At 42.1% G+C, this 59,762-nt stretch overlaps 8 protein-coding genes across 15 annotated transcripts in view; 5 read left to right on the top strand and 3 right to left on the bottom strand.

Annotated features, from left to right (window-relative positions):
• The first annotated feature begins 233 nt into the window (after positions 1 to 233).
• On the top strand, positions 234 to 5,062 carry arl16 (ADP-ribosylation factor-like 16). Of its 2 annotated transcripts, none has more exons than XM_084071539.1 (5): positions 234 to 388; positions 719 to 765; positions 1,378 to 1,494; positions 1,682 to 1,797; positions 2,157 to 5,062. In XM_084071539.1, exons 1-5 carry the CDS (start codon positions 319 to 321, stop codon positions 2,320 to 2,322), a joined length of 516 nt encoding a protein of 171 aa, XP_083927665.1. In that variant the 5' UTR covers positions 234 to 318; the 3' UTR covers positions 2,323 to 5,062. The 2 variants fall into 2 exon arrangements, with proteins under 2 accessions (XP_083927665.1, XP_083927666.1); XM_084071540.1 differs by having other exon boundaries at positions 234 to 380; positions 711 to 765; positions 2,157 to 4,316.
• A 193-nt stretch (positions 5,063 to 5,255) lies between these two features.
• epn3a (epsin 3a) lies at positions 5,256 to 22,283 on the bottom strand. 3 transcript variants are annotated; one of them, XM_084071536.1, is made up of 10 exons: positions 21,966 to 22,282; positions 18,056 to 18,802; positions 14,558 to 14,661; positions 13,814 to 13,900; positions 12,736 to 12,819; positions 11,181 to 11,267; positions 10,939 to 11,080; positions 7,068 to 7,163; positions 6,558 to 6,797; positions 5,257 to 6,471 (listed from the first exon to the last, which is right to left on the bottom strand). In XM_084071536.1, exons 2-10 carry the CDS (start codon positions 18,636 to 18,638, stop codon positions 6,176 to 6,178), a joined length of 1,719 nt encoding a protein of 572 aa, XP_083927662.1. In that variant the 5' UTR covers positions 18,639 to 18,802; positions 21,966 to 22,282; the 3' UTR covers positions 5,257 to 6,175. The 3 variants fall into 3 exon arrangements, with proteins under 3 accessions (XP_083927664.1, XP_083927662.1, XP_083927663.1); XM_084071537.1 differs by having other exon boundaries at positions 18,056 to 18,799; XM_084071538.1 differs by lacking the exon at positions 13,814 to 13,900 and having other exon boundaries at positions 5,256 to 6,471; positions 21,966 to 22,283.
• An 11,448-nt stretch (positions 22,284 to 33,731) lies between these two features.
• On the top strand, positions 33,732 to 35,241 carry rasd2a (RASD family member 2a; the record flags this gene model as incomplete). The annotated part of the gene is made up of 2 exons (XM_084070740.1): positions 33,732 to 34,317; positions 34,718 to 35,241. The coding sequence occupies 2 exons, from the start codon at positions 33,732 to 33,734 to the stop codon at positions 35,239 to 35,241; spliced, it is 1,110 nt and encodes a 369-aa protein (XP_083926866.1).
• Positions 35,242 to 35,665: 424 nt separating this feature from the next.
• Positions 35,666 to 41,133, bottom strand: rsad1 (radical S-adenosyl methionine domain containing 1). 3 transcript variants are annotated; one of them, XM_084071349.1, is made up of 9 exons: positions 40,902 to 41,133; positions 40,142 to 40,275; positions 39,593 to 39,797; positions 39,123 to 39,488; positions 38,566 to 38,629; positions 38,296 to 38,443; positions 37,493 to 37,547; positions 36,622 to 36,725; positions 35,666 to 36,488 (listed from the first exon to the last, which is right to left on the bottom strand). In XM_084071349.1, the coding sequence occupies exons 1-9, from the start codon at positions 41,061 to 41,063 to the stop codon at positions 36,356 to 36,358; spliced, it is 1,371 nt and encodes a 456-aa protein (XP_083927475.1). In that variant the 5' UTR covers positions 41,064 to 41,133; the 3' UTR covers positions 35,666 to 36,355. The 3 variants fall into 3 exon arrangements, with proteins under 3 accessions (XP_083927475.1, XP_083927476.1, XP_083927477.1); XM_084071350.1 differs by lacking the exon at positions 37,493 to 37,547 and having other exon boundaries at positions 36,352 to 36,488; XM_084071351.1 differs by lacking the exon at positions 35,666 to 36,488 and having other exon boundaries at positions 37,493 to 37,609.
• Positions 41,134 to 42,608: 1,475 nt separating this feature from the next.
• Positions 42,609 to 43,735, top strand: LOC311054734 (GTPase IMAP family member 4; the record flags this gene model as incomplete). Its single annotated transcript, XM_084070739.1, has 2 exons — positions 42,609 to 42,627; positions 42,729 to 43,735. 2 exons carry the CDS (start codon positions 42,609 to 42,611, stop codon positions 43,733 to 43,735), a joined length of 1,026 nt encoding a protein of 341 aa, XP_083926865.1.
• A 367-nt stretch (positions 43,736 to 44,102) lies between these two features.
• Positions 44,103 to 48,119, top strand: LOC311056189 (nuclear factor 7, ovary-like). The gene is made up of 7 exons (XM_084072630.1): positions 44,103 to 44,181; positions 46,029 to 46,292; positions 46,505 to 46,579; positions 46,672 to 46,908; positions 47,013 to 47,160; positions 47,305 to 47,331; positions 47,440 to 48,119. The coding sequence occupies exons 2-7, from the start codon at positions 46,032 to 46,034 to the stop codon at positions 47,982 to 47,984; spliced, it is 1,293 nt and encodes a 430-aa protein (XP_083928756.1). The 5' UTR covers positions 44,103 to 44,181; positions 46,029 to 46,031; the 3' UTR covers positions 47,985 to 48,119.
• Positions 48,120 to 50,086: 1,967 nt separating this feature from the next.
• Positions 50,087 to 51,280, bottom strand: LOC311055294 (Y-box-binding protein 1-like). Its single transcript, XM_084071426.1, has one exon. The coding sequence runs from the start codon at positions 50,930 to 50,932 to the stop codon at positions 50,186 to 50,188; it is 747 nt and encodes a 248-aa protein (XP_083927552.1). The 5' UTR covers positions 50,933 to 51,280; the 3' UTR covers positions 50,087 to 50,185.
• Positions 51,281 to 54,018: 2,738 nt separating this feature from the next.
• Positions 54,019 to 59,762, top strand: part of cldnk (claudin k) — a 6,395-nt gene continuing 651 nt past the window's right edge. The window contains exons 1-8 of one of the 3 annotated variants that reach the window (XM_084072587.1): positions 54,019 to 54,059; positions 55,711 to 55,974; positions 56,194 to 56,268; positions 56,377 to 56,613; positions 56,725 to 56,872; positions 57,006 to 57,032; positions 57,141 to 58,509; positions 59,277 to 59,495. In XM_084072587.1, the coding sequence (XP_083928713.1) occupies positions 55,714 to 55,974; positions 56,194 to 56,268; positions 56,377 to 56,613; positions 56,725 to 56,872; positions 57,006 to 57,032; positions 57,141 to 57,685 (1,293 nt within the window). In that variant the 5' untranslated portion in view covers positions 54,019 to 54,059; positions 55,711 to 55,713 and the 3' untranslated portion in view covers positions 57,686 to 58,509; positions 59,277 to 59,495. Of the gene's footprint in view, positions 54,060 to 55,710; positions 55,975 to 56,193; positions 56,269 to 56,376; positions 56,614 to 56,724; positions 56,873 to 57,005; positions 57,033 to 57,140; positions 58,510 to 59,276 lie in introns of those variants that run through there. The other 2 variants (XM_084072588.1, XM_084072589.1) reach the window with 2 other exon arrangements.

The raw sequence follows: 59,762 nt of genomic DNA, 5'->3' as shown, positions 1-59,762 counted from the left end.
GCAAAAAAAAAAAACGCAACCCGCAACTACCATATGTTGTTCAATATTACAAGCTTCACAGAAAAACAAGCACAACGTCACTTATAATAAGCAGACATGGCAACACCAGGTATTAACCAATCGACAATTAGCAACTGGATGATTGGTGTATTTTTGTCCTATCACAGTTCGGGGAGACTGTCACATGAGGGTCTCGTTGCCATGGTACCAGACAGGCCACTACTACCTCTCAAGGCTCGTTGCTAGCTCATTAGCTAGATTGCTGTGATCTACTGTTTGATATTAATAACACATGTTTTGTTTGGGAAAAGCAATGAAATGTGTCTGTTGCTTGGAGCGACAGGTGTTGGAAAAACTCTACTGTTAAAGCGTCTACATAATATCCTTTGTGCGGTCTGTGGACTATTGAAATCTACAAAGATTGTTGTGTGGAATACATGTGATCTGCCATTCTAGAGCTAGTACTGCCTGGTGATCAACTTATGGATTTACTATATTATGTGTGGTTACTGTTGTTGACTGCACAGTGTGTGTCATTCTTCTTTTTTTAAATATTATTTTTATTAAGGTGATTGGCACTGGTACAGGATTATACAATACAGGGTAATATAAATGCAGGTGGGTCTAGGGGAGTACAAACTTAAACTGAAATTGTGTATGAAGATAAGTATATCAAAATGTGTCATTCTTCTTAACGGGTTGTGTGTACAGCTCTCAGGTGATGGGTCAGCTGAACTGGGAGAACCGCCTGTTACTCTGCCTACAGTGAGTAATAAAGAGAAGTATGGTGTTCTACAGCGAATGAATCATGGGAGGAACTTTTCTTTTCTTATTTTCACTATCATATTCCGCTGTATTGTTTCTCAACTCTTAATATCTCCAGTGATGGAAGAAGTACTCACATGTTTTACTAAAAGCATCAATACTGCAATGTCCTGTAATCAAAATGTCCTTGAGTAAAAGTACAAAGGTATTGGCATCAAAATATACTTTACGTACGTACCAAAAGTAAAAGTACTCATTGCCTTGTCACAAGTTCAAAATGTATAAAAATAGCAGATTTACAAGCTCACAATGCGTCGCATCGAGACGCATTGTGAGCTTGTAGATCGGCTATTTTCAAATGGCCAAAATATATACAGTATAAGGCTGAAGTGGTTAATGAATGTTTTGTAATAATAATCAAAATCTACAAAATAACTAAAGTTTTGTGGAAAGTTCAGTGGAATACAATATTTTCATCTGTGATGTTGTCTGGTAGAAGTAAAAGTAGTGAAAATAATACGTAAATACTAAAAAGTAAAAAATACCTCAAAATTGTACTTAAGCACAGTACTTAAGGAAATTACACCACTGAATATCTCTCTTCTAACATAGGTGGGCACCAACCTGACAGACGTGACACTGAAGAAGAAGAGGGTGACCGTCAGAGAGCTAGGAGGCTGTATGGGCCCCATCTGGCCCAGTTACTTCAATGACTGCTCCTGTGTCATCGTATGTTCTTATACTGCAGCATACCACGTCTCTTTCAGAATCACAATTCTGAATTAACACTAAGCCACACATAACAAGTGAAATTAACGCCTGTTGGAGGGATCAGTTGTGTTGTGTTGTTTCCGTTGCTGACATGATGCTACATTGATTAACAGATAAATATACGTACTGTATGTTTTTTACATAGTTCATGGTGGACTCAGCCAACATATCGCAGGTATCTTCCTCCTGCATCCAGCTGCTGTCTGTTCTCTCCGCTGAGCCTCTGCAGACTGCCTCTGTTCTTGTTTTATTCAATAAAAGGTGAAGCTGCCATAACACATGTTAACACTGACATTTAATGCACGCTGTATACTTACTAGATCTCATTCTCAGAGACAGGACATATTGAGCAGTGGTTCTCAAACCTTTTAATTTCAAGGATCCGACCCCATAACTCTGAGAGTTATGGGCCCTTAGCTTACGGGTCCATTTGGTTCCATTTGTACACTCTCAGAGTTACAGACCTTGAAGCGTCCATTTAGAACCCCCCCAAAGAACCCTGAAGGTCCCTGGACCCCACTTTGAGAACCACTGATATATAGCAAACATAATTATGTTCAGGCTCTCAGAGAGAACAGTGCTCCGTCATTCATCCTGTTGTTCTTCCCGCCATTTCCCAGGGATCTGCCTTGCACAATGAGTATGGTAGAGGTGAAGTCATTGTTCAGAATGGACGACATCGTTGCGTCTGCTACGCAGCCAATCACAACGCTGGAACTCAGTGCACGCTCTGGTCAGGGACTTCAGGAGGTGCTGGCCTGGCTTGATGCAGCCGTGACCAAGTGAACTCATGGCATCCTCCTCTTGCCCATAAAGCAACATCACCGTCACAAGACGTTGAGTGATGTGATGTACTGTACTGTACAAACCAAGTTGTCAAGAGATGTCATCATACTCTATAAACAAAGACTATTTGCACACAATTTTATATTATAAATGCTTTATATGTTTGGGGATGCACTAAGAAAAAAAATAAACATAAAAAATAACTTGATTGTGCACTGAAAGAAAATAAATTAATTATTTTGTATGACACAAAATGAATGTGGAACCTGTTGAAGATGATGAAGTCATGAATTAATGTGTTGTAACTTATATCATAGGAAACTGGAATGATATTACAGGCCATTGTAATAATCGACTATCTGCATTCCTTGTAACTTTTCTGTTTTAAAGAATTGAGCGCTTTAAAAGCTTTGACATTGAATCCCAGTGGTGCAAAGCAATTTAGTTAATACATATTGAACTTGTAAGTAGTACAATCTTACTGACCATTTAGTATTAATAGAAACTAGCTATGTTGAATTACTACTTCCCTGTTTAGCGCTCTAGTTTTATTGTAGTTTTTATTTTACTTTATTGTTGTATTCCATTGTTACCAGTTGAATATAAACTAATACTGTTTCAAAGACTGATCCATTTGAATATAAAACAATTGGCTAATGGCTGGCTAATCAAATTATAGTATTAATTCATGTGAAAGACTGTCCTTGTGAAACACTCCAATGTCATATTTAATAGTGAAAATATGCGCTGTAACTTTGTATTTCAATATCGCTAGTTACAACTTGGTCATTGGAATAGTAACACGTCAAGATTCTAGTAGGATTAATAAGATCACAGTTGAAACATATGCATAATTCTACAAGATTCAATAAAGAGATGTTTGATTTGCAGGAGTATAGTAGTAATAGTTGTATACCGCATATTAAAATTGCTTCTACAACTGTAGTAATTTGCATAAGTTACAAGTTTATAAATAGCTACATGTAAAAAATAGAAATCTGAATAGTGAAATTAAGTATTGGAAAAGTGTTAGTATCTCACTAGAAAGTCATTAAAATGTACAATTGTATATTAATGAAGCGATCATCTACCAATATGCTAATACTTTTAAGCATTTATCTATCATGCATTATAGATATATTCATACTACATTATAACACATGCATAATGCATTATAAGGGTTTTTATAAGCCTTCATAAGTGCCTCACGATGTCTTAACTCAGTCAACTTACGTTGAACTACTTCCAATTTTTGTAAGACATAAGTCAGGTATCACAATTGCTCATATATATAACCAATGTTTTTGCATTAAACATGATGAAGTCTATTAACATCATGATACTTCCTTTAATCCTAATGGATAGTGGTTCTGGCATGCCAAATGGCAGCTCAATGTCTGCTTCAAGTACGGGTGTATTTATCTCTTGATGTGTTCGGTAGGTGGGTAGGTATGACTATTTTGTCTGCTTCAAGTCAAGTGAGGATGTATTTCTATATATAAAATACATACAATCTAACACATTCTTACAGTGTGGGTCTGGAAGAGGCTATGAGAGGGTCTGTCTGTAGTGTATGTTCGTCCGGAGCTAGTCTCGCAAACTACTGGAGTGATCAGTGCTAAATTATTTGTGAATACTACTTTCATTTTAAATGGAAGTCAAAGGGGATCGTCATTCACGGCTGACGACATCAATATGACGTCAGTCATCTCCAAATTTTGGCATTATTGCGCTCAGACAGACGTACACACAGAGATTTGAGGACGATAGATTGGGGATGATGCAATGTGATGTTAGAGAAAATATAGGGTCTAATAACGATGTGGTATCATGTAGCCAGTCTATGATGCTGACATAATAGACTGCATCAACGATTTGCATTGTTTCTGACTAGACATGGGACGATAATCGTTATTATCGTTTATCGTGATAAAAAAAACTGCTCACAATAATCGTATCGCAGAGATTTAAATTTATCGTGAAATTGTCCTCTGTGTACATACATACATACACACACTAGGATGATTTCGCTTTTGTTGAGCTGCAAATTCAGTACCACTTAAACCCTCTACATTTGCATTTGGTAAGCTCTTATTTCACTCTACACAAATCAATTTGCCATAAATAGCAGATCTACAAGCTCACAATGCATTCGGTTATTTTTGGCATCCGTTCCCCGAATAGGGATGTTGGGGTTAAAGTGGTTAACATAAGTGGCATTTTAAGTTTTAAGCATATTTTTTGTGTTAATCGCAATTATGTTTGCCAAAATAATCGTGACATGTAATTCTCATATCGTCCCACCGTCCCTATCTCTGACATGCAAGGCCCTGAGTAGGCTGGCGCCCTGTTTGGTTACTTGAAGCAGAAATTTCCATTTATAATGTCCTAAAACCTTAACAAAAAATGGTTATACCTACCTATAAACATAGAGATATTTACACCCTTACTTTACATGCAGCAGACAAGGAGTTGTCATAAAGACGTTATTATGGCATATCATAACCGCACTCCATCCATTATAGTTACAGAAAGCACCATGATGTTGAAGAACTTATCATCTTTCATGCAAAATAGGTTGTATAATGTGTTATTGTGTTATGACATCATGAGTCATTATGGAGGCTTATGCTGCTTTATAATGTTATGAAGTCATCTATAATTCATTATGCATTTTGGAGTCATAGAAAGTGTTACCGAAAATACAAATGCCTATGTTTTATTTACTAGTGGGTGAATTGTGACGCTGCAATGAATTGATGAGTAATGACCACCAGGGGGCATTAGATCCATAAAAGTGAAACTTTCTATGTGCTTAGAATGACACCTTCAAACTTGTGCTTCTTTGATGAATGATTCAGTGAATGCAGTTCATGAAATGCAAGAAATGAAAAGAGAAACAAATAAAAAAATAACTGAAGAATAGCAAGTGCAGTTGTGTTTAAGTCTAACCTTGTATTTCATAAAAATCAGTGTTTCACAAGCAACGAGCAAAGAAAAACCATTATTTCCTACATTTTCAACTGTTACCTTGCTCATTAGTGAATTTTGAAGCAATCATCACATAAAAACATGTAATATTTCATTCAGTTAACCCCAGTAAATCATTCCACTACAATGTAATTAAGCCATACCCTTTCCTCAATATGTACCGATCCAATAGTAGCTCATTTCAAGAGAACTCTTTCGTTCAGTAAAGCAAACTTAACTGGATGGGCTGGTTGGTAGATCAAAAAACGTCTCCTCCCCGGGGCCATAATGTGTGAGAGGACCAGTGCAAGCAGCAGAGAACAGCCTATCTCAAGAGCATTGTGGACTAACTGAGGCAGCGGGCATATCTGGCATTCAACAATCAGTGCTAGATCAACAGCAACGGTGCTAAGCCAGCCATATAAAGCAGCGGAGTAGGGCGGGTAGCGTGAAGTTGAAAAGCAGTAACCTGTATACGTGTCCGGTAATTATGGCAAAGTATGGCATCAAAATATCAGACTGCGGGCATACATAGGTTTGTGTTTGTCTGGATTTACTTGGCTGTGGCCTTGAGGAGTTCCTTCCTACGTGACACTAACCTTGTCTGATACAAAAAGCACAATCTCTTTCATCCTCCATCAAAAGTGAGGAACCAGGCAGGCTGTTACAGAGCAGAGGCAACTTGCAGCACTCTAAGGGTTACAGTATTAGAGCCAAGATATAAAAACTAAGAACAAGGTTTTCAGTTTGAGTCCTGGGGCTTTCCAGTTCTGTCTGAGGCTAGACTGATATTTCAAGAGTACGTATAACCTGTTGCCTCCCCCCCCTCCCCTCTCCCTCTATACACACTGTGATGAGATAAGGTCCAGTTCAGTTTTTTTCCTCATAGGAAAGGGTTTTGACTGTGCTGATCAACCTGTGATCCCAGAGTGCTAGCCGAAGAGAGGGGCAGCAGCGGGTGAGGGAGGGCCCCTGGCATGTCCAGACCAGGCTGGGTCGGGTGGGTGAGGGACATGGGGAGACTGGCGGGCTGGTGGCTCACTGGCAGTGGTAGGGATGCACTGTATGGAAGAGACGTGGCAGGGGGCACAGGAGAACTGGAGCTGATGGACATCTGATTTAGAGTCAGTTTGGGCTGTTCGGTTTGGAATGGATTGGTGGCTGAAGGAGCACTCAGACCTGAAGAAAAAGAAGAAGAGATTATCAGGTCTGCTTTAAAATTTAGGCTGCCACACCATGTCTTGGGATTTGAAGGATGGGCCTACCTGATGATAGAAAAGGGTTCTTGTTCTTAGCTGGAGAGTTGGCAGGGATCAGTGTGTCCAGATTGACCAGGTTGGCTGCTGTGGGCCCCAGGAAGGCCTCAGGGGTCCGACAGGAACGAGGGCTGGGGGCGGCCAGGCTCTCCCCAAGACGAGACAGGTCGAAGAGCTCAGGGCTGCCACCGCCCCTCCAATTCCCATTCATGTGCCCTCCATCCATGGCTTCATCGAACAGATCCCCATCTAACAGTTGGAGAAGAGAGGTCAGAAGAAGTCCAAGGTATATGGGAGTCACAGAAAACTCATTAGCCCCAAAAACCCTACATACGTACGTTGAATGGCAAAAATAGAATACAAGCATGTAGATCAGCTATTTTCGCTATTTCTGAACATTTAGGGAAGAAAAGAAAATAATATTTTTGAAAACTTCAGAAAATATTCACCTATAATGACATGGCCAAAATAGGGACAACAGGGTTAACGTGGTTAAGATGGACAGAAACATGTATTCACCTGAGGGGCTCCCGGCTCGGGGAGAAGGTGCCCTAGCAGCACCCAGAGGTGCAGCTCTTTCTCTTGGGGCAGAGAATGGATCTACCCCTGAAGCAGCTGCAAAGACATGCCAAGACACAATGCTGTGTTATTATCTAATCAACATGTAATCCGTTAACTGTCATTTCGAAGTACGCCAGAGTACATGCTTGGGCCCGAAACACACTGGAAGCATCACCTCGGCGTGGCGTCTCGCATGCGTCTGCACAGAACAGCGTGGGCCTACTGTACACAGGAAAGTCCACACTGAGTTTGCCTGAGTTTGTTGACAGCCATTAATTAATATTAACATGGTTCCTTTGATTACATTTTTATTTAGTTTAGAGAAAATGCTTAAAAAGGAACAATGTGAACGGTTGTGAATATATATAAATACACACTTGAGTTCGCCATCGATAACTAAACTAGACGGCCATGAAATCTTGTAGATTAGTTTAAATTGATCCCATAATCTCGCCGCCGATGGCCTAGTGGTTAAGGCACGTATCACAGGCTCTAATGCCGAGCACGACGAGCTTTGCTTCGTGTCACTCCCCGTCACTCTCCCCGTTTCCTGCCATTCTACACTGTACTATCCAAAATAAAGGCAGAAAAGCCCCCAAAAATATATAATAATAATATTAAAAAAATAGGACTGTAAATTTATGTAATCTTACTATATATCTATATATATATACATTTCTAAACCCAAAACCCCCCAAAAAAACCTGCCACTGTGTGGGACTAAACACAAAAACAACATATCAATGTCACTAACAAGACACGCCACAACGTGCAGAATTACTACGCGCAGTCTGTAGGCCGTAGTCTGCTCAGCACACATCTGGCCCCTCACAGCATAATTAATTGCGGCCAACACAAACTCACAACATTACAGTCGGCCATGTTGTTCCTTAGCGTCATCGCCAACCACCGCCCAACGAGACCCAAGTGAGGTCAGACAACACACTCCATATTTGGGCATAGCTCCATTGGGAACATCTCCTATTATGGCTTTATATAACCGCCCAACGAGACCCAAGTGAGGTCAGACAACACACTCCATATTTGGGCATAGCTCCATTGGGAACATCTCCTATTATGGCTTTATATATTATAGAGACCAACAAACACAAAGCACCGCGCAGCGGCTAGGGGGGAGGGGCGCGCAGCGCCCCGACCCTCTAGTATACTATATAATTGACAAAAGCTCCAAAAGTTCGTCCGGGGTGAGCAAGCACAGGATCACCCCATTTGCCCCGAAACTTGCCACAGACTGTTGATCAGAGCTATGGCTATGTTTTAGGCATCTTATCCCACCTCGATCTGTGATCAGACTCTCGGCTTGATTGATTCTCTGATTTGCCTATCAGACCCTCAGCCTGATATGGCAGGTTGCCATAGCAACCATATACAGGAAGTTTGACCTCTTTATCACAATTACGGCAAACTCAAAGAGTGGCGGTGTACTAGCAGACATACCTGACCCACAGAAGGAGCCACTCTGCGTCACTCTGCGTTAATCCATGCTACATGGACCTGTGGGACAGCCAACCCTAACAGCCCCTGCATGGTCAATAACAGCTTCCCTAAAGACTTTTGTGACAACACTCGACTGCCTCATGGTGGCCATGGTTACCCACAGTACAGGCGGGCCTAATGACCGAGGTTGTGAGGTTGGGACTAGAGGTTACGGCCGCAAAGCAAAGCGGGGAGGGAGGAGAGGAGAGGAGAGGAGCCGAGAGGAGAGGAGAGGCCAGAGGGGCCGGACGTGTGTGTGCAGAGTGACTAGGCCAGTGCTGTCTGGACCAACCTCGGATTGGGCCTAGATGTGAGGGCCGTGAAGCGGCCCTCACATCTAGTGACATCTAGTAATTTACATTATCGGCGGCACAATGTAACCCAAAACTCTTTCTGAATCCAATGTGTGCCTTGTCAGCTGCAGTTACCTGAGCCAATGTCATTCATTTTTAATTAAATAAATCAGAATGACGATTCATTCAGATACGGTAAGCAGAGAGCGATAAAACGGTCAGATAAGCTGTGCCGTTTAGGCCTACTCCACATGATAAAACTCTTTCTGACATGCACAAACAAAGGAACAGGTTTATCATAATATACAGCAATACTCCTGCAGTTATGTTATGTATACTGTAAATGCAAGGGAGGAGGCTAGTCCAGGATGAACTTGACCGCAAGTGCCATCAAAACATTGCCTTTTCTGTGGTCACCAAGGGCAGAGATGGAGCTTCACGTACACAAATATGGGTCCAAGCTACTGAAATCATAGCCTGAAGACTTTTCTGTTTGCCGCTGCCTTTCATTGAGGCTTTTGATTTGAGGTTTTATCTTGTGCTGCACTGTAACTTTATTCTTAAATTTGTATGTATTTTAGCTTGTTCTTGCTTCTATTCTCTTAACTATTTCATAACTATTTTAATCATATTCAAATTACATTTTATAATGCATTTTGTCTTAATGTTTTTTTGTGTGTGTATAGCATTTAAATGTGCTAAACCAATAAATTTGCCTTGCTTTGCCTTACCCATCCATATAGTTTTGTTATACTTTCTAGTTAGTATTACAATAAGCGAATGAGCTAATCAGCAACGGAAAATAATCATTAAGATGTTACTTTCGCTTGTCTATGACATATTCTGTTGATAATATGGGCATTGAAACGATAGAGAAATAACGTAATTAAAAATATTTGAATAATGCTGACATGATGACTATATGACAATTTGACATTGTCTATTTTGCTGCTTTCCGTGAGAAAAAAATAGGCTCCATGCCGAAACTTGAAATTGCCATGTCATCTAGATTCCAGACTGCATCACACGCATCACGGAGCCATGCTGCAGATGCGAGCTTCGAAAGGAAAAGCAAGCTTTGCCGCGACAGACACGCACTGCATGCAGTGTGTGTGTGTGGCGTTGGGCTTAGGTACATTGTTCCGTGGGGGATCCCACAGGTGGGGTGGAGACTGTGTTCTCTCCCATGGTGGGGCAGGGCTGCTAGAGATGGGCGGTACCATCCAGGATGACTCTATCTTTGTGGTGTGTGGAGTGGCCTTCTCCTTTGATAACAGTGCGGTGAATTACATTCCATACATTTGCATTTGACCCACTATAAGACCTGAGGCCAATTCTACAAATGCCTTCTAAATCAGTAGTTCTCACACTCTCAAGATTTTTCAAAACATTTAAAAAAATCACACCCAGTGTGAAGTGGGCGGTGTGGTCACAGTGGTCATCACAGTGATGGAAGTGATTCACTTAAAAGTGCATAGTCCTATTTATAGGGCTATGCACATGTGTCATGTGTTTCTAGCCAATCACAGTCCTGAATAGAGTCATGGTGGCCAATCACGGTGCAGGGTTAGGGGGGTACACTGGTGGCCAATCACAGCGCAGGGTTGGGGGGGTGCAATTTGGATCGATGTCCATACCTCACATATAGGGGCGGTTGCGCCGCCCAAAAATATCAGCTGTACAAGCTCACAGCGCGGCACGAAGTGACGCGCTGTGAGCTTGTATAGCTGATATTTTTCAATAGCCAACGCAAAAATCTAAAATGACACAGATGCTTTCCCGGATTTAATGACTTAAGGAATGCAACAATGAATGTGCTTTTACAACGCATGTGTGTAGTAGGTACTTGTGTTAACGAATAACCAACACAAAATGCATTGTGCAATCGGTTCATGCGGCGTATTGACATACAGTATGACTGGTGATCACAGGCCCATATGGAGGCCCCATATGGGCCTGTCATCAATGATTCAGTACAGTGAGGTCAATATGCCGCGGGCCAGGCCGGGCATACTGTAGTTAGCTAGCTCGTGGCTCACCAAGCGAGTCCCAGGGGTCTGAGCCGGCCAAGTGAGTAGAAGCCTGAGGCCGGACGTCGCTCCCTGACATGTCCCAGGGGTTGTCACTGCGGGGAGCTTCTGCGGGTACTGCAAAAACATCTACCAGGTCCATGAAGGCAGTCTGACCACAGGAACAAGAATATGTGTTTTTTAAAAGTTGATATTCCCCATAAAATGCTGAAGAAAATGCATGAAAGAGTCTGCTGGTTAAAAGAACATACCCCAATGCCTTTGGTCTCCATCTCTCGTCTGCTCTCTTCGAGAGCTTTTTGGAGCGAAGACTCGTCTCCCTGGCGACTCTGTTGCTCCTGGCAATGGACACAGACACATGGACGCCAGTGGGCATGACAGTACTTTGGGCAGGTTGTCATAAACATTATATTTATGAGTCAGGGAGAGGGCACATGCACAAAAGCTGGTCCCACCCCAACACCAGACCAAGAGATTGAATGTGTGCAGAGTGAGGGAACCAGGGCATTCCCTGGCCAAACAGGGATGGAACAGCCAAACACATGGGTCTCTTACTGAGCTACTCTATTGTGGTACGCTGGCAGAGTGAGATGGAGAAATGCAAAGGGGAGGAGAGGTGAGAGAGAGTGAGGGGCGATGCCAGAGATAATAAAAAAGAAAAAGAAAAAACAGAGATACCAAGATTCTTGAAGAGAGAAAATGTAAGTGGAAAGATGATCAGACTAAGAGAGCAATTAAAAGTATAACAGGAGGCTTTGAGTTATGTCGCCTACTAGAATCAAATGTCATAAATGGACAGATTGCGGCAGGCTCAAAAAGGAGCAAACCCGCTCCCCTTAAAGGAGAATTCCAGACTAGCATTTTTCTTACTTTTATCTGATGTTATTATATCCTAGAACGAGTGGTACAGTAGAACATTTTCATAACTCCATCCCGAGTCCTCCGCAGCTAAAAATGTGAGCGGATGGTCCTTTCCCTGAATCGCATATTTGTATGGCTCGAAATATATAATTTTCTGTTGATATCTGACATTCATAATGACAGAAACCTCACCACAGTGTTTTTGTCCCAAATGGGCCGCCGTAGTGTTTACAACAGACTTCCCGAAATCACGGGTAAAATCTCGTCTTGCAAGACTTCTGGAGGGGCGCATTAACATAAACACTCTGGAGAGTTTTCTGTCATTATGAACGTCAGATATCATCATTTAACACCAGTTAAAGGTAAGAAAAGGCTAGTCCGGAATTCTCCTTTAAGGTAGCTCTCCACCGCACCGACATTGGCGGCGGTAAGTGTTGTAAAGCGTCTGTTGCCGAAAATCTGCTGTTGAATGGGTGGTGGGTTCACTGTCGCGTCGGGTCGGAACTTGTAGGGAAGCGTCGAAAGCCGACCGATGGATAGCAGCAGGCTTGTTGTTAAAAAAAGACATCAAGCCATAGGCTATTTTTAGCACCATAGTAACCGTCTGTTGGTGTCAGCTCTCAGGTGCATTCAGCAACTTTTTTTCACACACCGTCCAACCGACTGATCTCCCGACTTCATTAAAGTGCCAGTCTGTCTGTAGTAATCTGTCGTAGTCTGTTTGGTGGAGAACTACCTTTATGGCAGATTTATGCTTACCGTAGTTGTGTGCTGGTGTGGTGTGGTGCCATGCACCGAAAAGAAAAGAGCAGATCTACAAGGTCACAACACGTTGCGCTGCAACACGTTGTGAACTTGTAGATCAGCTATTTTCACAACCAATTTGCACAACCAAGTGTAAATCAGGCTTTTACAACCTTCATTGACCCCAGGGGGCGACATTACCTGTTGGTGCTCTTCCTTGCTGAGGCTCAGGGCCATCTGGAGCTGAACCTCCTCATCCATTTCAGCGGGGCGTTGCACCGGCGGCTGTAAGGACATTGATCAGTGAAGGAAATTGCAAACCATCAACATTGGACTTAAAGGGGGTGTAATTGATATATTCTGGTTAAAATACGTTTTTTGCTCTATATTTCCGATAGAAATCATTGCCACAGTTCCATATTTTCAGGTCTGGATACCAATTTGATCCAATCAGGAGAGAGAACTCATACAGGACACATTACATGATAAATACGTTTAATTGGAAGTGGTGAAACAAAGAAATGAGAAGATATAATAGAACTGGAACACTATAACATTGACGCTGATAAATTATCTTTGTGAGGTTCTCTCTCCAGACTGCATAAAATTGGTATCCCGACCTGAAAATACATTTTCTATTTGATAAACAGCTGGAGAGATGGGGAGACCCCTGATACTGAAATAATAATAATGATAATAATAATAATAATAATAATAATTCTATAGGCAATGTTTACTATATGGAATATAGAGATTGAACTTTTTAACGAACGAAAAAGTGTTATTTTAACAAAAACATATCACTTAAGTTACATCCCCTGCTTTAATAACCATACAATATATATCCCATGCAAGCCACACTAGATTTCCCCACCCAACCAATAAGAGCAAAGGGGTCGGTCCCTTTGCCCTTCCCTGACAGAATGGTTCGGCCATCACACCAGAAGAGGTCAGAGAGGCTAAGGTTGGGCTTGCAAATGATTGGTCTAAGACAGGATACAGTATGAGTGCTATTGGTTAGTGGAACAGAAGGATGTAACCGTATCCCAATTAGTCTCTAATTATTAGAGAGGAAAGACACGTGCCACTTTGCTGTTCAGGGGTGAGGGAGGCCACAGATCAGATCAAATCTGCTGAAGAGAGAGTGAGTACTAGTACATGCAGCAGTTTCTCTGAAGGAAATTAACAACTGAGCCTTGAGGTCGAGCAACAGGAGATGTGCTACAGGTCAGTGGGTGGAAGGCAGGGGACATCCCCATGGGCTCAGGCATCTGTGTACCTTCTGGGCCTCCTCCTTGCTGAGGCTCATAGCGATCTGGAGCTGGGTCTGCTCATCAATATCCACCGGGAGAGTAGGCGGCGGCGGCTAGGTTCAAGTGGGTAAAAGGTAAAATCATCTTTGACTTTAAAACGCCTGATTAGATGATCTTATGACTTAAAGACATACAACACAATGAATCAATGTATTCATTCGCCGGTTCAAAGTGATTAGAACAGAGAAAGAGTATAACTCAATTTCATGACATAAGATAAATCTGATGATTTGCTTTGATTACAATGGAAACGTGGGAAATGTCATGCACCAATAGTCCCTTAACACAAAATCTGTGCAGAGGACAGTGTCTGCCCTTGCTGGAGACACCAGGGCTGGCAGTGGATCAATGCACATATCCTGCCCTGGCCTCTCATTAATTCCTCCGCATCGCTCGCACCGATTGGCCAGAGCTCCATTACTGACCACATCGGAGAGACAGAGGAGATGATGGTGCTTTCTGTTTAGGGTTCAGGGAAATGGAGGCCCCTTAGAGGAGAGGAGTACAGAGGGATGCTCCACCTCCATAGGGGATACTGTTTACAGCATTCCTGCACAGTCAGCAGGACTAAAGGGCCTCTTACAGACTGTAAGGTCCCTGCGCAGTAAGGATCAGAGGTTTGTGCTTAGTGTCTGGTCACTGTGCTTGCTTGTGTGTGATGTGCATGTGTGTGTGCGTGCGTCCATGTGTGCTATGACGAGGAAAGTTACCTTAACAACCTTCTCAGTCTCTTCACGGCTCATGGCCAAGGCCAGCTGTAGTTGTAGTTCCTCCTCGCCGCTGGTCTGGGGCCGAGCCTGCTCCAAGTCTGGAGCTGTACGAGGGGGAGAAGACGAGGCTGAATGACAGAGGAACAGGACAGGAAAGCGGTGTTGAGAGAAGCACTGACAGATGGAAGTTGTTGGGGGGGATAAACAGTTTGGTTTGGACTTGTTTCTTTTTGATCAAGGCATAAGAAAGAGCTGCCACTGGTTTTGCATGTTAATTCTGTTGTCTCAGGGCCTGTGCTGGCATCGCTTACCACGGCCTGTCTAACTGTGCCTGCAACCGAACAATGGTGTGCCTGTGTGAGGAATTGGGGTGGTGAAGGGAGAGAGAGAGAGAGAGGGAAAGGGGGTTGGAGCGGGGCCCATATTATTACCCCCACATCCTTTGGGGTGGGCTCCAGGAGGACTAATGTCCAGATTGTGGGGGTGGGGGTAAACTGGCGGGGTACCAGTCTGGGTGCCAGGCTGTGGGTCAGGGCTAATGGGGCTAAAAAAGTGCAGCAGGCCACACGTTGGCACAGTCGGGTCTCTGAACCCAATCACTTCCACTGCGTTGCCCCTCAATGTCCCCCGCCTGGGCTGGAATGCTCGCTGATGATTAGATGCTGCCAACCTCCTGACCTCCACCCACTCTGTCCATCAGCACCCCATCAAACCTTCAGCCACAGGCTGACTGGCTGGAACCCGCACAAGGCCACCAGCAGTATGCATGCAGTAGCACTGCCTTCACTCTCCTTTCTCAAAATGAGCCAGAAGAGATTAACCACATGAACCCTAGTGTCCCTGTTCTGGGCATAATAGGTGAAAACATTTGATGAAAATGAGCTAAGCAAACCTGTGAAAATAGCAGATCTACAAGCTCACAACTTGCCATTTGTTGCAACATGTTGTGAACTTGTAGATCTGCTATTTTCGCTATTTAACAAACGTAAATAAAAGTAAATATGCTTTAAGTGGTTAAGAAGCAGTGCTACTGTGCACTAAAGCATAATGTAATACTTACAAACAGCCCTGTGCCTAGCATAACTTCTTGTACTTTGCACACGCAGACAAAACAGCGCATACTGTATGCACAGACACCAATTCTCAAGTAATTCGAAACCTACATTACATTTGTTGTGATAAAAGTCAATATTGAGGTGCTGTAGAGTGTTTGTGGGAACAAACACAGACTCAACTGTTTCAAGAGAACAGCCGCAGCTTCTTGTGCTGCCTGCTGGGAAGCCTGCCAACCTGGCATTTAAAAGCACCAAGTGATTTTAATTACAAGTTGAAATTCTAGAGAGAGTGAAATCAGAATGGTTATCCAGCTATGACAATTCACTGAACACGACTTTGACACAAAAATGTTGGTGAAAACAAACTCTCAAAGTGAGCATACAACATTTGCTATAATGCATACCAGTCAGGTGGACCTATCAGATTTCCTTTCGGTTTCCCGAGATGCTCTTTTCCTGAAGCTACCGGTAACACTGAACCAGAGAACTAGGGGGTTGGGGGGGGGGAGCAAAAACTATGTGCAGAACTTAAATCAAGTGGAAAATTCTCTGGACCGGAACAGCAACTGGGATGGGATTTTAGAAGAGTCGGTGGTGAAAGAGAGTCTGATATTATCTATGGGCACGTGACGTCTCACTCTCTGCCCACCATGAAACTCTGGGAAGCTCAAAGCAGGCCACAGAGACCATAAGTAGGCCTATAACATGTGGGTGAGACAAGTGACTGGTGCTTTTCTGAAACCACAGCCCAAATACTGACGACCGACTGTTAACCACTTAACCATTTAACCACAAACATTTTCTAAATTATTTCGAAAATAGCCTCGTAGATGGGCTATTTTGGAAATGTTTTTTTAGATGTTCTTTTAAGTTAATTTTAGAATTTTTGCCGTCCCATAATGACGTCCCAGAAATTGGGACGCCAGGGTTAAAGTGGTTAAAAACAAAGCACACTCTACATCCTCTGCACAGCCACACATAAATTCTAAATTAGCATGACATCGTGGTACATTAGCACAGCAATACACGCTGATCTCACTGCTTTTAAAAATGCTTCTGACAGCTGGCCCAATGTATTCCCAGTGCACTTCAATGCTTTGCTGTTGTCAGATGATAGGAGAAAAACAAATCCTATTCAATTAACCACCAAGAGATAGCAAAATAGAAAAGCTACTGAACATTTTTCCACACCATGCAAAGAAAAGTCTTCCAAGTCTTCCAACTAGCATAGGATATGTAAACCGCCTGACAATCATTTCTATGAGAATCTTCCCCTTTTTTTTGTCGACCAGAGTACAGTATAAATTATGCCACAGCTGCAGCACAACAGTACTTGTACAACCAGTGCGACCATGGTGGGCGGCCACTCATGGTTTTCACGTGAGCTGTGTGACTGGCAGAAAAAAGGGCCTCCCCACCATTGTCATTCGAGTTTAGCTGACGGGACGATAAGCAGGGGAATGAGTGGAATGCCCTCCATGTCCCACCACCAGGACAGCAACTAACAAACACTTTCTGTGTACACCCCGGAAGGACAATAAGGAGGAGCAAATCATTGGGGACTTTATTCGAGGTCCTGGTGTCCAGCTGCTGAAAGGACAATAGCACCTGCTTCAATGGGAACTGGGGCTGACGTTTGTCGCTGGCTGCTGCTGCTGCCTGTACGTGAAACCACCAGAGAGCAGAAGTATACAGCTATTTTTACTGCTGCATGGTAAACACTTTCTGTTTCATATAAAAACCACATGGCAATAAGTAAATGTAGTTGTTCAAACAGGGCCTACGCCACACAGATATGAGAATAAATTCCTACTGGTTGCGTAAGCTCTTGAAAAGTGAGTGTCAGAAAACACAGAGAGTTCATGCAGTCTTCTTCACCATGAAACATTCTCAAATACCAAAAGAACAAGTGATGAATTCAAAGCTTGAATGCTGTTAAATCTGATTACAGTACATTCCTCTCAGGTGATGAGGCCCTGTACTGAAAGAGACATTCTTACTTTGCACGGGTAGGTCTAATGATACTCTATGAACCACAGAAGGAATGGAAACATGCTTTGTCCAATAATGTTGAAGAATGGGTAAGTGAGCGTCCCTGAAGAAGGCTTGGAGGCAATGTTCTAATCATGTAAACAGGTATTTTATCTTTTTTCACTTATCACTTACAGTACCTACAGAAAATTGGGATGCCAGATTGCTTCGTTTCTGTAATTTCTGTCATTCCTTCAAATGTAATGGGCAACTAATGTTGAGTTCTTCTTCACTGTACAAGAATCCTGTCAATTTAACTCGCTATAGTCTAAAAGTGGGACCCTTATGGGTCTATTTGTACACTCTGCGAGTTAAATTGACACACAATTTGAATGCCACATTTATAACTAGTGCATAGCGCATACATAGTACTGTGTGAATGTTCCCAAGTAACGGCTGTTGTATTACTCACAGTGGAAGGAGGATGGGGACCCTCTAGACCGGCTGAACTCGTCCCCATAGAGGGCTGCCATCGTGGGCTGGCTGGTGCGACGCCCTGGGTACGGAGGGGGCATGGTCGATCCAGCTCCCGACATGCGCTCCTTGGTCTTTAGTGCCTGGGTCCTCTCCTGTTTCAACCTTTCCTCGTCCCTTATTAAAGTGACCAGCTGCTTCGCTTTCTCCCGCACGTTGACGCCTTGGTCGCGCCCGTCCCGGTCCGTGTACTGGAAGTCCCTCAGCGTCTGGATGGTGTAGATGTTCTCCCGACATTGCTGGGCCACGCGCTCGGACCCCGTCTTGATCAAGTAGTCCAACAGGGTCAGCGCCTTGTAGACGTGGCGCCAGTTTTTGCCGTGGTCGTTCAGCCGCTTCCAGATCATGCCCATGACCTCGGTGAAGGCCACTACGTTGAAGGTCAGGTCGGCGATCTCTGACATAAGCGAGCTCGGCGGACCCCAGGGGTCGTTGGAGGTGGCCTCCCGTACCTTGACCTCAGCCTCCGTATAGTTGTTGACCATGTTCTTCACCTGGCGTCGTAGCGATGAGGTCTGCATGGTGGCAGTGGGAGCAGGACCAGTAACAGATGTTCTTGGAACAGCAGGCCAGCCTACTGTATTGTCCTAGAAAGGGAAGAGGCTTGACGATCACTTCGGTGGATTCAAGTAGCAACGTCGTCCTCCTCTAGAAAACTTCTGTGACGTCCATGAGTATAGCCCTACTGGAAAATAACATTATACCAGTTAGATGCACAGGCAGTATCATTCTGAACTAGGCCTGAGCAATATATCGATATTATATTGATATTTGTGATATGAGGCTAGATATAATCTGGGGTTTTTGAAATCATAATATTGTATAATGGCATAGTTGTTGTCTTTTCCTGTTTTTAAAGGCTGCATTGCAGTAACGCAATTTTCTTTACCTAACTGTTCTATTATTTGCCTTTACACACTTAGTTATTATATAGGCATTACTGAGGATATTTATTTATATCATTGTATTGAATAAATATTTTGTGAAAGCACCAACAGTTATCCCCACAATATTGACACATCAAGGTATATGGTCTAACATATTGTGATATCAGGGTGAATCGTGGGTTAGCCAGTTAGAGCACACAGACCATATACGTCTCCTAGTGAGTGTGAGGACCCGGATTTTAAAATATATATAAATGTAAACATATTATTCAAAAAACACTTCCATATCGCCCAGCCCCATTCTGAACCCTGTTATTTATATACCCTTCAAGGGACTACAGTAAGTGAACTTTGACCCTGCTAAACAAACACCACGGAGCCTCTTCCTAGGTACCACCGAGACCTTTGGTATGTTATCTGTAAAACATGCTGGGTAAATACAACTCAACTGTCACCCTTCTGTCCATTCAGGAGCAGAGCGTGGGGGGATAGAGGGAACCACTCAGCACCTCCCCACTAATGTGAAACACTACACCTGGGCTCACTTTTTTTTTTAACCAAAGTGAACTTGGCACTGTGAAATCTATAGAGTTGATCACGGTGGTGGATCCTCCCAAAGTAAGCAATAACCACCAACCATGTTGTCGGCCTTTTCCTCCATGCCATAAATATAGCAGATTTGTTTCATGGCAACCCAAATATTATTAGTTTGAGGATGGGTGTGATCGCAGAAATTAGCCACAAGCCAAATTCCCCGTGTAGAAATCTGTGCAACATTCTCCTTTGAGAGATATTATTACAAAAAGGGAGGAGCCCCCCCTTCTCATCTTTAGTGACCTAACTGCATCACCAAAGCAGAAGTATGACCTCAGACTATGATTAGACGACCAGCAAAACTCCACTTGACTAATCAGTTTAACCACATGAACCCTAGCTAGCAGCTGGGGCGGTCATTTGGTAAAAAATAGCAGATCTACATTGCGTTGCGATGCGTTATGAGCTTGTAGATCAGCTATTTTATTTTTCGGCTTGGTGTAGAGGGAGAAAATGAGGGGACCAAGGATAGACCCATGGGGGACCACAGGCAATGAAGTATACAGGGTTTAATTGGTTACCTATTGCATATCTGCATACATTGCATTATGAAATTACTACCAGCTGACATCATATTACCTTTTTTTCTTTTTCACTAATTCAACACAGTTTCCACGTCACATTCTATCCAGCAGTGAGCATTAACCTGGACTTTGAAATGCTTTCTGTTACCTAGTCAAGCCAGGGAATCATGAACGCAGGAAACTTTGCACTCATAACTCGACGGTACCTGTTTAACAAATCGTTTATATGCATGAACATGCAGGATCAATCCCTTTGCTAAGGAGAAAGTGTTGTCCTAAGTTAGCGTTTCCAAAATGGTGGGAAAAGATTAGCATTAAGTAGGAGTCTGCCTTCTTTAAAATGCTTTGCTAGTGATCATTTGTAACCAAATGACCAAACAGCTTTGTTCAAAAAGTATGGTAAAAAAAGGAACCAATTGTAGGCCTAATCGTTTCAGCACACTATAAAAGTTTACCACACTATAATACACACTTACCACAAGTACAATATAAGTAAAAAGGTGACCACATCGAGTTAAACCCATTAAAACCGGGGGGAAAAACATGTCACTTTAGATGTTTTCGTTTTTCGTCGTCGAAAGTGTGAGAACTACTGATTTCGAAGGCATTTGTATCGGCCTCAGGTCTTAATGGTTAAGGCAGCCAACACGTCTTATGATATAATATTAAGATAGCAAACTGTACTGTAATAAAACTGTAAATAGACAAGTGGAAGGAGCAGACAGTGTTGTGGCTCTGCTGACAACTTGCAGGCTCTATCTCAAGTGGTCAGTGGTCACCGTACAAGTTTCTGTCCAGCACTCAGCACTCAGTATCTCCTTGTGGTGGTCTACCAAAACCCTGGATTCCTGGAATTCCCACTCAGGGCAGGAAATACAAAAAAACATTGTTTATTAAAAAAATCTATTCCTGGCACTGATTGGTTTATTGATCAGATGCTGGGGGGGGTTGCAGGGTTGAATTCATAGGCTACTTGTTAATGATAAACTGACATGAGAAGATGGAAGAGTGGGACAAATCTCCGCCTCAGGCCAGATTTCTGCTCCAACTTGGATGCTTCCACTGACATATGTTTAGCTTCACAGCTTTGTGAGACAAATATCACCTTGACATGGACTATGCTTTGGCTTGGCATGTTTTCTCATGCCAATAAAGCTCCTTTGAATTGAACATTGAATTGAGTGCAGTGTCTCATTCAGATATAATTAAAAAAAAACAAAAAACATACAGTGTAAGTGACATATTAGACAGTAGTTCAGCATTCTACTGGTTGTGTAACACACCTTACATTAGAATATGATCTCATTAAGAAAGAATGGGAGCCATGACCTTGACATGACATATAGGTTATGAGATATTATATAATGAGACTGTGGTAAAAGTAGATTGTTACTTGACAGTGTGTGGATAATCTTTTAAACATAATCCTCTGGTTAAGGTGATTGTCAAGCACTGGAGTTGACCACTTATCATATGTAGCTAATATGTAAGTTCCACTTATTGGCCTATAGGTGCTAGACTTGTACATTAAATGATTTGTATTCAGCCCTTCCGATATGAACGGTGTTTTAATGCTGAGCCACCGATGGCACCTCATGCAACTTTATTTGAGGAGATATGACTTTAACTGGGACGCATCATGAGCCCCCATCCCTCCTCACATTGCGTCAAATCATGGGATGATCGGGCTGAGGTGAGCCCAGGCAAAACAGAGCAGAGCCGTGACTCAGCTATAGCTTCTATGTTTTTAAGTTTATATAAATTAATCCTACAAACAATCAGAATTCAAAATAAAAAAACGAACTGTAAAATAAACCATAATAAAACAGCTGTAAACCCTTACCTCTCTGGCATTGATCCGCGCGTCAAAATAAAAGGTCCCAACTTGGGATCAGTTTGGGTAAAAGAAGGAACGCCTCCTGTCTGTCGACATCTTCCGAATCCGAGGGTTTCGAATGGAATGTAAAAAGGGGGAAAAAACATATATATTCGAAATATATTCGAATCATAAAAACAAGCGTCTACCGAGAGCTGCTACATGTATCGAAAAGGTTTCCCCATTTATTGCGTGGTGACGTCTTCTTTTGCTACCGGGGCGTCCGACGTGAAACTTTGTTGCTTCATGTGTGCATATGATAAAACATAGCAGCACAGCACGGCCCGGCAGCCTGCAGATCATTGGCACAACCCCCTAAAAAACACTGTTGCCAGATTCTGCGAGGGAAATAAGCAACCAGGTCTAGGAAAACAAGCCCAATAGAAGCAACTATGGCCATTATGAGCACTTAAAAGTTTTAAGAAGTTAAAAGTAAACTGTATGTATATATATATATATATAAGCTCACAACGCGTCGCATGTAGATCTGTTATTTAAAAAAAATCTTGGAATAAAATGTGGAATATTTGGAAGATTTTTTAAACATTCTAACAACACAAATCTGGTACGGAGCTCCCTGGCAAAAAAAACATTTTCGGATGGGGTTAGGAACAAATATTAATTTGGGGGTCCATTACCCAATATTTGAGAACCACTGGCTAAAATCATTTTAAAATTAAAAAAAAAGCAACTTCACAGAAAAGAATAAGCCCAAAGTCGCTTATAATATAGGGACATGGCAACACTGCTAAAAACCCAGTAGAATGGAATGGAACGGGAACGACAGGGAGGGAGAGGGAGAGGGAGGGAGGGAGAGAGAAGGGGAGGGAGAGAGAGAGGGAGGGGGGGAGGGGGGGGGGGGGGAGGAGGGAGGGGTGCAGCTCGGTGCTTGCAGAGTCAGATTTAACCCATTCATTGCTGAACTAAATGCCTGTACACACAGTTCAGTAGGGCGTTCATTGTTTACATTAAACGGATCAATTTGGTTCCATTTGTACGACAGTCTCAGAGTTACAAATGAAATGGATAAATGAATAAGGAGGATGTGATTGTGTATTGACTGACTGGCTTGGCTGGAGAAAGTGATGAATGGATACTATAGTACACACAAAATACAACAATGGTATCAGGTGTTTCTTCAGATGGCATGGTTTAGGTTACAGTATGCAGTAGAACAATGGTTCTCAAACTTTTACATTTCAAGGTCTCCCCTTAACTCTGACAGTATGGAACCAGGTCAATTTGTACACTGTCAGAGTTACTTAACCTAAAGGAACCCAGAGAGTCCCTAGAATCTTATTAAAATGTGTGTTCACATTTTGTGCAATGAGATTCTTTTAACCGAATAATAGGCTGTGTCGATCATAGCTCTTGCTATAATGATAGCAGTGCCAATAAACAAGACATGCAAAATCCCATGGCAAAAAAAAAAAAAAAAGAATAGAAAAAACATTCCAGATCGAGGGATTCCTCAAAGCGCTCATTTCCGTTTTAGTTGCCTCATTGTTCAATCTCTGCTATGTGTTGCCCTTTACTTATTCATGGCCACTAATGGCACACTTTGTGATGTCACATTGTTATACATTATACAAAGCCCTGAATACTTTTTCTGTGGCTGGGAAGGATTTAAGCCCACATACCCCCCAAGAGTATCGGTTGGGGTCAGCATTTTATTGCACACAGCACCCCCCACACACACAGGCACCTGACACTTTACAAATGAAGATTGCAAACTGTACGCATAAATGTACAAACATGTACATGTAAATATATGCTTATAATTATATAGTAGACTAGGCCTACAATATTGTTTAGAAGTAGATCCCATGCACACAGCACCTTAAAGCACCTCAAAGTGTGCTGTACAGTTTTTTTACTTGTTCTGAATTATTGTTATTGCTGCTACAATTTTGAGAAACCAAAACCAATGTGGATTTACTCTTGTGTGATTGTTTTTGTTACATGAGATGTAACAAAAACAATCTTGAATCTTGTGCATAAATGAATGTATATTATTATAAACTGTGTAAATTATGTAGGAATGGATACACATATAAACAGGTAAGTCATAGTGAAAAAGCATTCTTTGTTTACTTAACTTAATGGAACAGTGGATCTTGTGACAGGTTCAATAAGCAGGATTTTCAGGAAATACCAGCTCCACCTTGACGCAACAAAGACACCACAATGGAGCAGAGTAAAGAAACCATATAACATTATCTAGCAACAAGGGAAGGAGGCGGGGGTGACATTACAAAAGAGCAGGGGTCAGCATTTCAGGAACGCTTTGATAGTTCCAATAAGTTTATAATAAATAGGTTATGTTTCGCCTGTACACTTGTTGCAACTGCTATTCATCTTTAAGAAAACTCTCAGTCAAAAGGTTGGTTCAGTTGTATTCAAACAATCAATTTATATCCCATCATTCAGGCCGCCTCCTCTGTCTTATTTCTTCTGAAAACAGACTCCTGGACATTCTTTGTTTCCAAACAAAGGCTGGGTGATGTCATTGCAGGGGGACATGCTGGCATGGTCTGGGAGGGGGGGGGGGGGAGGGGGTGGGGGGAAACTGATAATAATACCAGCCTACTACGGCATGGCTGTGAGACATCACGGGGGAGAGGTGATCAGATTTCTGCTGGAATACATAGCAGTGTAAGATCTGCACCTTTAGTGAGTTGTCATTGTCAATCTGTGCCCAGTCTGCCCACATACAGTAACAAAGACTTCTCTCACACTTGAAAGTGTGTGTGTTTCTGCTGCCCTCAAGTGTTTTTGTTTGGTCAGTTCATCCTGCCAGAGTACTGTGATGTTTTCTATATCTCTGTAATGTTTGTGTTTGACATGATACAAGACCTTGTAGTGCTGCCGGCTCACGGCAGAGTAATCGAAATAGTAGTCTCCAAGAGACAATAATGTGGCCGCACACACTGGTAGCCAAAGTGCCAATATTTTAATGTAGGACGCAGAGTTCTTCAGGGTATGACATGCTTAGCACCTAAATGGCTCTTTACTGCTATTTGAAGAGTCACTAGTGGTCCCATACATAATGACGTTGTTTAATACATTATTTCTAGTAAATGAGTGACTCTACTACACACTGATTCATCATGAGCTGTAGTGAATCAATGAAAACAAGATGGGGTCCAGTGGTGGGGTCCTGTGCTTAAGTACAATTTTGAGGTATTCTTACTTTACTGGAGTATTTCCAGTTTTCAGTACTTTTACTCTACTACGTAGACTTATATATACATTTTGGCCATTTGAAAATAGCAGATCTACAAGCTCACAATGCCTCGTGATGCGACAAGTACATTTTCACTTGTAACAGAGTATTTGTACATTGCAGTGTTGATACTTTTACTTAAGCAAAACACGTGAGTACTTTTTTCCACCACTGATGGGGTCTATTAGTGGGGTGGCTCCCAAGTGGATCTCAGACTTCATGTGGCCAGCCAGTGATGTCAGTCATCTATGGCGTATGATATTTGAACAAACAGACAGACAGACAGAGTTCCAACTAGTGCAGTACCCATTGTCAGTGTGCTTAATGCAGTGTCTTGAGATACCAATAAGCTTTTGACACCGTAGAAAGTATTTTGGGCAACAATGATCCAATCCAGAGGTAACAAAGTGACCCAGAAACAATACATTCATTGTTCTTTCAATAAAATGTTCCCTGGACACAAAATGTTCCTATTTTATTAGAGCAATAATGATAGATGGGGTGACTCTGGTGTACTATTTATTTCCACAGGTTTTACACTGCTTATCTAAAGGTAAATCCACCTTGTGAAATATAATTCACATACCGTTTCTGTTGGGTAGTAACCTCCTATCTCCACATTTGAACTTGTTGTGGGTTTTCTTTTCCAGTGAATTAATGCCCTACTTCGTCATACAAGAATGACACACAAAAGCAGTGAAAATAGCACATCTACAAGCTCAAAACGTGTCCCTTCTGCATTGTGAGTTTGCAAATCTGCTATTTCCACCATTTTAATTTAAAAAGAATACAAATAAAAAAGGAACATTTTGGACATACAAGGTTTACACCCACAGCAACGGTATGTTATTTCTATAAGATTGTACAGCTCAGTTTTAATTTGTGAATTTGAACAAGTCTCTCCTTAAAGCCTCACTATGTAACTTTTTAATGAATACATTTTAATTGTGTCCAATCTGTGGTAGAGTATGTTCATACAATATAACTTGTTATACAATTGGGGTGGTTGCATTTTGTCTCTCTGCTCTTCTATCGAGACATTCAGATCGTGTCAAAGGTCATGTCTCACCTCGACACAGGATCTGACAAGAATTTTGACCTGATAGTCACGACTCAATTTATCCCCTGAGCAAGCAGGGGATAACTCTATTAGCTCAATGGCAAAACTTTCAGCACGTAAGCAGGAAACCAGGTTAAAATCTGGGGTAGAAGAGGAAAGTTACATAGGGCTGCTTTAAGCTAAACAGCAGAGACACGACTGGAATGATGTCATACAGCTGCTTCCATAGACAATGAATAATAGAACACCGCCTGGACCCATGGTGATTGTACTGGGAAACTGAGCTCTATTAGAGCCCCTACATTAAAAGATAAATTTATTGGATGTGATATCTCACAGAAAATGTCTGTGAGCCCAGAAACACAGTGATGGAAGAAGTGCTCGCATGTGGAAGTCCCGTATTCAAAATGTACTTGAGTAAAAGTACGAAAGTATCGGCATCAAAAGGTACTTAAAGTACCAAAAGTAAAAGTACTCATTGTGCAGAATGTCCCATTTCACATTGTGAGCTTGTAGATTTGCTATTTTCAAATGGCTGAAATATATACATGGCTGAAGTGGTTAGTGTGTTTTGGAATAATAATCAAAATCTACAAAGTAACTAACTAAAGTTTTGTGTGTTTTTAAAGTAAAACATTTTCCTCTGAGATGTAGTGGAGTAGAAGTAAAAGTATTGAGAATTGTAAATATTTATGAAAATAAAAACGGGGAGTGACACGCAGCAAAGGTTGTCAGGATTAGTCTATATGTGGCATGCGCCTGGACCGCTAATCAGCGGGGACCCCTGCACAATCATTTCTATTCTTAACTATGCTATTAATTAAGTGTTTTCCCTCAATTACCTAATCACTGCATATTGATAGTAAGTAAGTACATCAATTATGATCTTAACATGCTTTGCTCCGTATTGGGCCTTATAGAAGGTAATATAATTGCCACTTCACTGACATGTGGGGACCCCCACTGTTCTAGGGGCAGACATAAATATCACATTAACAAAAGGACATCTATTAGGAGCTTTGCTCTATGCTGCTCGGTTGTCAATCCTTAATAAATGGATTGATGACAGTCCTCCAGGTGTCCTCCGATGCTTTGAAAAAGTGTTAAGGTTAATGCCCTTGGAGAGACTCTCACGTGTTCCACGGGGTACCTTGGCCGAATTTGTAGAAGCATGGCTGCCATTAGCGCTATAGGGGATGAGTGGTCAAATGTTTTGTGTATTGGAGACGAGGGGGGGGGGGGGGGGGGGGTGGATACAAAAATGGCTAAGCTGTATATGGGGGAGATGTTGGCAGCAATACAGTGACAACTAGAAAAAGTGCTCCTCGGAGCACAGGTCTCCGCCAGGTCAGGTACGTTATTCTGGCCTCCTGGTGGCGCTATTTTAGGCCAATGTGAAAATGGTGCCATTTATTCTTAGGTCTTTCACGGCAATCAGACACAGCATTCATGATTTGAGGCATTTTGGTCCAAAAATGTGTTTTGCTAAATTAGACCTGCTGGTGGCGCTATAACAGGCCAATGTGAAAAGGGTGGCATTTCTTCCTCGGCCTAGTGGGAATGTGCATGTGAAATTTCACGGAAATCGCAAGCTGCGTTCATGGTTTGAGGCAGTTTGTTCAAAACGGACCAATCCTGCAAACTTTGGAAGCCAACCTTAGCCAATGAGGATGGAATATGGGAAATCGGACAGATCAGGGTTGATCACATGACTATAGAGATACTGTGTACCGATTTGCATGACGTTTGGTAAAAAACTGTAGGAGTAATGTGAAAAAATGGGTTTTGCACAAATTGGCCTCCTGGTGGCGCTATAACAGGCCCATGTGAAAAATTTGAGGCAGAGGTTCTGAATTGGCATCCAGGGAGTGTGTGTGCACAGTTTCGCAGCGACCGGGCCAACGGTGCCGGAGATTTGGTAGTAACACACGGACAGGACGGACGGACACACACACGGACACACACACGGACGGAGGGTAAAACATACTCTCTCGCCATGCCTTCGGCCTGGCGGAGACAATTATTATACTGTATTTGGTGTGAGTAAGTATTTTATTATTTGTCTTTCTTTTGTTCCTGTGTCTGCATTGTAATGTTATGTGATGGTATGTTGTGCCCTATGTGTTGTCATGCTGATGGTGTGTCTGGTAGTTGTAGAATATTACCTTGTAGAATAAGCCATTATAATTGCTTTATAATGATTAAAAAATAGACAATATTATAATTTTATGCATGCTAATAAGCAACTAGTCTCTCCTCAAAGCCTCACTTTGTAACCTTTTAATGAATACATGTAATTTTGTCCAATCTGTATGGTAGAGTATGTTAATACAATATAACTTATACAATATGGGTGGTTGTATTTTGTCTCCCTGCTCTTTTATCGAGACATTTAGATCGTGTCAAAGGTCATGTCTCACCTCAACACAGGATCTGACAAGAATTTTTACCTGATGGTCAAATGGTTGAAGATTCAATGTATCCCTGAGCAAGCAGGCAGGCTCTATTAGCTCAATGGTAAAAATGTCAGCAATTAAGCAGGAAACCAGGTTCAAATCCGGGGTAGAAGAGGAAAGTTACATATTGCAGCTTTAAGCTAAACTGCAGAGGCACGACTGGAATGATGTCAAACAGCTGCTTCCATAGACAGTGACGCACAGCAAAGGTTGTCGGGATTAGTCTATAAGTGGTATGCGCCTGGAGTGGACCGCTAGGCCAGCGGGGACCCCTACACAATCATTTCTATTCTTAGGACATTAATTAAGTGTTTTCCCTCAATTACCTAATCACTGCTTATTGATAGTAAGTAAGTACATTCATTATGATCGTAACATGCTTTGCTCCGTATTGGGCCTTATAAGGTGGAAGTACCACAAGAATAGTCATTCTCCCGTAACCCATTAAAACCGGGAAAGCATCTGTGTCATTTTAGATTTTTGCGTTGGATATTCAAAAACAGCCCTCTACACCACTCTTTGCCGAAAATAGCCGATCTTCAAACTCATCGCGTTGCGGCGCATTGTTGTGAGTTTTAAGATATATAAATAAAAAATGTGGCCTATATTTGCAGAATGTTTGCTTATTATGACATACCTAGAATAAGGATGCTAGGATTGAAGTGGTTAAAAGCCTTGAAACATTTGGCACTTCCATATCTTTTGTTATTGAATTTCTATACTATGCAGTGACATGCAAGACACATATTGTACATTGTGTGTATGCATTTGAGTAAATACTCAAGACAGACTAGAGACCAACTAGTATTGCGCCATCACTGTCTCTCTTGAAATGCTATATTAAGAGTGATGAAACATGATGACAAATATCTGGACTGACCAGCTATTCATAATAAAAAATAGTAAGACTTTTAGCCATGCAGTCGTGCACGATGTTCCTCAATAGCCTTTAGTTGTCAATGCTAACAAGAATATTGTCTCCATGGCAATCGGGTTTTCCTTTCTCAACAGCACACTATTTATTTTTGAGTGTCCTTGGATAGAGAAAGGGAATTGAATTGCTTCAGCATTGTAGGCGACCATTATATAACTTGGTGTGTTTTTCTCTCAGTGTTTTTTTATGTCACATGCAGCTATCTATCATGAATTCCTCGTCTTACTGGTATCCGAGAGAAAGCAGACTGACTTAATCATTTTCTATCATGGGAGATATAATGTTCTTCAATTTCACATGCTTCACGCATGTGTTGAAAGAAGGCCACATTCCATAGCAGTGAGAAAAGCACTGTCAAGTTTCACCGGGAACCCTTTTGTGTACATAGAGCGGCTGTTACAACTAAGTTTGGAGTGGGCATTTTGGTTAATATTGCATGCTAAACCAGGGGTCTTCAACGTTTTTGAGCCCAAGGACCCCTTATCTGAGAGAGAGATGAAGCAGGTGACCCCCACTATATATTGTATAAAATTGTGTTGCAGATTAAACCAGATTTCATAGATAGCTTCATAGACTTGTTTGACAGCATCATCAGTGTTGGATTCATGTTAATGTGTATTTTCAGACATTTAACCACTTAAACCGTCAATACTTAGTAAACTTGACATTTCACTCTGTACTGTTCTTTTTTCCCCTCTCTTTGCCAAAATATCTTGTAGATCGGACATTTTTGGCTAAAAGTTCTCCTTAGAATAGGAAAAATTCTGAGGTTACCCCCTAAGGGGTCCCGGACCCCCTCTTGAAGACCCCTGATCTAAACATTCAGCCATTCAATGAATACAACTGTAAATATCATTATTCACACACAAAAGGTATATCCCAACAAAAAAGAGGTTTTATGCTGTGGGTGCATTGGTTGGTAATAAACATTTAAATGTCAGCATCATACCTGGTGGTGCAATAAGAGTCATCAATACGCCTGGTGAATCAGAGCATGAGGAGTTCCTTCAGGTTTTTACACAGCAACACGTAACAGTGTGGACGTCGTGATCGCTGCAGAGCACAGAGAGGTGCAATAATGCAACAGTAACTTATCGTAATGCTGGCTTTATGGAAACAAAAACAAACACCAATAAGTGAACAATTATGTCAGTGGATACATGGCATATAAACTGTTAAAATGTTAAATGTCAAAATGTGTTAAAATGCAATTATGGCAAACATGCCATTTGGAACTTGATGTAAATATAAATGACAGGTCTTGGATGAATTAATGATCAGCAGAATATATTTCAACCCAAATAAATGTCTATCTAGTACAATTTACAATTCAGGCATTTGGCAGACGCTCTTAATCCAGAGCTACTTACAGTAAGCAAGGAAAGCATGAGGTAATACATCAAATGCATAGAAATAGTAATCTAGGATCATTGGTAAACCAAGATCCTATCATCAGTCTAAACAGTATAATATCCAAAAATCTATAATCTGTACATTGAAACTATACACATGTCAGGTCTACAAATGACCTGGAATCTGTCTACTCATTTGTCTCAATGACAGCCTTGTAAGAGAACATTGTGCACATACCTCACACATCCTGAGTATCCATGACAACAGAGTGAACAAGTATCAGGTCACGCAATCCATCTAATCATCCAAAGGGGAAACACTGTGTTCCCTATGCCCACTCACTTAACAAAAATAGCAAAGGCTCAGCACAGTTTTGTTCAAAATATCTAAGCAAATGTATTTGTATAGCACATTTAAGCAAGGCCATTACAGGCAATTACCTATTCAGGAAACAGAGCTAAAAAAAGAAAAAAACATTTGAATACAATAAAAGGAAAAAAGGGAAAATAAAACAGACAATTGAGAGAGTGAGGATTGCACTGGAGGAAGCTATTATGTGGCTGCATGCTTCTGTGGAAAATCCAATAAAAAAGTAAATGAATTAAAAAGAGAGAGTAAAATCAGTGCAGAACAATAATTAAAGACATCTCTATAAAAGGCAGCAGCAAACAGAAAGGTTTTTCTAGCTGTGATTTAAAAGCTGCAGACCTGCAGTTTTATGGGAGTTGCCTCTCCATGTTCAGTTTTGATTCTAGGGACATAAAGCAGATCTGTCCCAAATTACCTGAGAGGTTTGATTGATTGATTGAATATTTTATTTAGAAGTTTGCAGGGAAAAAAGCACATGGAAGTACAGTTCACAATACACGGTCAACTAAATAGGATTGAAAAAGCCCAGAAAAGCCACAATGGCTTGTTTCAAATGGGGTCCTCACATACTCAATTCATGGAGACATTAAATGACAGACAGGTTTGGATGGTTCATGATATCGAGCAAGATGTTGGCCCTAAACCATTCAGTGCTTTCTAAACCAGTGGTTCTCAGCCTGGGGGTCCCCACATGATTTTTTTTTTGGGGGGGGGGGGTCCAGATGACAGTGAAGTGACAATATAAGGACTATTCATACCTTTTAATACCTCAACAAAAGAAAGAAAAGAAAAAGACCATTACTGCATCAAAAGTAATCAACAAACTATTCTATAAAAACTGGTCAAACATTGGCCAAATTGTCATGTAATATAAGAAAGAGGCAACAATTGTGAAAATGGCAAATCTATAAGCTCACAAGGCGTTGTGAGCTTGTAAATCTGCTAATTTCCCAGTATTTGTCTGCGGAACCGAGTCAAACAAAATTGAATTCTTCAACTCCTACATTCCAAATGCTTTTTTTTTTTTGGGAGGGTCACGGCCTGAAAAGGTTGAGAACCACTGTTCTAGACCAACAGTAGTATTTTTAAATAAATGCTTTGACATACAGGGAGCCAGTAAAGATAATATAAGAACTGCTTACTAATACCAAGAAAGTGGAGCATATCATTCCAGTTCTTAAACTGCAATGATATGCTCAACTTTTATTTTATTTTAGGAGCAGCAGCATTCTGAATCAATTTTTATTTATTTTTGAGACATGTTACAGTAGTCAAGTCTACAGTATAACTGAAGATTAATCCATGGAAAGGGTTTTCTAAATCTTGCTGAAAAATAAATCCTTTAATCAATGATTCTTAAGATGATATAGGCTGATTTTGTAATTGTATTAATGTGGCTGTTAAAAGGCTTTGGTTGTGGATTTTAACATAATCAAAATTAGCTCATTTAATTCTGTTTTACTATTACTTTCTTAATATGCCTTCTTCTTAATATGCCTTATCTGCTTGGTTTTCACTGTCTCGTTTGTATCCCACAACTTAACAATATGGATGCCATTATTAGGCTATTATTAGTATCAGGCCTACATACTGCTCATAACCAAAAGCACTTGTGATTTAGGCCAGTGGTTCTCAAAGTGGGGTCCGGGGACCACCAGAGGTCATTGGGGAGGTTCCGGGGTGTCTCCAGCATCACAATCATATTAACCACTTTATCCATATGTATATGACCTTGTTTTGTGAATTTGTACTTGTTCTCATGTCTTACTAAATAAAGTACATCAATCAATCAATCAATCAATGACGGCTATTCAAAAATAGCAGATCTACAAGCTCACAGTGCGTCACTTCATGCCACACTCCAAGTTTGTAAATCTGCTATTTTATCATTTAGAATAGTTTTTTTTAAACACAAATCTTTTCTTCTTGGGGTCCCTGGCACATCACATTTTCAGATGGGTGGGGGGGGGTCCGCGGCCAAATACGTATCAATTTGGGGGTCCTTGACATGAAAAAGTTTGAGAACCAGTGATTTAGGCTATCTGACTCATTTGCATTAAGGCAATTGAAACCTATATAGCCCCTTCTGTGACCCCCCATCATCTACATCAGTGATTAGTGCGGTTTCCCATTAACACCTGATGTGTTAATGGGGCTATTGAAACCCATGATTGAATCTCTGTGTGTTTAGAGTGGATTTCAGCCAATGCTATAAAAGGAGCGTGTTCTCTCTGTGGTGCATTATGACGCTTGCGCTTGACGTTGGTACTCAGTCTACTCACTGCCTCCTCCATATAGACTCGCTCCTCAGGTGCATAGATAGACACAGATAGCAATGCCTCTACAAACACTGACGTGCCGCTCAGGGAACCGACTGAACCGAGCGGACACATTACATCCCCGCAGCCTGCATGGACATATTGAGGAGAAGAAGATCATGGAGATTAATAACACAACTGAAAATGTTTACCTTTCCGTTGATGGCATGATCCCCGAAACCTTCGGCTCTACTGGGCATCATCACCCGGCGCGCATGGCATCGCCGGCGGGTGCAAAGACAATTCCACTTGTAAAAAAACACAGCCGTTTCAGCCGTAGTATGACACTCAGTCCGATCCGGCGGCTCCAGTGCAGAGACCGGGTCCAGCAGCAGCTGTCAGACAACGGCATCAAAGCGGCGTTGGGTCTCATTAAACCACGGAACTGTCGGCGCATCGTTGTGCTTGGTGCACCGAGAGTAGGCAAGACAAACATCCTCCAGCAGTTCTTGGGCGAGGAGTTTAAAGAACACTACGAAGCCACGACTGAGGACTTCCACACCAAGCTGTACCACATACGAGGGCAGGAATACCAGATTGATATTCTGGACGCCGCGGGAGAGAGACACTTCCCCGCTAAACGGAGGCTGTCAATATTGACAGGTAAGACTGGACAAGCATTTGATTTTTGCTCTTTTCGAACTTTTTCATGTAGACTTTCATTAAGCCACCATGCCCATTCAAAGTATTATGTCCTAGCTCCTAAAGGGACATAAATTGTGTAAATGTCAGTAGTAGGCTATGCTAAAATAGATTTATAGTGGTGATGTTGAAACATAGTTATTGAATATGTTTCTCTCTCACACACAATTTTAATTATTTCAATTTAGGCTAATTGAGGTATAGTGAAATTAAATTACTACTGTGTAGGCTACTTTAACTGGGGACAGTTAAAGTGAGATCCCTCTCAATGACCCCTAGAGGTCCCCGGACCCCACTTTGAAAACACTGTGTTATAGGAATTGAAGTGAATACAATGTAACAAGCCTGTCTCTTTTTTCAGGTGACATCTTTCTGCTGGTGTTCAGCGTGGACAACAGGGAGTCGTTCAGCGAGGTCTGTGAGTTGCTCAAGGAGATCAAAACCGCCAAGTCAAAGTTGATGAAGTTAAAGGACACTGCAATTAGAGTTCCAGTTGTGGTCTGTGGGAACAAAGTGGACTTGGACATGGCCAGAGTTGTCAGTCGCTTCGAAATTGACGAAATCCTCGGTGAAGAGGTTGCATACTTTGAAACGTCTGCCAAAGAGGGCACCGGACTACCAGGTGTATTTAGTGCCCTTGCCAAACAAGGGCGGCTGCCAAACGAGACCAGCCCGTCAGAACACCAGAATATCTCCATCCACACGTATCAACTGTTGTGCACTAGCCAGCGAGAATGGAGACCAAGCCGGCTCAACGGTCCTTTGGCCACTATGTACCCACTCGCACGCCGCCCAAGCTTCCAAAGCGACTTGCAGCAGGTCAAAAACCTTGGAGGGGGACCAAGCATGAAACAAAACAAACACGAGAAGTGTCACGTTCAATGAACTGTGTTGCTTTTCAATAAACACATTGTGGTAGTATGCTACAATATTCTATTATGTAAGAGTTATACTCTGTAGTAACTGGCTCAATCAACAAATGCATTTGAAGTTTGTGTATTGTATTGCTGTTTTTGATTTAAAATGAATAAAACAATGCCCTTATCTATCTGTGTTGAACTGGTGGGTTTTTCAAATAGGTTTCTGAAAATCTAGGCCCAAATATGTATGTATTCCGGGTTTTTTTGTGCCAATAATAACCATTTATGGTCAGACTGGATGTGGTGGGTGAAGATGTGGGTAGGAGCCCAGCTCAAGATACAGTGGAATTTAAAGTGCCAACACACTCGAAAATAACAACCAACAGCACTTCTATACGTAACATAGGCTCCACAGTCATGCATGCATCATGTCAGATGAAAGAAGCAAATGAAATCCAAAAGGACATTTATTTATCATAAGCCTATAAAGGGGATGTGTGGAAAATAACAAAAAATGACATGAATGAATTCAGCACCACGGACATAGTCTATAATGTTCGACCTGGACACCCAAACCGTGCTACTCACCTAAACTCACTTTGGTATTCAGTATGTACCTTTTATTTTATTTTAAACACAGCCCCCTCACGCATTAGAAGGACAATCAGTCATCAGAGACACAGATTGTGGCACACAACTTACAAGCTGGATACTGATTTGGTTTTAATATAAAACAGCTACACTTGACAAACTACGCGCAACCAGCAACAGATGTTTTCAAACAGAGCAGGACAAACTGTAGTGTCACAGAGCAGCCCGTTGCTGGGCATTACTATCCTTCCCTGCCCAGCGGACCGAAGGCAGTTCTATAAGGGGCTGTGTACACATAAAGGGTTTTTTGAGCCACAGGGAGCTTTGGATATCATATCCAGAGCATTACACGTGCACTGAGTGAGATAGGAAAGTGACACTGATGTGTGGCGGTCCTCTCCCAAAAGTTTAACTGTTTTCTGCTCGAGGCGGCCAGAGAACTCTGCCAAAGATCAAAGACATCGAGATTGCTTAAATGCCTTGCTTGCGCCAGGTAAAGGTAGTGCTCCAGCGCAAAGTTTTCTGTGGACACTGCGCCTAGAGATCTGTCAACTGGGCAAGGCAGTTTTGTCTCTCTGGTTTCTCTGTTGCCTCTGGGTGACCTGGGTTTCCAGGTCCACCAGTAGGGTTGGTAACATACTGTCCAGTAAGGCCAGTCCGTCCCAGGAGCAGCGCAGACCCCTAGAAAGCAAAAGGAAAATCAGGTCAGAGACTCAAAACAGAAATCAGCACTCTTCTCCTTCTGTGGTGAAAATCTATGATACAAAAACCCTTATAAAATCAACCCTTATAAAATGCTGCCCATATAAAGTACCTGTCATCAAGAACTAGTTGTCTGCTTGCGAGCAGTTCTTGCACTTCCATGGACGTACCAAAGACTTCATGAAGATCCAGGTCAGAGCTGAATAGCTGCCAATGCTGCAATCAATAGATAGCAGATATACGTATTGCATTCATAAACAGATAAGCCATGCATTCAGATATATTTATTTAACTGTATACTGCAACCAATGCTGTTGTCATTGTGTAATGTACTCATAAAGAAAGCATGGACTAATACATCAGTGAGGGATACTGTTTTGGAAAAATACATTCCAAAGTTATTATTGTAGCATATAATTAGTGAAAGGGACATTTATAGAATCCTATTACAATAAAGTAGTGTGAAAGGTATGCACGTGGTCCTGGTAAATAGACCATGCTTACTGTACATTTATTTATATTTCTGATCATTCATCATCACCTTTACACAGACAGGACCACTATAACGACAGATTACGTTTACTTGAACTCTGGTGCATTTAGTCTTTCACAGTACTGTTATGTAGAGCAGTGATTTTCATGTCCCCCAAATTGATACTTATTGGGCCTGCGGATCCACATTTGAAAGGATTTTGTGCCAGTACAGGAGTTCCTATAAGAGAATATTTTGTTGTTAGATTAGATTTAGGTCTATGAGGTATGTGGAGAGATAAAAGTGGAGACTGAAACCTATGAACTGAATAGTTTTTCCTATACATTGTCTCATTAGGTTAACTTCTAGCCGGTGAAATAATAGTTAAATGAAAGTGTTCCTCATTTTGCTGGGAACCCCCTGAACCCCACTATGAGAACCACTGCTGTAGAATACAGTATGTACTGTACTACGAATGGAAGAATAATTGTGTGCATTCGCTGTGGATCACCTGGTGAGTTATGCCCTCAGTCATTCGCAGTCCCATCACCAACACTTCCTCCAATCTGCCAAACACAGAATCTTCACAATGAGTGGAGTGGATATGACATCACTCGGGCGGTGTGGACTTTGAGTAGACAGAATGACTGAGAGCTCAAGAACAAGAATAGAATTTCACAAGTACAGCTGAATGAATGGACGAGGAATAGCAACCATTATCACGCTGCTGCTCATACTGTGTCATACTATGTTAATGACTGTTCTATTGATGGCATTTCACAGAGTATTTTCTTTTTGTGATGAACAAAATGAAAAAGCCAGCTACCCCCCCCCCCCCTGTTTTATTACTAAATATACTTATTAGCCACTTAAATGTATACTTTCTCTAAGGAGGTCTATACTGGCTAGTGGCTACCCTCCTTTTTCCCTCTACACCAAATATCTTCACTGAAAATAGCTGATCTACAAGCTCGGAACGCAACATGATGTGAGCTATGAGATGTTCGCCCCCAGTTAATAAGCACACTACGGCCTGGGCCGTAGCGTGATAGTCCAGGCACCCTACGCTGCGATGCCAGCCTGACAGCGTGTCGCGGGTTCGACTCCCGTTCCCGACCTTACCTTCCCGAGTACCTTTGCTGCGTGTCACCCCCCCCCATCTCTCTCCCCATTTCCTGTCAATCTACTTTCCCTATCCCTCTCTATAATAAAGGCATAAAAAAGCCCCCCAAAAAAAATGTCTTTAAGAAGCACAATACCGGTTGACATTCACATATACAGTGAAGAATCTGAAGATAGAAGCAATCAGCTTACAGTCCAAGATGGTTGAGTGGGATCCTCCTCCGTGTCCCGTGTCCCCTCTGCTGGACTTCTTTGATCCAGAGGTCAGGCTCCAGGGTCTGGGTACGAGCCTCCCGAACAACACCTCCCTCCCCCAGTGGAACAAAACGTCCATGCGCTCCTGAAAAGACAATGGCTCTTTTGTTCTTCATACTAAGGGCTTAACACCTCCTCAAATCTAATCAAATTGAGATAATACGAATTATGTTTGATTAAATGCACTCTATTTACGTGATAACTTACCTGGGCCAACACCAAGGTACTGTCCCCCTTTCCAGTATCTCGTGTTGTGAAGACTGATGGCATTCTGCCAAAAAAAAAAGAATGCAGTGTTTTTTATTCACTTATTTTGTAAAGGCAAAATAAATACACCACATCTTCATCACTGATGGAAGATTACTGAAAGAGCACTTCAATAAACAATGGAAACCTAGAGGTGTGCATAGTTGTGCTGTGTGGCTCAACTTTGACCACCAAATTGAACTTCAGATATTGAGTTAGAAATGTAATTTGTGATGATTCATCCCCGATTTTGGTCATATCATTTTAGGCAAAAAAAATCTAAAAATAGCTTGCAATGCATCATATTGCATCGTGTTGTGGGCTTGTAGACAGGCTAGGTTAATTGTAATAACAGTGTATTTAGACAAGGTGGACAGAGTGACACCGTAGAGACACACGGCAGCCTCATTGTTGCAATAGTTGCATTGACTAAAGCCTCCACTACACATTACTCGCATGATCGCATCACCGGACAAAATACCAACTGATTGATCAATGTCCATTTGCTGAGCACTTACGTGTCTCGCAAAGTTTGACACCTCGTACTGCTGAAAGCCATGCTCGTGAAGAATCCTCCGGGCGGATGCATACATGGCTGCCGTCACATCGTCACCAGGAACGGTCAGTTCCCCGTTTTGCACCTGTTTGAACAGCTGGGTACCTCTCTCCAGGGTCAGCTGGTACAGAGACACGTGGTCGTCGCACACCGCCAGCAGCTCGGACAACTCGCTGTCCCAGCGGTCGAGACTCTGTCCCGGCCGTCCGAACATGATGTCCACCGACACCCTCCCTGGGCACAGCCGCCGAGCCTCCATGACGGTCTGTAAAGCATGCTGGGAATTATGGTCTCTCCCCAGAATTGCCAAGTCCTCATCCTGTAAAGACTGTAGGATGCGAGAAATTAGAGGAAAGAAACGATGAATCACTCAATAACAATTTGATCCTGAATTAAGCCAGTAATAGTTTATTATGACTAGTAATTATTCACCTGCACACCAATGGAGAAACGGTTCACACCTGCTTGGCAATAGTCCTCTAACTTAGACTTTCCTACAGGTGTAGGGTTGACCTCGAGTGTGACCTCAGCCTTGTCTGAGAGAGCAGCATGTCTGGAAACTGTCTCCAGGACAGCAGCAATGGTAGACGGGTGGGTGAGACTTGGAGTCCCACCACCGAAGAAGACAGATGTGATGCTAAAGAAACATCACATAATCAATGATGTGAGAGTAGAACAAAGACCAAATGACAATGGCATCAAAGCTGAAAAGGCAGGTAAGCATTAGATATGATTTTGAGACAGTCTAGCCCATTAAATCCGTGAAAGCATCTGTGTCGTTTCAGATTTTTTGCGTTGGCTATTCAAAAATAGCAGATATACAAGCTCAAAGTGCGTCATTTCGTGCCGCGCTGCAAGCTTGTACATCTGCTATTTTTGGACATTTTTTTAAATATCTTGCAATTGTGAGAACTACTGATTTAGAAGGCATTTGTAGAATCGGCCTCAGGTTTAATGGGCTAGTCTAGTAAATATCCATACCTGGACACCTGACTCAGTCGCAGCAATGTTTCAGTCTCTCGCTGAAGGCACTCCGTCATTAAGGCATTATTGTCAGATTTAGCAATATACTTGTTGAAATTGCAGTAGGAACACCTTCTCAGACAGTAGGGCCACTGCAAGAGAGAGGAGAGTTTGACAGCTTGAGGGCACATTGATTATTAGTGTCTTTATACAATGGCATGGCCATTGAAATAAAAAAAATACGTTTTGATCGAGTACAGTAAATGTAAATGAATGGAAAAGCATCTGTCTGTGTCATTTTAGATTTTTAACTAGCTGTAGTATACAACCCTTGTAGACGTATTTATGATTCTGACGTTTTCAAGATTGAAAACGTCAGAATCATAAATACGTCCACTTTAATCATTATTTTGTACTTTGGCTAATCAAAAATAGCAGATATACAAGCTCATAGCGCATCACTTCGTGCCAGCTATGAGCTTGTAGATCTGTAAAATGTATGCAAATCTTTAAATATATATAATATTTTTAAAGAGAACATGTTAACTCAAATATTCGCTTCTGGGGGTCCCTGTAAAAACCTATTTTGAGATGGGGTCGGGGCCAAATACATATCATTTTGGGGGTCCGACATGAAAAGGTTTGAGAACCACTGAATTATAGAAACATTAGTTTTTCAGGAAACTGTTAGGATTTAGAAGACATTTGTAGAATCGGCCTCAATTTGTTTTAAATAAGTATGAAATAATGTGATACATGCCGTGCCAACTCAACTCACATGCAGATAGAGTGAAGCCTCGTTCAGGACAGATTTAGAGCCTGAGAATTCTGTCACTGCTATTAAGTCGCTTCGTTCAATCACTGATGAGCACCGTCTTACATTATGTAAGGAGGGAGCAAATGCTGCAGTAAGCAATGCACGTGTAACCATTTTGGTCATATATTATTATGTTCTAATGTACCATAAATTCCCATATTATTTGTGCCCCCCACTCCAGTGTTGTCCTCGTCGGACGCCGGAACAGTTACATGGCGAACCAGGAAGAAAAACAACTCGTTATCCAGCTTGTTCGTTACCCACTTTGACCACGCAGTGGTGCTGTTCAACGTAAAATCTTCTTCCTTCAGACCACTGTTTCCCAAACAGTGGGTCGGGACCAGGGACATATATGTGGGTCGCGGACCAATTATTATTGGTTGCGACTGCGAGTAAGTACCCCTTTATTTTTGTTTCCTACATTTTGTCTTTAATCATAATATTTCAAAAGATGTTCCAAAAATTCCTAAAAATTAAAAAATGAATAATTGTAACTAAGTTAAAAACAAATTCAAATGTTGAATGGATTTTTTTTTTAAGTAGTGAAAATAGCAGATCTACGAGCTCACAACACGTTGCATCGTGACGTGTTGTGAGCTTGTAGATTGGCTATTTTCACTACTTTGAGTGCCATCAAATTTGGAGACAAATTTCTCTTTTGGGTCTCCAGCTAAAAAGTTTGTGAACCACTGGACTGCTTTAGACTCTTGTACAGTATGTATGCATGCTTGAGTACCTCTCTACAAATGACCCCAAGCTATAATGTACCTCTATTTACTTTTCCATTATCAGCTGAATGGATATTCTCGGTCGCCTATTTTCTATGATAAGAGCACTACACTACTACTGCTGGAGTTCACACAGGGGGACACAGGTCTATCTTTGGACATAACTGTCCAAAGATCAAACTGACATAGGATAATTAGCTATTGACTTCCCTATTGACTTCCCTGATTACATTACATTTCATTACAGTCATTTAGCAGACGCTTTTATCCAAAGCGACTGATTAGAGGCAAAACATTGTCTAGGTTAATAATAGTATCACCTAGAAGTGTCAATTGATTTTTAGGAAATGAGTCTCTTCCCAATAAGGTACTGGTTACATACATCCTATGGTTACTGTAAATACAAAACTTTTATGCTCTTTTATTTACTCTACATCCATTGCTGAGTTCCTAATTATATCAATCAGATTTGGTTATTGTAATAACTCTAAGAACAATTACATTTTATAGCACTTCACATACATACATACATACATACATACATACATACATACATACATACATACATACATACATACATACATACATACATACATACATACATACATACATACATACATACATACATACATACATACATACATACATTATATAATCATTTATTGAATAATGAGTGCTTGTTTATTAGTGTTTTTATAAAGAAGTCAATAAAGCATGTGCTCTCTGCCAGCCTCATGCATACCCTGAGGGTATTTTCCACCAAATATAATATCTGGTGCCCAATCAACAGAGAGAGAGAGAGAGAGAGAGAGAGAGAGAGAGAGAGAGAGAGGGGGGGGGGGTATTTAAAGCCATTGAACATTTGCATTCAACAGCTTTGAAACAAGTGAATGAAAGCGTTAAAGATAGTGAATCCCTGTACTGCAAACCTACCTGCCAAATGGATAAAAGAAAGAAAAGTGAGTTTCCTTTCTTTGTACCAGTTATAATAAGAATACTTTTGACATACACACCATTCTGATTTAATTAATTGTTTATGTATGCACCTATTTTGTGTTAGTTTTCACAGCACCTGAACTGAGGCTTATGGTGGTCGGCAGCAGTGGATCATCTCAGTTTCTATTGACCAATGCGATACTTGGTAGGCGTCTGTTTTCTAAAGACACCACCAGCCTCCCATGCGCAACAAAGTTCACAGGAGAGTTGGCTGGGCGACGAGTGGCTGTGATCAATGGACTGAACATCTTTGATAAAGACATATGCCAAGCCAAGAGGACAATGGAACTGAAGAGGTCCAAGTGCTTGTGCATCCCCGGGCCTCACGCCCTGCTCATTGCGTTTGACCTGGAGAAGATCTCCCCAAATGACATGTGGACCCCAAAGCTGTTGATGAAACGCTTCGGAGAGAAATGTATCTGTCACTGCATGGTCCTCTTGGCTTATGGAGGAAACCCCAATAAAGCAAACCTGGATGACAGGGTGTTGGAACTGATCGAGATGTTTGGAGGACGCTTCCACGTCTTCAACAAGAACTGCAAGGATCGCAGCCAGAGCCGGAAGCTTCTGCAGAAGCTCGAGCGGATGGTGGAGTCCTTTGGGGGCGACCACTTCTCCAATAGAAGCTTCCGTACAGCGGAGGACAGCGTGAAGAAAGAGGAGAAGAAACTCAGGCAAGAGAAGGAGCTAGAGGCAGAGAAGATGTGGAGTGAACTGGCGAAGCAGTACAGCAGGGTGGAGTTGAATAAGCAGAAAGAAGCCTACAACATTGCTATTGGGGAAGAGATCAGAGCCCGGGCAGAAGTGGACAACGACTGGCTCAGAATCTCCCGGGCCAGAGGGTTGGGAATGGGCTTTTGTGCTGGGGTTGGCATGGGCGTCCTAGTGGGGGCTGTGGGGGGCGCGGGGACTATGGTTCTGTATGGGATAATAGGTGGTGCTGTGGGGGGTGCAGCAGGAGGTGCAGCCCAGGTGGCCATAAAAGACATGGATGACAGATCTGCACCTCCTGCCAGGCTCAACTTCAACTCGATCTTCATCAATCGCTTCTTCTCATCTCGTATACGATGAACAGTGTTGCATTTTTATGTGATCTCACGTGTGGGAACAAAGAGTTAAAAACATGTTTTATATCATGCACTTTTGGTATGTTGCTGTGGTTTCTGTACATGTTCTGGTCAGATTCAAAATTGGATTTAGAAAATGTGCAACTTTGAGATGCAGATTTGAACTGTAGATTCTTTAGCAGAGGTCATTAGTTCTGACAGTAAATCTCTCAATCTCTCTTTACTTTTGTATTGCACTGATTGTCCCCCCCATAGCAGTGTGTGTTCTGCATGTTAGTGGTCACTAGCTGTGTACATAATGCTTTGGGGTGGAGTCTTAACCTGAGATGCCATTGTGTAAAGTACTGCCCCCTTCCAAAACAACACACAACAAACAAGTACACCTGCCGTAGTCCATTGCACTGTCTGAATTATCCAGAAAAATAGACTATATTTGGACAGCTAGTATAGGTAAGTTAAACTTTGTCTTCCTCTTACAAGCTAATTTTATCAGTTTGTAATTCTCTTCTTTTAAAATGTACCTGTGTTCTGTCTTGATAATGATAAAACCATGAAGAAACTGAAACAAAAAAACGACAAAACTGTATTTCCTTTTGCAATCTTATGTTAACCACATTATTGCTGAAATGTATATCTTTTCATTGTATTTGAAGTAAAGAAAAAGGTATATCATGTCTTGTGAGAGATATTCAGAAGAATTCATTAGCAGTATAACCTAAAAGATCCTTTATGTTGTGACTACCTGTTCCGCTGCATATTTTACATCCTGATCTCAGTCACTCAGCGTCACCTTTCTCTCCAACTTCCTCTTAAGTATTAACCAGAAGAATTCTCTCCGTTTCGATTTTTGAAAATGTTGTATACTCTTTTTATTGGATGACAATCCGAGTACAAACAACAACTATAAAATATAAAACAAGAAAAGACAATGACAGATAATTTGGTAAATGTTCCGGATGAGTTCAAATAAAATACAAAACAAACAAAAAAATCAGTTTTACAAAGATACAAACAAAAACAGAACAATAACAGACACTCTTGCTCTCATACTCTCTCCATTTCGATATTTGATCAATAAAACCGCACTGAATTGTGATACATAGTCAGAGGGTTAACTTTTACAAACATGCCGTTCACAGCCATTAAAACAAATGATAGTTCACCACATAACGAACGTAGAGTACATGTCATTCCTTTTGTGTAATACCATTACATAACAGGAGGTGGAATGCTGCCCTATACTGCCAAGGGCATAAGTTCAACTGTGCTGAACCGAAAACTGTTGATCTGATTGATTTAGCTCTTGTATTCTACTGCTTATGTGAGTGCAAAACAAACAGTGTTTCTATGCTGGGGAAAAGAGAGAAAAAGCTATTTATTTCACAAACATATTTTTCAACAACGATGTTACCACAATTTAGTACTTACTGTACTATTATTGTTTATTATTCTTAAAATATAAATTATTATATATAAATGAATGCTAACAGTGTTGAAGATAACCTTCTGGTAGAAGATTTATTTTGAACCAAAGTGAAATATTGCTCAAAGTATTTGTCAGACTTCTATTTTCTAAAATGTAAACACTTGTTGTAAACACTTGTTTCCCCTAACATAGTTTAGTTTATGTTGTATCACCAATCACCAACGTAGATAGTTGAAAATAATGTTTTAAATATACATTTCTACATGGTATTCAAATACTTTCACAATAGGTTTGCTTTCAACAAAAGACAGACACAAGAAAGCTTGATTGCTTTCTTTGAAGCCAAGTTTATTCATCTCAAGTCTATTTGTTTGTTTGTTTGAGCTTCATATCACTATTCACATTTTCAACAAGTGGGATTGTTTTAATCTTCAAGATCTTCAAGATTAAAACGATATCCCACTTGTCGAAAATGTGAATAGTGATATGTACGTTTTTGGGGCGGTGTAACCGCCACCTATAAGTGAGGTTTGGACACTGACCAATCCTGCACCGTGATTGGCCAATAGTCTACAACGTAGTCTACAACGCTAACCCTTCCACAGTCAATGCAAATCTATACTTTTGCAAAGTCAGCCAATCACATTACAGCTAGTGTCATCACCACTAGCTGTAATGTGATTGGCTGACTTTGCAAATTCAGGACTGTGATTGGCTAGCGAAAAACATGACACATGTGCAGCCCTATGAATTGCAGTATGGACTGGACAGTATGGAGTATAAAAATAATTTCCCTAGGCATTGCATTTCTCCTTTAAGGTAGCAAACTAAATATTTACTCATATGGGAGCTCCATTGTCTATCTTTCCAGAGTATGGCGTCTACGATAGGCCTCCTCCCAGAGAAGAACTTCTTGTGTTCTCTGTGTATGGACATTTTCATCAGCCCAGTGACCATACCATGTGGACACAGCTTTTGCAAGACTTGTCTCAGCCACTATTGGACACGACACCAGTCTTACTGCCCCCGGTGCAAGAGAGTATTTACTCAGAGGCCTGGCCTCAGTGTCAATCGCATCCTGGCAGATGTATCAGATAATTACAGGAAGAATCGACCACCACCTGTTGAGGAGATGGTAACTGCAATCTTCCTGCCATTTCTTCTCCATAACTATCAAAATAATATAACATGCATAATCTGATATATCTGTTGTTACTCATTGTGTCTTGCTTTATTCCTGCACACACACACACGCACACACACACGCACAAACTCACACGCGCGCACACACACACACACACACACACACACACACACACACACACACACACACACACACACACACAGGTAGATGTTGAGCAACTGATTCAAGAAAGGCTACAGAAAATAGAAAGGATAAAATGCTCTCTACAACTCTTAAAGGTGCGTTCAAATCTACATTATGAAAACATAACTAAATTTCATATTGATAATATGTGATGATGATGGTGATGATGACGATGTTGTTCAATCAGACTTCTTGTCACAAAGAGGTGCGCGAGAGCCAGAGGGTGTTCTCTGCCTTGGTGAATGCCATGGAGAAGAGTCACAAAGCGGTTGTGGTGGCAATCGAGGACAGGCAGGGAGAGGAAGAGAAGAGAGTAGAAAAGTTTGTGAAGGAGCTTGAAAAGGAGATCAAGGAACTGAGGAGGAGTGAGAACGATCAATCTGCCTCTGAGCTACATGACGAGGAAGGAGACGATGAGAAAAAGGTTGAGCACCAGCACCTTTCGGGGAGTCATGTTTTGTGATAGACCAAGTGGTTTATAAATTGCTACACTCGAAGTAATATATCCTGCTTGTATATATTCCACAGGGCATCACTTCCAACATATGCCCCTCCAACATGAAGGATTGGTCCAGGGTTACAATAGAGGCTGATCCTTGTCTTGGGGTCACCAGAAGAGCCCTATCGGAGGAAATGGATAAGCTAAGGGGGGAGGTAAACAGGCTCTGCAAATCAGGTTAGTGAAAAAAAAAAACTTTTTTGCATGACCCATACTGTATCTCACTCAACTCAGGTCTGATTGTGCCTGATGATTGGCTATAACCCGGCTTCTACTGTATTTTTCCTATCTCACTAAGATTTCAATTATTTTGTTTTGCAGAACTAAAGCGAATTGAAAAATACTCAGGTAAATCATTGGGTGCAGGGACATGAACCAAAGTTTTGTTTTGCTTTATTACCTGATATAACTTGTTTGACTTTCCCGCTGACTTTCTGTCCTTCCTCTGTGTCTCAGTGGACATTAATCTGAGTCCTAAGACAGCACACCCCGCCCTGTGTGTCTCAGACGATAGAAAAGAGGTGAGACACACAGACAAGCTTCAGGAGGTGCCCGAAAATCCCAAGAGGTTCGACCGCGTGGCTAACACCCTGGGCAAGGAGAGCTTCGGCGGTGGGAGATACTACTGGGAGGTGGAGGTGGGGGAGAAGATAGAGTGGAGTCTCGGTGTGGTCAGACAGTCTGTGAACAGGAAAGGCAAGTTCACCGTCTGCCCGGCCAACGGCTACTGGACACTGAACCTGAAGCCTGGAGGCCAGTATGTGGCCAACACATCGCCTGTCACCCCAGTGGCTTTGGGACAGAAGCCCACGAAGATCGGTGTGTTTTTGGATTACAGAGAGGGCCGTGTGTCCTTCTACTGTGTGGACACTGGAGTCCACATCCACACCTTCACAGATACCTTTAATGACAGGCTCCATCCTTTCTTCAATCCTGGGCGCCTGTACAGTGGCAAAAATGCTGCCCCCTTAAAGATTATCACCAGTTGCTGCAGCATCTGAACTTCTAGGAAATCTATTATATATTCTAAACTCTACATATATTTATATATATTAATTCATCTTTTTTTATATCCAGCTTCAAGCAGTGTAATAATCATGCTATTTATTAAGATAATATATATAACAATGCAGAATAGCCCACCGCTGACCCATTCCTCTCCAGAACATTACAAAACTATTTTCAACCTCGTGAGCACAAAGAGGTTGCATAAGGTAAGGAGCAACATAAAGCACACCGACTCCCTTCAATGTGAAGCTTCAGTGGAACCCATGAAATGGCTGTACAGGAGAGAGAAGGCGAGATGAAACAGACTGAGAGAAAAGGCTCACATCATGAAACAAGAGAGCCCAAGATGAAAAAGAGGAGAGAATGGGTTGTTGGGTTGGATGGATGGTGGGGTGCAGCTATGCATAATGTAACGGGTAGCGCAGCTGTTTTAGGGATAAAGGCTGTGTGTCCAAGATAGAAACTTTTGCACGGGAACGCCCCTTGCGCAATGCTAAATCCTCAAATAGCGGGTTTAGGGTTTTTTCATCATCCAAATATCACAAAAAGGCCACAACAGGGACTCACACATCAGGGAGACAGTTTCACTGACAGAGTGTCTTCAATGTCATGTTGTGAATTTAGGTCATGAGCACTTTCAACCTATATCTCAGTAGATCTCAGCTACTAGTAGCTGAGACCATTTTGAACAAAACAAAAAATCAAAAACAAAAAAGAACTAAACATAAAAATAAAGATAACAAAAATGGAAATATAGAAAAGCTGACCCAGCACACAGACAGACGAATGTTGGATCTATGTTTTGAGATTCTCGTTTTTAGGGGTCAGGTGGTTTTACCTATTATGCTAAGCCATGGGCACTTCAGCATATAGATCACATTGTTGGTGTTACAAGTGATCAATCCCTGGATGTTAAACCCTTTGCCTGTACGTGGGTGTGTGAAAGTAGTGGTTTTATGTGTAAAATGACACTGAGGACAGCGGCCGCACCTGTAGTTACCCTGAGGGATGTCCTGTAAGAAGTGTCTTGGCTGGTTGATGGATGGTATAGGTCACTCTAACAAGTTGTTTTCTCAGATTAGGTGACCTTTTGTAGACTATCCAAGGAGGTGCTGAAATCTTTTTTTTGAGAGCTGGGTCAGACTCAATAATATGCCAATGTTTTTTTATTACACTCTCAAATTCCTTACCTAAAGGTGAATATTGAATAAAGCAATTAACTCTGGGGTTTGGGTCTAGTACTGTTGAGACATTCAGCTTGTGATGCTTTCTCAAAACAGCTATGTGCCCACCGCCCACCCACAAGGCAATTTTAATATAACACTAGATTTAATTTGAGGTTCTTATTTGGCCTACTTTGTGCACAATACATTTTCCGCTGATCAGTCCAGCTTGTGTGAGATTAACCCTGGACGGATAGCCTGGTAAACCATCCTGGTCGCATGAATTCACATGTGTCTTCTGCACATGATAATGTGAATTCACACGACCGGGATGGTTTACCAGGCTACTGGACAGACAGACAGGATTCTAGATCAGTGATTCTCAACCATTTTAATTTCAAGGACCCCCAGTTTGATACGCATTAGGCCATAGACCACCATTTCTGATACAATGTTTTTTTGCCCCCGGTAACTTGTATAACAATATAGTTATCATTGAACTGTATATAAGTTTGTTGCAAGTTTCAGGTCCAATTTGCAACGTTGCAAATGGTTTTGTTGCATCATTGGAGTGGACTGGGCTTGAGTCTCCAACTGGTTTACGGACCCATAAGAGTCCTTTTGGACCCCCTGGTCCCCCCACCCCAACGATCCTATGCTGAGAAACAGTGTTCTAGATGGCTCTCCTCTCAGGAGCCACGGCAGCAAAATGGACGGTGGCAAGAGATGGTGGGTGACAGAGGGCAGGTTATTTCCTTATGTTATGTTAGTGCAAAGATTAAACATAAGGACTAAGGTATTCAGGGAACCGGTCTCTTTATTTGTCTCTCACATGTATACAACACACATATATGCAGCACACTTCTTCCCTCCCTCTCCTTACTTCACCACTCTACAACGCCTCTAGCAGCAGGATGTTATAACCAATGTCAGTAGCACATAAGCATACAATGAATCATAGTATGCTTGTATGTCTATGAACACAACACTACTCATCCATGCTCTGCTGGGCCCCGAGACCTGACATTTTCTCAACAAATTTCTCCTGTCTTGGTCTCCCTGGCATGGTGGCCGGGCTTTCCGCTGGCCTGTTGGCGTCTGTGGCGAGAGTTTAAGTGGTGGCTTGAGCGGCGCTGGTGGGGCTCTTGATTTAGGCCACCCTCACCACCTAGCTGTTTCTCTTTGTTTGGTCTGAAGCCTCTGTAGCTGTGCTGCCTCATTGATTTGTTGCTCTGGTGGTCTGGACCTCCCTGATTCTCGTCACCTTCACCGCCCTCAGTCATCTCTCCTCGTGGTCCGTTGGTGTACAGGGGTTGGCACTGTTGTTGCATCTCAGCCTCACTGACACTTTGGAAGTTGTCCGGACAGTCTCCGGTACTTTGTGGAGCCCTCCCGTGGGGGTAGCGTCTGTAGTGATTCCTATCAGCGGCGTACCTGCTCCCTTGGACGGCAATACCTCCTGGGCCGGTGACATTGGCTGCCTCTTGTCCCTTCTCCCCTTCAACCACATCAAATTCCACAGTTTCTCCTTCTCCAACACTGCGAAGGTATTTCATTGGGTTGTTCTTCTTTATGGCTGTTTGGTATACAAAAACATCCTCTTTTGTATCATTCCTGTTGATGAAACCGTATCCATGGCTGACATTAAACCATTTTACTGTACCCAAAACTTTGGTTGAGATGACTTTCCCATCCCCCACGGAAGCGGCCGGGCTGGATAGGCTCTCTGCATCGGCAGCAGGGTGCGGTGGTTGTTGTGTGTTGGCCTCGCTGCTCATATTGCTGGTGTAAATAAAAGCTATGTGGGCGAGGACTCTAGTTGGTATATCTCCTGTGTTGGGTGGAAACCTCGATGTTAGATGATAACCTGGACAAGTGGTCTTATTGCTCTCTTGAAGTCTAAAGCAATCTTAAGCACCTCCAGTGACTTATATAGGCTGGTCAAACATCACACAGTAACACAAACCGTTGGCAGGTAAACAATTCCGATGTCAGGCGTTATTATCTGCGTACACAGATGTGCCTCTGGTGGCAAGAGCTTGTTTTCCATCCAGAACAAGACATGAAGCAAAATGTGGCTTCTACCAGACACATTAAAATGCGAAGCAACTGGGAGGGTGAAAACCGCAGGAAAGTAGGAATCTCCAGGTTACTTGGCCCTTGGTGTTGTCCATTTGCTAAGGGCACAAAGGCCAAATGCCAGGGCAGGAAGGCCATCAAATGAAACAAGAGTTTAGCCCATTGAAAGAATTAATTGGATTTAAGGGTTCAGGATGATTTGTAAATGTAATATGTAGACTGCATTAAAATAAATAAATCATGGCGTAAAAAATTGGTGAGGGAATAAAAAAAAGCAGTGGGCCAACGTAAGTACAGACCACTGTCTGGGGGACTCTGGTGGACGAAGTATACAGAGTTCAAGAGCAGTAGTCGTTTGGTTTCGTGTGGGTTCGAATTGAATGGAACAGTAACTCTAACACTCAGAGTGGTACAGTTGTAATAACCTCTCTCCATCGGGACAGGACAGAAACAGATTGTAGCTTTAAAGTCTTCATTATAATGTTGTAGGCCGTTACAGTTTGCTATAGTATATAACTGTAACCTGTGGCGAACCAGGAAGAAAAACAATTAGTCATCCAGCTTGTTCGTTACCCACTTTGACCACGCGATGGTGCTGTTCGACGTAAGTAATTATGGGTCTTCTTCCTTTAGACTCTTGTACAGTACTGAAATGTATGCATGCTTGAATACCTCTCTACAAATGATCCCAAGCAATAATGGGCCTCTATTTATTTTTCCATTATCAGTTGACAGGATATTCACGGTCACCAATTTTGTATGATAAGACTCAAGAGCACTACTGGCTGGAGTTCACAGTGTCTATCTTTGGACATAACATGTATGTCCAAAGATCAAACTGACATAGGCTAATTAGCTATTGACTTCCCTGATCAGAGGCAAAACATTGTCTAGATTAATAATAGTTGCAGTTAAATCACCTAGAAGGGTCAATTGATGTTTAGGAATCATATGGTTACTGTGAATACAAAACGTTATGTTCTTTTATTTACTCTATGGCCATTGCTGAGTTGCTAATTTTCACATACATTATATAATCATTTATTGCATAATGAGTGCTTGTTTATTATTGCTATAAAGAAGTCAATAGATGAGCATGTGTTCTCTTTGCCATGCCTCATACCCTGAGGATATCTTCCATCAAATTTCAAATCTGATTCCCAATCAACAGAGAGGGAGAGAGAGAGAGAGAGAGAGAGAGAGGAGGGGGGGGGGGGGGTATTTAAAGCCATTGAACATTTGCATGCAACAGCTTTGCAACAAGTGACTGAAAGAGTTAAAGAGTGAATCCCTGTACTGCAAACACATTTCACACGAGAGCTGGCTGGGTGACGAGTGGCTGTGATCAATGGACTGAACATCTTTGATAAAGACATATGCCAAGCCATGAGGACAATGGAACTGAAGAGGTCCCAGTGCTTGAGCATCCCCCAGTCCTCACGGCCTGCTCATTGCGTTTGACCTGGAGAAGATCTCCCCAAATGACATGTGAACCCCAAAGCTGGCGATGAGACGCTTTCGAGAGAAATGTATCTGTCACTGCATGGTCCTCTTGGCTTATGGAGGAAACCCGGATAGAGCAAACCTGGACGACAGGGTGTTGGAACTGATCGAGATGTTTGGAGGACGCTTCCACGTCTTCAACAGGAACTGCAGGGATCGCAGCTGGAGCCGGGCTCCTGCAGAAGCTCGAGTGGATGGTGGAGTCCTTGGGGGGGCGACCACTTCTCCAATAGAAGCTTCCGTACGGCGGAGGACAGCATGAAGAAAGAGGAGAATAAACTCAGGCAAGAGAAGGAGAGAGGCAGAGACAGTGTGGTGTAAACAGGAGCAGCAGTACAGTAGGGAGGAGTTGAATAAGCAGAAAGAAGCCTACAACATTGCTATTGGGGAAGAGATCAGAGCCCGGGCAGAAGTGGACAACGACTGGCTCAGAATCTCCCGGGCCAGAGGGTTGGATGGGCTTTTATGCTGGGGTTGGTATGGGCGTCCTAGTGGGGGCTGTGGGGGCTCAAGGACTATGGTTCTGTATGGGATAATAAGTGGTGCTGTGGGGGGTGCAGCCCAGGTGGCCATAAAAGACATGGATGACAGATCTGCACCTCCTGCCAGGCTCAACTTCAACTTGATCTTCAGCATTCGCTTCTTCTCATCTCCTCGTCCAGGAGAGGGATAAACAAACATGTAAATGACGAACAGTGTCGCATTTTATGTGATCTCACATGTGGGAACAAAGTGTTAAAAACGTGTTTTCATCATATCATGCACTTTTGTTATGTTGTTGTGGTTTCTGTACATGCTCTGGTCAGATTCAAAATTGGATTTAGAAAATGTGTAACTTGTCTTTAATCAGCCTTACCATCATTACAAGCTCATGCAGATTTGAACTGTAGATTCTTTAGCAGTGGTCATTAGTTCTGACAGTAAATCTCTCAATCTCTCTTTAGTTTAGTATTGCACTGATCCCTCCCATAGCAGTGTGTGTGTGTGTGTGTGTGTGTGTGTGTGTGTGTGTGTGTGTGTGTGTGTGTGTGTGTGTGTGTGTGTGTGTGTGTGTGTGTGTGTGTGTGTGTGTGTGTGTGTGTGTGTGTGTGTGTGTGTGTGTGTGTGTGTGTGTGTGTGTGTGTGTGTGTGTGTGTGTGTGTTTTGCATGTCAGTGGTCACTAGCCTGCTGTATAATGCTTTGGGGTGGAGTCTTAACCCGAGATGCATTGTGTAAAGTACTGCCCCCTTCCCAAACAACACACACCTAAGTACACCTGCCTTAGTCCATTGTACTGTCTGAATTATCCAGAAACAGGGACTATATGTGGACAGCTGGTATAGGTAAGGTAAACTTTGTCATCCTCTTACAAGCACATTTTATCAGTTTGCAATTCTCTTTTTTAAAACTGTACTTGTGTTCTGTCTTGATAATGATGAAACAATGAAGAAACTGAAACAAAAAAACTATGAAACGGTTGTTTACAAATATTTCCTTTTACAATCTTATGTTAACCACATTATTGATGAAATTGATATCTTTTCATTGTATTTTAAGAAAGAAAAGGGTATATCATGTCTTGTTAAAGATATAAGATAGAAAGAATTCATTAGCAGTATAACCTCAAAGATCCTTTGTGTTGTGACTACCTGTTCTGCTGCATACTTAAAGTGTAACTCAGTCACTCAGCGTCACCTTTCTCTCCAACTTCCTCTTAAGTATGAACCAAAAGAATTCTCTCCATTTCGATATTTGATAAATGCCTGATATTTGCCTGATGAAGGTCCCAGCGACCGAAACGTTGCATCTTAACTAAAATAAACTCTTTTATAAGTGAAGACAGTGTGCAGGACTCCCTCTCCCTTCTCCCTTTTTCTTCGAACAGCACTGAACTGTGGTATAGTGTGTATAGTACGTAGTTAGAGGGTTAACTTATACAAACATGCCGTTCACAGCCATTAAAATGAACGATACTTCACTACATAGCGAACATAGAGTACATGTCATTCCTTTTGTGTAATACCATTACGTAACAGGAGGTGGAATGCTGCCCTATACTGCCAAGGGCATAAGTTCAACTGTGCTGAAATGAAAACTGTTTATCTGATTGATTTAGCTCTTGTATTCTACTGTAAATGCGTATGTGAGTGCAGAATAAACAGTGTTTCTAAACTAGAAAAGAGAGAAAAAGCTATTTCTTTCACAAACATATTTTTCAAAAACGATTTTACCACAATTTACTATACTTACTGTAAAATGATTGTTTATTATTCTTTATATAAATGTATACTAATAGTGTTGAAGATATCCTTCTGGTAAGATGATTCATTTTTTTACCAAAGTGAAATGTTGCTATAAGTATTTGGCAAACCTAACCTAAAATGTATATTTCTAAACACATTATGTTTCCCCTAACATAGTTTAGTTTATGTTGTAAAATCACCACCAATGTAGATAGTTTGGAAATAATGTTTTAAGTACACATTTCTACATGGTATTCAAATACTTTGCTTTCAATAAAATAATTTTGAGCTTGATTGCTTTCTTTGAAACCAAGTTAAATGTTTATTCATCTCAAGTGTAATACTTCAGTGTATTTGAGTTTCATATCACTTTTCATATTTTCTAGTGGGATTGTTTTAATCTTCACTAGCACAGCATTTAAACAAAGTGTGAAGAAAGGTCTGGCTATGCGGACATTCATAGTTTTCTGTAAGAAACTGTGAAACCTCTCTATTTTTGTGCCTTCCTGTCTGATGTATTAGATATGTCAGTGATGAGTAATCTAGAACAGCATACTACATTATTATACATTGTTTAATATTAGTTATGTCTATTTGTATATAATAATTTCCCCAGGCATTGCATTTCTCCTTTAAGGTAGCAAAACAAATATTTATACTCATATAGGAGCTCAGCAGAGACATGTAGTGCTGCCACTTTCTGTCCTATTTGTCGATACTGGTTTGTAAAAGGCATTGTCTGTCTTTCCAGAGTATGGCGTCTACGATAGGCCTCCTCCCAGAGAAGCACTTCTTGTGTTCTCTGTGTATGGACATTTTCATCAGCCCAGTGACCATACCATGTGGACACAGCTTTTGCAAGACTTGTCTCAGCCAGTATTGGACACGACACCAGTCTTACTGCCCCCAGTGCAAGAGAGTATTTACTCAGAGGCCTGGCCTCAGTGTCAACCGCATCCTGGCAGATGTATCAGATAATTACAGGAAGAATCGACCATCACCTGTTGAGGAGATGGTAACTGCAATCCTGCTGCCATTTCTTCTCCTCCATAACTACCAAAATAATATTACATGCATTCATCTGATATATCTGCTGTTACTCATGTGTGTCTTGCTTTATTCCTGCACACAAACGCGCACGCGCGCACACACACACACACACACACACACACACACACACACACACACACACACACACACACACACACACACACACACACACACACACACACAGGTAGATGTTGAGCAACTGATTCAAGAGAGGCTACAGAAAATAGAAAGGATAAAATGCTCTCTACAGCTCTTAAAGGTACGTTCAAATCTACATTATGAAAACATAACTCCATTTTTAAATGTCATATTGATAATATGTGATATGATGATGATGATGGTAATGATGATGATGTTGTCCAATCAGACTTCTTGTCACAGAGAGGTGCGTGAGAGCCAGAGAGCGTTCTCTGCCTTGGTGAACGCCATGGAGAAGAGTCACAAAGCGGTTGTGGTGGCAATCGAGGACAGGCAGGGAGAGGAAGAGAAGAGAGTAGAAAAGTTTGTGAAGGAGCTTGAAAAGGAGATCAAGGAACTGAGGAGGAGTGAGAACGATCAATCTGCCTCTGAGCTACATGACGAGGAAGGAGACGATGAGAAAAAGGTTGAGCACCAGCACCTTTCGCCGGGGAGTCATGTTTGTGATAGACAAAATGCCTTATAAATTTGTACACTCAAAGTACGGTAATATATCCTGCTTGTATATATTCCACAGGGCATCACTTCCAACATATGCCCCTCCAATATGAAGGATTGGTCCAGGGTTACAATAGAAGCTGATCCTTGCCTTGGGGTCACCAGAAGAGCCCTTTCGGAGGAAATGGATAAGATAAGGGAGGAGGTAAACAGGCTCTGCAAATCAGGTTAGTGACATTTTTTGCATGACCCCATCCCATGACCCCATCTCACTCAACTCAGGTCTATTGTTCTTCTCGATTGGCTGTAACCCAGCTTCTACTGTATCTCACTAAGATTTCAATTATTTTGTTCTTTCAGAACTAAAGCGAATTGAAAAATACTCAGGTAATCATTGGGTGCAGGGACATGAACCAAAGTTTTGTCATGTTTTATTACCTGATATAACAGTTTCTTGACTTCCCGCTGACTTTCTGTCCTCCTTCTGTGTCTCAGTGGACATTAATCTGAGTGCTAAGACAGCACACCCCGCCCTGTGTGTCTCAGACGATAGAAAAGAGGTGAGACACACAGACAAGCTTCAGGAGGTGCCCGAAAATCCCAAGAGGTTCGACCGCGTGGCTAACACCCTGGGCAAGGAGAGCTTCGGCGGCGGGAGATACTACTGGGAGGTGGAGGTGGGGGAGAAGATAGAGTGGAGTCTCGGTGTGGTCAGACAGTCTGTGAACAGGAAAGGCAAGTTCACCGTCTGCCCGGCCAACGGCTACTGGACACTGAAGCTGAAGCCTGGAGGCCAGTATGTGGCCAACACGTCGCCGGTCACCCCAGTGGCTTTAGGACAGAAGCCCACGAAGATCGGTGTGTTTTTGGATTACAGAGAGGGCCACGTGTCCTTCTACTGTTTGGACACTGGAGTCCACATCCACACCTTCACAGATACCTTTAATGACAGGCTCCATCCTTTCTTCAATCCTGGGCGCCTGTACAGTGGCAAAAATGCTGCCCCCTTAAAGATTATCTCCAGTTGCTGCAGCATCTGAACTTCTAGAAAATCTATTATATATTCTAAACTTTACATATATTTATATTATATTATCATCTTTTAAAAAACTGCTTCAAGCAGTGTAATAATCATGCTATTTATTAAGTAATAATATATATAACAATCCAGAATAGCCCCCCGCTGACCCATTCCTCTCCAGAACATTACATTACTATTTTCAACCTCTCTTTCATGAACGTGAGCACAAAGAGGTTGCATAAGGTAAGGAGAAACATAAAGCACACTGACTCCCTACAATGTGAAGCTTCAGTGGAAATCCATGAAATGGCTGTACAGGAGAGAGAAGGCGAGATGAAACAGACTGAGAGAAAAGGCTCACATCATGGAACAAGAGAGCCCAAGATGAAAAAGAGGAGAGAATGGGTTGTTGGGTTGGATGGATGGTGGGGTGCAGGGTGGGACAGAGGTTGGCGAGGAGCGGGGATGGAGGGCACAGCAGAACAGCGGGGCATTGTGCTCGCACACCAGGCACTGGAAGACACACTCGGACACATTCACGCATTCACACACTGACTCGGGCGCGCACAGAAGCGCGTGCTTCTGCCCACCGCCACACAGTCTTGTGCTGGCATCTCGGAGGACAGCCCTCTCTCTCAGTCCAGTCCCGGGTGTCGAAGCCGATCAGCACCTCTCTGCTTCAGTACACCTGACCCTCTAAGTGAAGATCCTCTCAGGGCCATCATCATCAACCTGCTCCAGGCACTCACAACGGACTTATTGGACCATAGGACTGGAAGATTAAAACCAGAGTCTGGACCATCACCAAGGGAAGGCGTTTGACTCCAGAACGCTTAATTTGAGGTAAATGTCATAGCAACATCTAGAAGTCAACTTTGGGGAAAAAATACTGAAAATACATTTTCTTCAGTTCATTTCAAAGTCAAGAACACAAAATGTGTCAACATAAGTAAATATGTATTCCCTCTGCCAGCATTTAACACAATGCTAGAAATAAGTGTGTATAGTGTTACTTGTGTGTTCAAATTCTAATTCAATGTTTGTATACTGTATCTCCCTACAAACACCAACCAACAAATGTGCCTCTCCCTATGGGATGGGCAATCTGGAACATCTGGTCCTATTCAAGCAGGAATAAAGTGTATGAATTGATGCGCTAGAAGAGATGAGTTGATTCACAGTATTGGTAAAAGATGGACACTGAGAGCTGTGATAAATTGAGACAGGTCGTCCTGGCCCACTCTACAAGTCTCCATGAAAGCTGCTTGTGTTCAGTCTCCTCATGTTTTTCTGAGATTATCCACTCACCCGGCCAGGCGTAGCTTGACACCCACAGCTGTGTGTCAAAGGAAGCCATTCTCTGTGCTCTTCACTGGAATCCACTCACCATGGGCCTCCCAGCTTGTGTCCAAATATTTATGATAAATATATGCTCCATGATTTTTTGAAATCTTACTCGTGTTATGCAAAGTGTCTCAAGTAGTAATCCTGTTAAGAGTCATACATGTTTTTTTGCTATTATTATGGTGTGCAGCACTACATATGTGGTGGACAAAATGTACTCAAAGGGAGCTGGAGTCTAACCATTGCTTTCGTTTTTTCTATTTCAGGTACAAGCCCTCATCTGCCCCAAGCTGACCTCAACAACTCTCTGACCCTATCACAGGGGGTCAAGGGGACCAGAGTCTAACACACATTTCCAACCGTATAGACTGCCCTGACCTAATCACGACTCTTCTTCGGACTATAATCGGGCCTTGGTGCAACAAGGAGACAGACAGATTTCATATAGCCAAGACGAACTGATCCAGACTACACCTTTTGCAATGGCAACCACAGGCATGCAGTTGCTGGGCCTTATCCTGTGCATCATAGGCTGGGTAGGTGGGGCAATAGTGTGTGCCATGCCTCTGTGGCGCGTCACTGCCTTCATTGGTAACAACATAGTGGTGGCTCAGATCATCTGGGAGGGCCTTTGGATGACTTGCATTGTGCAGAGCACAGGTCAGATCCAGTGTAAGGTGTACGACAGCATGCTGGCCTTGCCCAGTGACATGCAAGCTGCCCGGGGTCTAACGGTGCTCTCCATGCTGATG

The sequence above is a fragment of the Gymnoscopelus microlampas genome, assembly GCF_963454915.1.
Source record: "Gymnoscopelus microlampas genome assembly, chromosome: 11".
Lineage (NCBI taxonomy): Eukaryota > Metazoa > Chordata > Actinopteri > Myctophiformes > Myctophidae > Gymnoscopelus > Gymnoscopelus microlampas.
This window is presented reverse-complemented; position numbering and strand designations above follow the sequence as displayed.

Coding starts and splice junctions, on each gene's coding strand:
- rsad1 (XM_084071349.1), bottom strand. CDS start 41,063: ATGACCAAAATGGTTACACGTGCATTGCTTACTGCAGCATTTGCTCCC. Junction 38,630..39,122: donor TGTCAAACTTTGCGAGACAC/GTAAGTGCTCAG, acceptor TTTTTTTGGCAG/AATGCCATCAGTCTTCACAA. Junction 37,548..38,295: donor CCACTCAACCATCTTGGACT/GTAAGCTGATTG, acceptor TGTGTTTGGCAG/ATTGGAGGAAGTGTTGGTGA.
- LOC311056189 (XM_084072630.1), top strand. CDS start 46,032: ATGGCGTCTACGATAGGCCTCCTCCCAGAGAAGAACTTCTTGTGTTCT. Junction 47,161..47,304: donor AAACAGGCTCTGCAAATCAG/GTTAGTGAAAAA, acceptor TTTGTTTTGCAG/AACTAAAGCGAATTGAAAAA. Junction 47,332..47,439: donor GCGAATTGAAAAATACTCAG/GTAAATCATTGG, acceptor TCTGTGTCTCAG/TGGACATTAATCTGAGTCCT.
- arl16 (XM_084071539.1), top strand. CDS start 319: ATGTGTCTGTTGCTTGGAGCGACAGGTGTTGGAAAAACTCTACTGTTA. Junction 1,495..1,681: donor ATGACTGCTCCTGTGTCATC/GTATGTTCTTAT, acceptor TTTTTTACATAG/TTCATGGTGGACTCAGCCAA. Junction 1,798..2,156: donor CTTGTTTTATTCAATAAAAG/GTGAAGCTGCCA, acceptor GCCATTTCCCAG/GGATCTGCCTTGCACAATGA.
- epn3a (XM_084071536.1), bottom strand. CDS start 18,638: ATGCAGACCTCATCGCTACGACGCCAGGTGAAGAACATGGTCAACAAC. Junction 11,081..11,180: donor TGGAGACCAAAGGCATTGGG/GTATGTTCTTTT, acceptor TCCTGTGGTCAG/ACTGCCTTCATGGACCTGGT. Junction 7,164..10,938: donor AGACCCCTGGGACTCGCTTG/GTGAGCCACGAG, acceptor ATGTCTTTGCAG/CTGCTTCAGGGGTAGATCCA.
- LOC311055294 (XM_084071426.1), bottom strand. CDS start 50,932: ATGAGCAGCGAGGCCAACACACAACAACCACCGCACCCTGCTGCCGAT.